This window comes from Lynx canadensis, chromosome D1 (genome assembly GCF_007474595.2).
Source record: "Lynx canadensis isolate LIC74 chromosome D1, mLynCan4.pri.v2, whole genome shotgun sequence".
Classification (NCBI taxonomy): domain Eukaryota; kingdom Metazoa; phylum Chordata; class Mammalia; order Carnivora; family Felidae; genus Lynx; species Lynx canadensis.
Genome location: NC_044312.2, coordinates 88869177 through 88941265, shown reverse-complemented (window position 1 = coordinate 88941265; position 72089 = coordinate 88869177). Strand labels below are relative to the sequence as shown.

Below are 72089 nucleotides of genomic sequence, written 5' to 3'. Positions count from 1 at the left end.
AGCAGAAGTTAGTTGACAGGGAGGAAGGCCTCCCGGGGACAGTCAGGGAAGGAGCGTTGGGAGGTCAGAAGGTGATGGGGGGTAGAGCGGCATCTCCAAGGGCAGACTGGCCAGGCATCGATGCTGGACTTACCCATCGTAAGTCTTGGCGGGTGGGGTGGGGGTGCTGCCTGAAACAGGCCTTCACTCCTTCTGCTCAGCTCTGTGACCTCCCTCCCCGCACCCTGTCCTCCCTGGCATCACGGGTCCGGAAGCCCAGTGGAGGCCCCCACTCGGCTCATCTTAGCCCATACCCCTGGCTCTGCCTTCTCCCTCCCCAGAACGTAGGTAACTCAGATCCTCGGCGGTGAATAGAAAGAAAGGCTAGAAAAAACTCAGCCACCCAGAACAACATCCAGGGCAATGCAAAGTGCTAAGCAGGGATTTGAAAGTGAACAGCTGACATCTAAATACAGTAGCAACAGTATTTTCAATCTTGTTTTTGACTCAGAAATAGACCAAAGGCTATGAGCAATCACCTACCTTGTTTTCTTTTCTCTATTTTTACATACCTGGATGTGCACATCCAGAATTTCACGTAAGAGTCACATGTCTTGTATCTGGACATTTAGGGAAGTCCATTTATTGACCAACAGCACGGATGAACAGAAGAAGGTGACAGGGTCGATTATTAAAAATTAGAATAAGTGAGAATGTTTCCCTGACTTAAATTCTTGCCTTTGCTTGTGGGCAGAGCTTCGATTTCAGCCGCACAATCTCCCTCCTGCCCTCACACGCGTGCCTGTCTTGGTGCTACGGTATAGTTGGGTAATAGAATGGGTCATTTGGAATGCTGGCTCCACCAGTCACTCGCTGTGTGACTTTAGGCAAGTTACTCAACCCCTCTGTGCCTGAGCTTCATCTGTGGGATGAAGAGAATTGTGGCACCTGCCTCCCAGGTTTGTTGAGAGGTTAAATAAAAGGCAGAGAAAGCAAAGCGTGCCGAGTGCCGGTGTATAATTAGCACTCCAAATGTTTAGCTCTTGTCATCTACAACGCTCAGGGAAAGGTAGCATAATTGTCACCCAGATGGCCGCCAACATGGAGACAAGAGAAGACAACAGGTGAACACGAAAGAGAGCTCTCGTGGAAGGTGGACACGGTAGGTGCTTTAACCACTAAAGGGCTTTCACACATAGCGGCTCACTTTTCTGATAGGAATCACGTAAATCCCAATGTCTCCATTTGCCGAATGAGAAAAGTGAAGCTCAGAGAGTCCAAACGATGCATCAGTGACCACACAGCAAAAAAAGATGGATAACTGGCCTTGAAATCGTGGAGCGGAGTGGTTAAGAGTATGAACCCTGGAATTTTACCTTTGACCTTTGACCACCATTCCCCCACCCTCACCCCCGCGTCTGACAACCACCCATCTGTTCTGTTTCTATGAGTTCAGTTTTTTTAGACTCCACCTGCGAGATCATACAGTGTAATACTGTCTTTCGCTGTCTGACTTATTTCACTTAGCATAATGCCCTCAAGTTGCAATCATGTTGTCCCAAGTGACAGGCTTTCCTTCTTTTGTACGGTTGAGTCATATTCCATTATGTTCCAATACTCCATTATATCGCATTTCCTTCACCCATTCCCCTTCGCCAATGGACACTGAGGCTGTTGCGAATAATACTGCGATGAACATGGGGGGGTGAGGATATCTCTTCCACGTATGGAGTGGAGACTATAGTCAACAATACTGCACTGGACATTTTAAAGCTGCTGAGTGAGTAGATTTAAAAAAAAAAATTTCATCCCCCCCCCCCACACAAATATAACTATGTGGGTGATGGGTGCTTGATAACCTTATTGTGATGATCATTTCACAAGACATATCAACCCATCACACTGGACACCTTCGACTTACGCAATGTTATACGTCAATTATACCTCAATAAAGCTGAGGGGGAGAAAGGGGGTATGAACCTGGTGTTCGAATCCTGCCTGCCACTTCCAACAGGCTGTGTGTAAAGAGGCAGTCTGTTAAGTTCTGTGTCCCAGCTCCCTCGTGTGTAACGTGGGGGTAATGATTGTACCCCAAAGCATTACCGTGAAGACTCAGGAAGAGAGTGTGGCAATAGTCCTCAGTAGTCTCTAAAGGTGTGGGGGGAAACAACTCGAAAACTCAGACCCTCTGAGTCCAAATCTCTTGCTCTGTAGACACGGAACTAACTGAAAGAAACACCCTTCTTCTACCCCCGTTTTATAGACGAGAAAACCAAGCCCAGGGAAATGGAAGGGTTTTTGGTTTCCGTCTAGGAAATAAAATTCGGAGGACATAAAGTTTAGGAGATTAAAAACGTAAAGCACCCGGAAGCAAAACATGAAGGGACAAAAGAGCAGGGCCAGACCGAATAGAAGCTAGACAGAGCATCCACAAAAATGTGAAGGCTGAGAAGGTTACCAAAACAGTGAGCTCATTTCTGACGGATAACCGGAAAGAACAAGCCATGTTGTCAAAGTCCTCAGAGGCCTGGCCCGGCAGCCCGCCAGCGTGCCCACAGCGGTCCCACCCTGAGCGCTGTCATGAAGCTCCATGTTCCCTTACCCCGCTCAGCCACGTCTGGGGGGTGTGCTGGTTGAGCGCCTCGAGAAGACTGGCTCTGAGCAACTTTCTTTCCAGTTGGCTCCCTGTGGGCCCCAGTTGGCCTCAGTTCCCCGGGGCCCAGTCACACCGCCCCTGCGCAGACTGACAAAGTCGGTGTGTTCAGAAGGAGCTGTCTACAAAGAGAACACCTTTCCTGAAAGCTGGGGGCCGGGGAATCGGCATCGGTTGTACCACACTCTGGATCCTTCCAGAAATATCGCTTCTCTTCTCCAGGCATCCCTGTACCCCGTGACTTAGGTTTTACACACACACACACACACACACACACACACACACACAGGCTATATAAGTCTGATGGTGGCAGAATAAGATAGATAATGCACAGGGACAGGAGAAGTCGCCGGGAGATGTGAGTGGGAAGGGCTCCGAGGTTTGTTAGCTCTCACCCCTTTGAACATGCGTCCTCCTCCGCGAAGCCAGGTCTATGTGTCTCTCACCTACACATCCCTGCCTCCCCCCCCCCCCCCAATGAATCGTGTGGCGCAAGACAACTCACCCAGGGCCGGCCTGGGAAGATGAGGCCACCTGCTCAGTTTTTTCCCGTGTCTCCAAGTGTAGCTGACAGGCTGTCCGACCTCCTGTCGCCCTCTCCTGCAGGTGTCCTCTGAGTGGCCTCAGGTGGGGCCCCAGGCTCCAGAGGTTTGTGGGCAAAGTGTGCGGCTGCTCCCCGCAGGCCGTGGAGCCTGGCTCCAGCTAACCTTGGCAGGTCCCAAACCAGATTCTCCCGGCCAACCCTCACTGGGCATGACTTCATCTGACTCCAGAAAGGCAATTCACTAAATGGGCCATTCAATGTGATGGAATCTTTACGCTGTGCTGGAACGTTGCATATAGATACATACAAGCAGCAGAGAAACAGCCTTTTCTGTAAAACCGTAACCCAGCCGGCGTTCTGCAAAAATAATCCTTTACCCTACAGATGCCTGGAACACGGACAGTGGGGTAGGTTGGGAAGGGCAATAATCTCTTGAAGAAAAATAGGGGAGGGTGTTTTATTGTTTCTCGTTTAAAAATGAAGTTATGTTACATGCAACAAAATGTACCCTTTTTAGAGTGCAGTTTTATGAGCTTTGACTGACGCATGAGGACAGGGGACCACCTCCCCAATTAAAACACGTAACAGTTCCATAGCCCCCCAGAAGTTCCCTGGGGCCCCTGTCATGGGTTGAATTGTGTCCCTGTAACATTCATATGGTGTTCTCCTAACCCCCAGCACGTCAGACTGTGACCTTATTTGGAAACTGGGTCTTTACAGAGGTCATCAAGTTCAAAAGAGGTCATTAGAATGGGCCCTAATCCAATATGACTGGCGTCCTTACAAAAAGGAGAAATTTAGAGACAACCCCCCTCGCGCTCCCCCACCCCTGAGAATGCCATGTAAACAATGGAGATAGCCATCCACAAGCCAAAGAGGGAGAGGCCTGGAACAGGTCTTTCTCTCCCAGCCTACAGAAGGAACAACTCTGACAATACTTTGATGGCAGACTTCAGGCCTCCAGACCCGCAAGACGGGGAATCATGTAGTACATAGCCTTTTGAGTCTAGATTTCTTCATTCGGCACAATGCTGTTGGGACTCACCCACGTTCTATTTTTTTTTCATTCCTTTTCATTGCTGAGGAATATTCCATTTTGTGGACGTACCACAGTTTATTTATCCATGCACCAGTGGAAAGATATTTAGGTTATTTCCACGTTTTGGTTATTGCGACTAAAGCCTCCATAAATGTTCACGTTTGCACTTTTATTTTTGCATGTGAACATTGAGTTTTCATTTCTCCTGGATGAATGCCTAGGTGTGGAATTTCTTGGTCAGATGATCAATGTATGTTTAAATTTTTTTAAAATTTTTTTTAGTGTTTATTTATTTTTGAGAGAGAGAGACAGAGTACGAGCCGGGGAGGGGCAGTGAGAGAGGAAGACACAGAATCTGAAGCCGTCTCTAGGCTCTAAGGTGTCAGCACAGAGCCGGACACGGGCCTCGAACTCACAAACTGTGAGATCGTGACCTGAGACGAAGTCGGACGCTCACCCGACTGAGCCATCCAGGTGCCCCTATTTTTGCCGTTTTCAATTGGGTTGTTTCTTATCAGTGAGTTTGAAAGGGTAAAACTCCTTATACAAATAATGTGTTTTTTGCAAATATTGTCTAACAGACATGGCTTGTCTTTCTATTTTCTTAACAGTATCTTTTGAAGGGTAGAAGTTTTAATTTTGAGCTAGTCCAATTATCTTTCCCTCCTTTCTCTCTGTCCCATGATTCCCCACAATTAACTGATGGGTACACCACGGCCCAGGTGAGAGCCAAGCTCACTAGAATGTGGCAGAATCAGAGAAGAATGCTGCCAACAGCCGGGGGCTGGCAGCCCTGGAGACGATACGATGAAGTCTGCGTTATACTTAGAACTTGCTCTGTTGCGTCAGAAACTCAAGCTGGCTTCGGAGAGAGGCAGACATTTCTTGGCTCACGCAACTAGAGAGTCTGGGGTTGTGCGGCTGCACGGCTGCAGGTGGAGTCAGAGCTAGCAAAGCAGGGGGGCTGTCTGAGAGTTTTAGTTCTGTGCTCCTCCGAATTGCTTTCACTCGCGGGCAGGTGCTCGTGTGCCATCGTAAGACCGCGAGCTGGTCTAGGCTTCCATTCTGTCCGCTCAGCGCCAGCAGCAGAAACACCGCTCCCCTTCTCCAACAGGTTCAGGAAAAGCCCCACACTGGAGGTGTGTTGGCTTAGCACAGGCCACACGCCTGCCTGTCCGTGTAACAGTGACTGTAGCCGGTGGGACCTCAGGGTGCAGTGATGTGGCCGACCGGGCCTGAATGATGCTTACAGCATGGGGGTGATGTCAGCTTCCCCTGGCCACGGTGACTTGAAAGATGGAAGGAAGGGTCCCCAAAGAAAGGGAATGTCGTTTTTGCTGGATGGGCACACAACAGCGTCCCACTGCAGTCGTTATGAATTCATATGCACGGAAGTCTATGGTTTTGTTTTTTTTTTGTTAATATGTGTTTTAAGGGGAAGAGGAAACAAGAATGTGTAACTCTGGCCCCTCGGGAAACCCTCTCATTGTGCCTTTTGTGCCATAACTCCTCGGTAGCATCCAGCCCGCTCCCAACTTCTTGGGCTACCTTCCCCCATTTTGGTGCAGCACCCCCACCTCTAACACCCCAAGATTTCATGCTACCTTCTCAGTCTGATAAGAATGTACATTCCTACCCCCACCCCAGAGTTATTTGGACTCAAAATGAGAATTGCAACAAAGTGTGCACTAAAGATGGGATTTCAGGCATTGGGGGATTTTATTGCCCCCCCCCCCGAAAGGAGGATCTTCTAGGTGTTGCCAAATTATCCAACTGGTTTTGCTGACCCACAAGGTTGGCCAAGGACACAGCCTTCTAGCCCTAGAGCAATCCCCTCTGTCTGAAGGTGCCAGTGGAAACAGGTGGAGTCACAGCTGGGCTGATTAGAGGCGATGTCAGGACTGTCTTGGGAGGAACCTCCAAATAGGAGTGCAGGTGGCAAGCCTTGCCTAATTATCAACGTGACAAGGCTGTAAACCGAGACCTCAGGAGGGGAACATTCTTGCTTCGTCTCTGGCAGACGGAAGAGACTGGTTGGGGCTTGATAGCCATCAACTTGAGCCTTTCAGGTGTTTAGAAACACCCCCCTCCAACTGTCAGCCTGCAAAACGGGCCCACGTGACTCTTCACAGGAGGAGGATGGCTCTGGCTGCAAAAGAACCGGTTCTGGCCAGCGATGGGAAGGTTCCTGGGTGGGATCCGGCCGCTGTTCTGTAACAGGTTACAGCGACAGGGTATTTTGTCCAACGGCATGGATTTCACCTTCGGTACCAGTACCCCCCATGTCAACAGTGAAGGTCAACAGACAGCCTTATAAAATGAGAAAACACGCGCCCAGTGTCCCAGCCTCCCCCCTCCCGAGGGTGTGAGCTATGAGACCACACTTGGCTTCCCCAGGGCCCCTCCCTCCCGCGCCCAGCGCACACAATGACCCCCTTATGCGCTGCCCGCCAGCCTGCCTGGGAAGGACACTTGGTGTGCGCAGAGTTTGACTACAGTACTACTGTACGTGGTAATAATTAACTCGAAATGGCATTTACGACGCTGAGATGTGATGTGTGCTGCTTTCCCTCATCCCTCCAGCAAACAGGACGTACTGACTCTGAACAGGTAGGACGAGTTACTGCCAGGCCCTCAAAGACACAGTGTTCTGCTGTGGAATTAGCCGAGCATAATGGGCCCATGAATCTGGCGGTAGGCACTTTCCCTCTCTCGGCCGCCCAGATAGATCCAGGAGCTGGGCCTAGACCCCAGGGAATGGCTGGTGGGTAGGTTTGGGTTTCTAAATGGGCTTTGTTCACTCCCTGCAAGAGAAAACTCTGAAGCCGAGCACAAAACTGGGAACTGGGCAGAAAGCTTCAAACAGAGTCCCTCAGTAGAAGTCGGGGGCTGAACAATCCCTCTGAGCGGCTTCGCATTTAAAACAAGGCTTTCTTCCCTTGGGGCTTTTCGTGTAATGATTTACGGTAGGGGATTAGGGCCGGAGTCCAGCTTTCGGGGTACCTGGGGCTGAGGTGGAGAAAAGGCACAGAGCATTTAGGTAGTTTACTCAAAACACACAGCCAGCTTGGGCTGGAACAGGAAGCAAGACAGGTCTCCCACCATTTTGTGTTTTGGTCTCAAAGGAGCAACTACGTTTGCTCAGGTCAGTCGGTTCTAGGCGACGCTCCTCATGTTAGGAGTCCAAGCGTCACTCCTACCTTGCACTCGACTGCTTACTGGGTAGAAGAGAAGAAGCAGTGGGTGTGGCAGACAGAGTCGGAGAAAGCAGGTTCCAGTCCTGGCTCCGGGACCCACGGCTGTGTGATGGTGGGTGGAGCCCTTCACATCTTTGGACCTTGGTTTCCTCATCTGTAAAGAGAGAAATCCGGGACAGGTGACCTCCAGAGTGGCTCATACACCATTGTTCAGCAGGTGGAACCCTGCCATGAGCAAGTGCTCTCCCTCCACCAGGAGCATCCGGGACAACTTGGGCTGGGGGTGCTGTGGTTGGAAGATTCCAGGAGAGAAAAGGAAGTCCTGAAGAGCACACCAGTAATTTGGAGCTTTTACCTTCCTTCCAGTGATCCATACGAGCCCTCCTGAAAATAATAAAGTGCTGATTAGGATCTTAGAGTCCATTTTCTTTCATTTTCAGGCCTTCGGTCTTCAGATGTAGTGACTTGGCCAAGGTCACAGAGAAAATGGGTAACAGATCTCCTGCTTCTCACCTGCAGCTTTTGCTATGTGCTCAGCAGCTAGTGACTAGACCATCCCTCAGCAGGCAGCAGCAACATCTAGAAATCTAGATTCCTGAGGACGTGACATCAGTGATTGAGCTCAGACCCTGTGCTATGCCCATTATCCACATCAGCTCGTTTTTTTTTATTTTAATTTAAAAGCTGATGATACTATCAGCGATAGCCAAATTATGAAAAGAGCCCAAATGCACATCAACTGATGGATGGATAAAGAAGATGTGGTATAGATATACAATGGAATATTACTCGGCGATCAAAAACAATGAAATCTTGCCATTTGCAACTATGTGGATGGAACTAGAGTGTGTTATGCTAAGCGAAATAAGTCAAAGAAAGACAAATATCATACGATTTCACTCATGATTGGAATTTAAGAAACAAACAGATGAACATAGGGGAAGGGAAGCAAAAAGAAGATCAAAACAGAGAGGGAGACAAACCATAAGAGACTCTTAAATATAGAGCACAAATTGAGGGTTGCTGGAGGGGTGTTGGGTGGGGGGACGGGGTAAATGGGTGATGGGCATTAAGGAGACCCTTGTGGGGATGAGCACTGGGTGTTCTATGTAAGTGATGAATCACTAAATTCTATTCCTGAAATCATTATTACACTATATGTTAGCTAACTTGGATTTTAATTTTAAAAAATAAAAATAAAAAGCTACTGATAGGTTGGGGTGCCCGTGTGGCTAAGTAGGTTGAGCGTCCGACTCTTGATTTCAGCTCTAGTCACGATCCCAGCTTGTGTCAGGCTCCGGGTTGAGTGTGGAGCCTGCTTAAGATTCTCTCTCTCTCTCCCCACCCCCCTTACCCCGCCACTGCTCATGCTCTATCTCAAGAATTAAAAAAAAAAAAAAAAAAAAAAAAAAAAAAAAAGGCTAATGACAGATATCCCTGAAACTAATATCATGTTATCTGTCAATTATATCTCCATTTCAAAAAGACAACCCATGATACATGTGCTTTTATCAGTTCTATATAAAGACGTGGAAAGCCAAGCTTATAGGATGATTTGCCTGAAGTCACAAGGTTTAATATTGGAACTCAAGCACTCTGGCATCAGAATCTGTTCACTGGACCACTGCACCACATGGCCTTGCTAGGGGTGGGGGAAGGATGTGGGGCTATGGGCTCTTATTCAGAGTTAGGACAATATTTCATAATGATGGATTGCATAAAATGACTTCAGCACCCTGATTAGAGAACTGATTGGAAAACAGGGACCCCTCACATGGGCCGTGGTCTTTCCTTGATTCACTGGCGCAGGCCCTGGAGACAGAGCCCCCGTTGTCCTTTTTGCAGCCCCCTAAGAAAGGGTTTCTTCTCCCTCTGCTGTGCTTCTAAGGCTGCTAACACCCTGGGCCCAGCCAGGGCGTGGGTGATCCCATGCAGAGTGAGAATTTGTACAGAATCCTCCAAAGAGGAAGAAAGCAGTGTGGTCACTCTCTGGCTCCTGCTGCTAAAGCAGACAGGACATTAGGCTCAAGATCCTAAGAACTCTTGCCCAGTAATAGACCTGGTTTCTGTGTCTTTGTGTGACTGTTGGGTGGGGAGAGGGGGGTGGATAGAGAAGCTGGAGTAATCACTTTCCAAAATGACCAGAGAAATTTGAAATGCTTTTCTTCGTCTCTTACTGAAGAGACTCATTCCTGACATAACCCTCAAAACTGGAAATGGGGAGGGATAGTCCAAGTCCGGCCCCAGGAGTCTCAGCCACCGGCCTTCTCTCCCACAGCCCTAGGTGGGGGCAGAGAAAGAGAGCGAGGTGCTCGATGTGTCTCCAGATGCTTCCTTCACTCTGGCGTATCTTGACCTCAGGCCATAGGACGTGCCTCCCGATGACATTTGATTCTAGAAACAATGCCTGGCTTTGCCAAACCAGAACTAGCTGACAGCAAAGATGACCAGGGTTCCCAGAGGCAAAGTTCACAGGACACGGCCTAGGAGGGTTTTGATTTGCTTTCAATAGTTGGGATCCTCGCCAAACACCGCAGCCGAAATGGCCCTTCTTTGGGGAAGCCTTTCCACGATCCCCAGTCAAGCTGTGTTCCCTGTGATTTCTTCCCAGTAGTAGTTCTTACAATAGCTATGAAGTAGTTCCTAGCACAATTCTTTGTTTATTATCAGCCACCTCTCCCAGCCTGTCGGCTCCACAGAGGATACTGGGTGTCTGTGTCTGATTCATCGACACCCAGTAGAGTACTGGCACACAGTAGGCATTCAAGAAATACTTGTTGAAGGAGGAGCTCTGTAGAGAACATTACATCCAAAAAATGATACGAAAATGTTAGAAGTAGGAATGATCTTACGTGTTTACTTCAACCCTGGCAATTGAGGCCAGGCGTGTAAAAGCGATTTGTTCAAAGTCACCCGGCTGGGTAATAAGAGGGCTGGAACTACAGACCAAGACTGTCTGCTTCAATCTGCTCATCCAGGGGGTTCCCTTCCCTTCCCTGTGTCCCCGCACTGGTCTCTATCACATTATTCCATTTTGGTCCTTTTCACGGCATATTTCGCTCTCTGAAATCACCTTTGTCACTTATTTGTTTTCTTGGATAGTATCCGCCAAGCCATACCCTAATGTAAGCCCCACTCAAGTGGGAACTTTGTCTTGTACATCCCTGTGTGTCCAGCACCTAAATCAGCACCCACGTGCATTTAGTGAATTTGCTGAATGAGTTAGTGTTCGCAACTACTTCTATTTAATTGGAGGTACCACTGTGGATTTGTTTTCGAAGGCAGTGGAAAAGAGTTAACGCCTATAAAGTCCAAAATGTTTGCTTGGAAAAGGAAGGTACTGGATAGGTCAAACATTCCCACAATTGGCCAGCGGTAGAATTATCAGGAGAGTTGGTTAAAAAAAAAAAAAAAGTTGGTAAAAATAGAGCTTCCTGGGATCCGCCCAGCCCCCTGCGAATCAGAACATCCAGGCTGAGTCAGGAAGCTGCTGGCTACTGACAGCGAGTGGACCCATTTGGAAAACCACTGGGTGATAGGATCCAGAGCCAAGTACATGTTCTTAGCTTTGACTTAATATCTGCACTTCTGGGAAATAATCCTAACCACAGAGAAGACTTCGTGTACAAAGATATTTATCTCACCTTATTTAGAACATTGAAAATATGAAACAACGTAAATAACCCAAAGCAGGGAAAATGATTGGGGAACCCAACGTATAGCCACTTGATGGACATTAAAATTCATACTTTTTGGGGCGCCTGGGTGGCTCAGTCGGTTGAGCGTCCGACTTCGGCTCAGGTCATGATCTCGCGGTCTGTGAGTTCGAGCCCCGCGTCGGGCTCTGGGCTGACAGCTCGGAGCCTGGAGCCAGCTTCATATTCTGGGTCTCCCTCTCTCTCTCTCTGCCCTCTCCCCCTCATGCTGTTTCTCTATGTCTCTCAAAAATAAACACTAAAAAAATTTTTTTTAAAAATTCATATTTTTGATCATGTTTCTACATGAAAAGTATTTTTGCCTTTGCTATAGTATGAATGTTTGTGTGTGTTGCTTTCCAACCCCAGGGGTTTCCTGGGTGAAATTCGAAACTGGCTCCTGTACACAAAGGGCAAGGAGAGACCAAAGAAAGAGGCAGACCACTCCAAATTGATAGGTGGCAGGTTTCATATGCAAGGGAACTTACATATAAGACTTGGCTTGAGTGGCTACAAGATGAGTAGATCTCTGCCCCTTCCTGCCAGAATCCTAACATTTTATGTAGAAGCCATAATGGGATTCAGTCTTGCACAGAGTTCAGATAGGCTCAATAACATATTACTCTCAAGGCTGTGACCTTGAAACAGCTCCTAGTGTGGGAATATTGAACAGAACATACATTCCAGGTACAGGGAACGGGGTAAGAGGCCTCTGCTCAGATCCAGCTCACGGGTCTACCTGTGGTCACCTCCTCTCCATGACTCATCCGAGAATATCCCCGCTCCAGATTCATAGGTTGAGATCCTAATCCCAACGTGATAGTTATCAGGAGGTGGCGCCTTGGGGAGGTGCTTCGGTCATGAGGGGGGAGCCCTCATGAATGGGATTTGTGCTTTTATAGAAGAGACCCCAGAGAGCTAGCTCTCCCCTTCGGCCATGTGAGGATACAATGAGAAGTCGGCAGTCCACGACCCAAAAGAGGGTTCACCAGAACCCAACTGTGCTGGTGCCCTGCTCTTGCACTTCCAGCCTTCAGAACTGTGGGCAATAAATTTCTACTGTTTAGAAACCATCCTGTCTGTTGTGTTTTGTTATAGCAACCCGAGTAGACTGAGACAGCCTCCATGCAAGAGTGCAAAATTGTTTGTTACGATAGTGGTTAAATGCACGACATATACTGGAAGCTGATCACACAGGTTCGAATTCCAGCTCCGAGTAGGTGTGATTATGGGCAAGCTACTAGCCCTGTGTTACGGTTTCCTCATTTTAAAAGTGAGATAATAACCGCACATGTATTAGACCCTCAAGAAGTATTATATATATGAGGGGGAGTACTAGATGAAATTATATTAAAATGCCCCAGCAAGCTCTGCTGAGCTTCTTGGATATGGATGTTTTTTCTTTTCTCTTCTCCCTCTTCTGTGAGGTGGTTCTAGTATCTCTACAACTTATCGAACATAATGACAGTCAAATTTCCAATGTGATGCAAAACCAAGCATTTTCACCAAGGGTTATGGGGAGCCATGGCAAGCTTTGGGGTAGAGGGTGGGGGTGGAAAGAAGGCAAATTCACCCAGGAATCTTTTCAAATGTAACATCTTTTCCAATATAAAATATGAGTTAATAAAGATCGGAGCAATTTCTTATACAACACCTATTTTCCCGGGCTTGTCCAGCTGCTCTGCGGCCAAGCTGCATTTAGAACCTGGGCTGTCTAACTCCAGAGCGCATGATCGCCACTATGAACCACACTGTTTCTTCAAAACGGAAGAATTTACAAAAAAGAAGATGTATTCATATCTCCTGTTCTCTCTCCTCATATGTCAATCCAACTGGGTGGGTTTCAGCTATTCACGTATTCGTTCCATGGATACTTCCTGAGGGTCTGCTTGCAGGGAAAAAGCTCTTCCTGGTGCCTAGGCAGCTTTGCACGGATCCACATAGGCCACGCAGGTACGTGCTCCAGTGCAGCTTATCTGGGTCTTGACAGAATGCCTTGAGGACAGAATGTTCTACAGGAATGCAAGAGCACAGGAGGCTTTCAAAGAGCTGCTCTGAGGCCATCTCCCCTCACCTTTCTATCCCCTATGGGAGGCTATCGGGAGATCATTTCTTATCGCCTCCTGGGTTCTGATGACATGTAGGGCTTCCAGCCATACCCTCCACAGAATAGAGCTGCAGAATATAAAACCACTTGGCTGCAGTCTAGAATCGGGTCCTCAGCAACAGGGCATCCCATAACTCATATTATATCCATCCATCCTCTTTGGCCTATGGGGACAAGGGTCATGGGGAGCTGGCCCCTTTGGCTTATTCTCCTTTGCACTTTGTAAGTAATAAGCTGTGTGAATCTAGAAGTGGCTCAGTGTACCTTAACCAGTCAAGTGACTCAGGTCTTGACCTCAGCCTTACCTTATTGCATAAGATGCACCAGTGAGTAAAGCTCTCATGGAGCTTCCATTCGGGGAGCGGGGGGAGGCTGGGATCCCAGACCATAACACTGGGCACAGCAAATAGGTGAAGCCTATCTTATAATAGAAGGTGATATGGGTTGTGGAGAACAGTAAAAGTAAAGGGTTAAGCCAGGGAGGCAGATGGCTGCATGAAATCGGTGACCAAATACTCCTCATTGAGAACATGAGATCCGAGCAAAGACTTGACGTGGTTGAGGGGATTAGAACATCCAGAGGGATGTTCTAGCAGAGAGAAGAGCTCGAGCAACATGCCTGAGATGTTCAATAAAAGGCAAGGGGATGATGCTGGTTGGAGCGTTGTGAGGGAAGGCAGGCATCGAGGAGCAAGGTGGAACTGAGGAACAATTAAAGAGGCAGCCATGGGCCAGGTCCCGTACAGCCTTGTGAACTGTTTTCAGATTGGCTTTTCACCGACGGATATGGGGAACCATGATGGAGTTTGTGTTTCTAAACACAAATACACTTTTATTTTAAAATAAAAGACACAGCATCCCACACAAAACAAATATACGGGTTTTTTTTTTTTTTCAAATTATGAGGTCTTTACTCTTTTAACCTCCTTCCAAGTCAAGAAGGACATTTGCCAGTCTCCTCAGAAGCCCTTCCGTGGATTCTGTCCCAATCGGCGTTTCTTGCCTCTGCCTGAATGTAACCACTCTCCTGACTTTTCTGTTGATTACTTTGCCAGGTTTCTCTATGTTTGCATCTCGTCCCTGATCGCGAGAGTTTAATCCTAATGTTTCTCATAAGTCACTTTTAGTCTGAGGGTTCTCCTCATCCCTTTCTTTCTTTTCTAGTTTATGTGTTGAAGCACTGGGTCAATTTGTCATTATTATTTTTTAAGTAAACTTTACTCCCAACTTGGGGCTTGAACTCACAACCCCAAGATTGAGAGTTGCGTGCTCTACTGACTGAGCCAGCCAGGTGCCTCCCGAAATACTTGGTCAATTTGACCTATAGTTTTTCCCCTGCTGGATTTTGGTAATCATTGCATGGCTTTGAGCAGAGGAGGGTCATGATCTGACCTAGATTTAAAAGGATCACACTGCCAATTGTGTTCAGATTGTAGGAGGACAAGGATAAAGAAAAGAAATCTCTTAGGGGCTGCTTCAGAAGTGCCTGAGAGACAATGTGGCTTAGACCAGGCAGGAGATGTGGAAGAGACAAGAGGTAGTTGGATTCAGGTTCTATTTTGAAGGTACATGATCCTACAGGGTTTCCTTATATGCTGGACTTGGACTGTGAAAGAAAGAAAGAAAGGAGTCAAAAATGATTTTTTAAACTACTTTATTGAGATATAATTCACACACTATTAGTATAATTTACCCATTTAGGGTGTAGTGGTTTTTAGTATATTTAAAGAGCTGTGTAACCATCACTGCAATCTAACTTTAGAACATTTCTATCAAAAGAAACCCCATACCCATTAGTAGTCAGTCCCATGTCTACCCTGGAAATCCTTCCCCTTCCAGACCCTGGCAACCACTACTCTATTTTACGCCTCTATAGTTTGCTTTTTCTGGATATTTCATATAAATAGAATCATACAAAATGTAGTCTTTTGTGACTGTCTCCTTCACTTTAACATGACGTTTTCAAGGTTCATCTAAGTTGTAGCATACATCAGCACTTGATTCCTTTTTATTGTTGAACCATATTCCAGTATATGGATATACCACATTTTGTTTATCCATTCATCGGCTGATGGACATTTGGGTTGTTTCCACTTTGGGCTATGAAAAAATGCTGATATGAGCATTTGTGTACAAGTTTTTGTTTGGACATATGTTATCAATTCTCTTGGGTATGCACCTACAAGTATCATATGGTAGTCACATGGTAACTCTATGTTTAACCTATTGAGGAACTGCCAAACTCTTTCCCACAGTGGCTGCATCACTTTACATTCCCATCAGCAGTGTATGTGGATTCCAATATCTCTACGTTCCCTCCAACATCGATTACTATTAGTCTCTTCAATTATGGCTATCCTAGTGGAGGTGCAAGGCATCTCATTGCAGTTTGGATTTGAACTTCCCTAGTGACTAATGATATTGAGCATCTCTTCAGGTGTTTATTGGCCATTTGCATGTCTTCTTTAGAGAAATGTCTATTCAAATCCTTAGTCCATTTCTTAATTGGGTTATTTGTCTTTTTACTGCTGAGTTGTAGGAGTTCTTTATATATTCAGATACATGTCCCTCATCAGTTGTATGTCTTATAAATATTTTCTCTTCTTCTGTGGATTGTCTTTTCAGTTTCTTGGCAGCGTCCTGTGCAGCACAAAAGTTTTAGTTGTGATGAAATCCAATTTATCTATTTTGTTGTTGCTGTTGCTTGTACTTTTTGGTGTCACTTCTAAGAAACTATCATGTAACCCAAGTTCATGAAGATTTACTCTTCTATTTAAGAGTTTTATACTTTTCAAGGTCTGTAGTTTAGGCTTTTTATATTTAGGTCTATGATCCACTTTGAATTGACTTTTGTGTAAAGTAAAAGGTAAGGATCCATTTGGACTATTGATTTTTCAATTTTTGGCAAGTGGATATCTAGTTGCTCCAGGACTACTTGTTGAAAAGACTATTCTTTCTTAATTGAATTGCCTTCAGCCTTGTTGAAAATCAACTGACCATAAATGTGAAGTTCTATTTCTGGACCCTCAATTCTATTCCATTGGTTTATGTGTCTATCCTTATGCCATTACCACATGGGCTTGATTACTGTAGTTTCCAGTAAGTTTGGAAATTTGTCAGTGTGCATTCTTTTTCAAGATTGTCCTGGCTATTCTGGATCTCCTCTTTCATTCTTGACTTGAATAATTTGAGTCGTTTCTCATCTTTTCTTGATCATTGTAGATAGAGGTATGTCAATTTTGTTCACCTTTTCAATCAAACAACTTTTGAGTTTGTTGATTTTCTCTATGTTGGATAAAATGGAAAAATTCCACAAAAGATACAAACTACCATAGATTACTTAAGAAAAAAACACACAATCAGGGCACCTGGGTGGCTCAGTAGATTAAGCATCCTACTTTGGCTCAGGACATGATTTCACAGTTCGTGAGTTCGAGCCCTGCGTCAGGCTCTGTGCTGACAGCTCGGAGCCTGAAGCCTGCTTTGGATTCCGTGTCTCCCTCTCTCTCTGCCCCTCTCCCACTCACGCTCTGTCTCTCTCTGTCTCAGAAATAAATAAACATTTTAAAAAAGTTAAAAAAAAGAAGAAACACACAATCTACATAGGGATATATCAAAAAGAATCTGAGTTCATTGTTAAAACCTTTCCCAAAGAAACTCCAAGCTCAGATGGTTTTGTTGGTAAAAATCTCCTAAACATTTAAGGAAGAAATTAAGCCAATTTTTTATGAATGTTTTCAGAAAATAGAAGAAGAAAGAACACGTCTGAAGTCATTTCTGAAGGCCAGAATTACCCTGATAACCAAAACCAGGAAAAAAAATTATAAGAATATTACAGATCAAAGGAACACAAAAATCCTCAACAAAACTTTAGCAAGTCAAATCCAGAATATGTAAAAAGATAACACATTATTACCAAGTCAGATTTATCCCAGGTGTGCAAGTTTAGCTCAACAGTCTTTTTTTTGAATCGAGTAATCAATTAACAAGCTAAAAATAAGAAACCATACAATCATCTCAATAGATGTAGAAAAATAATGTAATAAAATTATTTTTTCAAGTCTCAGCACAGAAGGAAACTTCTTCAGCTACTAAGAACCTACAGATAGTCCCATATATAATGGTTAATGTCCAATGACTAAGGGTTTGTGTAACATTGGTTTCATTTCTTCCTTAAATGTTAGGTAGGTTTCACCAGGAAAACCATCTGAGCATGGAGTTTTGGCGGGGGTGGGGGAGGGGTTGGATTTTCATAAATAATTCAAGATTTTTAATAGATATAGAACTGAGGCAAGGATGTTCACACTCACTTTTTTTACTTAACATTTTACTAGACATCTGACACAGTGAAATAAGGCCATAAAAAAATATAAAATGCATACTGAGTGGAAAGAAAGAAAACTATCTTTTTTTGCGGACAACATGATTGTGGATGTAGAGAATTCTGAGGAATCTAACCAAAAGCCAGCAAAACGGGCAAGTGAGTTTTATAAGGTCATAAGATACAAGATCCATATATAAAACTCAATTTTAGGGGCACCTGGGTGGCTCAGTCGGTTAAGCGTCCGACTTCAGCTCAGGTCATGATCTCGCAGTCCATGATTTTGAGACCCACATCAGGCTCAGTGCTGACAGCCCGGAGCCTGAAGCTTGCTTCTGATTCTGTGTCTCCCTCTCTCTCTCTCTCTCACTGACCCTCCCTCGCTTGTGTTCTCTCTCTCTCTCTCTCTCAAAAGTAAATAAACCTTAAAAAAAATTAAAAAAACAAAACAAAACAAAACTCAATTTTATTTTTAAGTACCAGCAAAGAACAACTAAAAATTGAAATGGGAGCACAATCCTATTTATGGTAACATCAACAAACATGAGATGCTTGGAGCTCTACTGAACAAAATATGTGCGAGATTTGTATGCTGCAAATTATGAAACATTTCTGAAAGAAATTAAATAAGATCTTAAGTAAATGCAGAGACTTATCATGTTTGTGAATTGGAACACTCAATTTTTATCACACTATCAATTCTCTCTAAGTTGATCTGTGAGACTCAACGTAATCCCAATCAGAATCTCAGCAGGCTATTTTTACATAAAAAGACAAATGTGATTCTAAATTGTATACGAAGTAGCAAAGGACATGGAATTGCAGAAACAATTTTAAAGAGAAGAACAAAATTGGAAGACTTACATTACCGAATTTCAAGGCTTACTGTCAAGCTATAGTAATTAAAACAATGGGTTCCGGGCTGACGATTGGTATACGGAAAAAAAGAACAGGTTAGAGGGTCCAGAAATAGACTCATATACCTGTGTAAAATGGATTTTATATGTGTATGATGATAAGGGATACCTCACGTGCAGCCAGCAGACCAGGTCTTTGGACCACACAACGTCAAACGATTTCATTTTTTGTTGTTGATTTGTTTTTCAGCGGAACTGCCCAGTAACTTTGTGATCAGGTTTTCCCCCCCAAAACGTATTTTCCTCTGTATCAGGTGTCCCCAGTTCAGTAAATGCCACGATCATTGGAATTCTGCTTCCTCCCTCTATCCCCACCCCTCATCGTATCCATATGCAGGCCATCAGCAAGTCCTGTTTGTTGTATCTTCAGGACATCTCCAGAAACTGACCATTTCTCTTCATCTCTGTTTCCCACTGCCTTAATCCAGACCACTGCACCATCATCCTTCACCCGACCGTTGCAACAGGTTCCTGAATTTTCTCTCGTTTAAGCTCCCTACACCCACAGAATCTGTTCTTTGCTATGGCATTCACAGTTCTGTCCCAGCTGAATTTTGTCTGCTTCTCAAAACTCCTCTCATGCCCTCTCCCGTACTTACTCTTGTCTACTTGCGCTGACCTTTTTTCGAGTCTTTGAACATCCCATGCTCTATCTAGACCAGAGTATTGTCTCTGCTCTTTTGCCCGGAATGCCCTTCTGTCTACTACTCAAAAGGCTTGGCCTTTCTTATTTTTAAGATCTCTGCATAGCCGTCACCCTCTCCAGAGACGCCTTTCCCGACTACTACATGTAAAGTAGGCTTCCCCTAACCCCACTCTCATCACCCTTTAATGCTCTCATCTCTTTTGTTTTGCTCCCGTCTCCACAATCTCTTTTAGTGTATTTCTCTGCTTCGCTGACACTGAGTGTACAAATGGACAATGGCCAGATCATATGTAAAAATAGAACTTTGGCTCACAAGCGGCAGGAACCTCCCCCAGAAAACCAACCCCCTTATCTACAATAAACAAACCAGGAAGTCAGCCTTCTGTAAGCCAGACTTGCAGAAAGCCAGATTGCTATCTCCAATGACAATCCAGGAAGCTAGACAATAACTTCTGTGACAATTGACCCCAACTGGCCAAGACTTGATTAATTACCGACAGCTTCCCTAATTTATGACCCTACTTCCATGTTGGGACTAATCAGAGAAAGCCAGATAGGGACCCCTAACCAATCACATAGGATGCCCTGTTTCTAGATTATGTGCCCACAGCTTCCCCATGCCAACAACCCCCAGTCAGGGCACACCTGAAGCCTTCCCTTCTTTCCCTTATGAAGCTTTCCCACTCCTCCGCCTGCCTTTGAGGCTATGCCAAAATGTGACTGATCCCCTTGCTATATAGCCAGCTCCCAATAAACAGCCTTTGCTTTTCTCATTTGGTTGGTCTTTGTGTATTTCCACAAGATTATAGAGACGGACCATGCCTTGCTTTCAAATGTATCACCAAGGCAACAATGTCTATAACCATAGTAATTACTCAATAAATCCTTGATGAATGAATGAATGGAAATCTAAACTCCTCGGTTGGAGAGTTAATCCTTCCCCAGCCTGGTTTCAAGCTTATTCCTTGCTATATCCACGCTTACGTCATCCAAGCACACTTTTCTCAACCGAATCTTTGTGCTCACAGGACATTCTTTTCCATAACACAGCTGAAGTCCTTTCTTCTCCATGAAACTTACTTGGATCACCCTAGCCCTTAAAGACTGTCTCCCTTCTCTGAATGCATACAGCACACAGCAGCTCACTTGGTATTTCATTTCTTTTGGTTCATAGGGAGTCTACTCTCCCCGGATTGATGGTGGCATTTTTTTGTACCATTCATGATGTCTAGCATGTGTTATAATAATAAAAAATAATGACAATAACAAATAACTCTAAAGGATCTATTCTGCTACTATTCCCCTTTTATAGATGAAGCAACCGGGGCACAGAGAGACCTTCTCTTGCCTAAGGTAATGAATTAATAAGAACTACAACCGAAGCTTGAATTCATTTCTACCCAGCTTATACATGTCAAAGCTCCAGACTACGCGAACTACTTTTCATATACTGTACTCATATTAGGCTCTCAATAAATGTTTCTGAAATTAATGAAATAGTCAAATGCAAACATTTCATAAACAAAAGAAAGGGAGCAGAACTCTTTAGGATGTTTCCCAAGGGTTGAATGGAGCAAGGGACTTGGCAACTTACCCTGAAGTTTGCATTCTAACCCTGACGTTCTGCTGTGATCCTCAGGCAAGTGCTTTTGTCTCTAAGGTTTCTTCACTGGTTCCTATGACATAGTCCTAAGTCATTTTGAATACGCATTGAGCAGAAGGGTTGGGAAAATCTTTGTGACCGAGCAAGAGTTTTTCCAAGTTGTACCTGCAAAGCTGTCAGGAACCTATTTCAGAAAAGGTTTGAAAGCACTTGCAAAAGGAGACACAGGAATGTGTCTTCGAAGGGGTCAAGGGAGCATTACACCCATTCTGGAAGCATGGGAAATTGTGACATCGTGGCAAGTAGAATCCCTTTCACTGCTGCAGTGAAATCTGTGAGATTACCAAAGCACCTGGCACAAGGATGTTCTGCAGGGATGGCCACCCATGGACAGTGGTCCCCACACTCTCAGCCCTAATGTGGCAGCAACAAGCCTTGCTTGATGGGATGTTCTGAAGGATATGGACAGACATGTCATTACTGAATTACTGAGAACTACAGTTCCAGCATGACCTTAACTACAAATATATAACATACTTAACAAATACACCTACATACATGCACTTACACCAAATTGCTCGGAAAAAAAAAAACCAAACCCACAATTCTGGGTACGTGTCATTTTAATTTTCCTTCTTCATGATTTTCCGTATTTAAAAATTTTTCTATAGTGAGCATGAATTACAACGTTAGGAAAAAAGTTATATTAAAAGATATTGTCACAGATATGGCAGTTTCCTTCTGAGAGCAGCTTCTGAGAAATATTCTTCTACGCATAGTTTTTTTTAAAGCTTGTAGATTAAAAATACATTCTAAGAGACACCCACTATATTTGTTTCATTGAATACCCGGCCAACTGCTCCTGGTTGAAGACATGTTGGAAAGCTAACAATAGTTCTTTATTAAAAAGGAGTAGAAAGTTGTTCCCACTTACGATTGGAAAACTTGTCGTTGAGTTTTGCAGGGCAGATCAATATCTCCTATGTGTCCACTGCTTTCTCTGTATCTCTGTTTGGCTGACAGTCCCTCTCCCTTGCAGCCTTGTGGGGGGGGGAGGGAGGAGGGGCCGGGAGGGGCCTGAAGTTCCTCTGTATAGTTTCATTATCAGCTAGGGAAGGAGAGCAGATAAATGCAGGGATGATTACTTAAACAAAGGTGCCCTTCCCAGGAGCTCTTAGAAGCTCTCTGATCTTGAGAGAATGTCATTAGGAAGGGCTTTCGATATTAAGCTGATCTGAAGTCCCAAATTTATCCTGTTCATAGTATACACCAAAGGATGAGTTAGCAAAAAAGAATTTTAATCAATGTCTGGGATGGGGTCAGGATTAGTTTAAGTGACAGTTACTGACAGCAAAGGGCAGTGAGGAAGGCATCAGTTATAATTAAAATAGAGTTATCGAAACTTAGATTTTTAAAGCCAATTTGGAAACTCTCCAGCCCAAATCTTTTATTTCCATATTAATAAAGGGCAAAGAAAGCCCCCCAAAATTCTATTTTAACTGAGGTCATACCACGGCTTTTTGCAGAGCTGGCCTGGTACCAAAGTTTTGAATATTGTGGTCTTTCAGTCACATAACACTGTTGCCTAACCCCAAGTTAATATTTCTCATGACAAAAAAAAAAAAAAAAAAAGACATCACAGGTATAATTTTTAATGGTTTTTCTGTTGACATTTATTTAGAGCCAACAGTCACTGTTTTAATCTTAAAAAAAAAAAAAACCTATATTTACGTGACGAGATTAATGCTTACAACCTGAATTTCATTTAATTGCTATACACTATATAGTTCAGATCATAAGACCCCCGTGGACCAAGGTCATCAATGTCATTTAGAAGCAGAACACTCGGTTCATCCTTTTGCTTTTACTGACTCACGAATAACCCACTTGAAATTCAAATTTACAAACTGCTATGTTCATCACAAACAGGCTTGACCCTGGAGTTTAAAGTTTGGGAAGAGGAATGACTGTTTTATTTGGCAGGAGATAAAGAGAGTTGAGGAGGAGAGATTTCTTGTTTCCTTTGGCAGAAATTGAGAGATTGTCCCTTTTCAGAATCCAGTGGCAACAAATTGAATTATCTCCTATGCTTTGGGGCCTCATCTGTGGGGAAATGCTAATGGTTTTCAATGTGCTTAGTCTTATCCTTGCGAGATGAATACTGATATTGATCAAACTGGGGAAGATATGGGGGGGGTGTCTGGGGCACCAGGACATTCTTAGAAATCAAATTCGAGAATCACAGAGAGTATCAGTCTTGAAAGGGACCCAACAGCAAACCGACTCTGATGAGAAAAGACCAAACTTAAAACTGCTGGTGGTGAAAGGTCCACGTAGTGTCACGTGAATTTTTAAGGCAAAACGAGATTTCAGCTGAACTCTCTGAGCTTCTGGTTTGGTGTCCTAACAATCACAACATACAGATTCGGGGAAAATACTAATACCACTTACGTAAAATCTCAGATATTTTCCTGACACCTCTGGGTTGACCAGAACTTTGTGCGGCTGCCTTGACCTGTTTGTTAGTCAATAACCTTGAGGTGTAGACATAAATCAGAACAAGTCAGGTGAACCAGTTGAGCCTGAAGATATCAAAAAATCATTCTGCGGAAGTAGAGAAAAATCAAATGATTATGCCTCTGCCACAAGTTCTAACGCGTCATTGCTTAGGTGTGTTTTCCCTTGTTGCAAATGTCCTGTCGTGGTTGGACAGTCTTCTCCTGGTCGGAGAACTAATCAGAGCCAGTTGGGTCAATTAACTGTTAGGAAGAGCTCACATGGTCAACGTTTTGGGGGCTGAGTTATGATTCCTGATTACTGGGGGGACTGTCCCCCAGCAGGCAGCTCGAGTGTGGATAAGTGCTATATATGGGAAATTGCTTCTCTCTTAGTCTCCTAATGTGCTTAGTGCAGGTGTAGACAGGGAGCAGAGCTTCGATCGCACCATCCCCATCAGCTAGCACAGCAGGCTGTCAGTGAACTTGCTGAGGGAATGAAGAAACCACTGATTTCCCCATACCACATAACAGTTCCCCAAGAACCACAGAGGTAAGGAGACAGAACAAATTTCGAGGGAGATAATCTCTTCTGACCCGGAATGGAGATAAACCAAAAAGGGCTATTTATGGAATGAGCACTGGTTCTGGCTTGTTCAGAAATTCAGGTGGGCCTTTCTCCAAATGAATTCTGCTGACTTCATCAGTGGTCCCTGTAAACTTTGGTGTCTTCATCTGAAAAGTGGGCTTGATCCAGCACCGACATCATGAGGTTGCTGTAAGGACTAAGTGAGGGAACCGAGGTGAAGCACTAAGAATATCTTGGGTTCATAATAAATACTAACTCAACATTATTATATAAACCTGTCCTAAACCTTTGTCTGTCAAATGGTGAAAGAAATAGTTTCTACCTTATGGTTTTTGTGTACAGATGAAGTAATGATAAAGAAAGATAATGTGTGAGTGCCTATTTATTCGAGGCGCTTTGTATTTATTACTGATCCGTTATATTAACCCAAAGAGTCAAATACTGTTATTATTCCCATACTGTAGGCAAGAAGATTGAGGTTCAGAAGGAATAGGTTCAAGGTCACACAGCAAGTAAACAGTGGAGTCAGGATTGGAATCCAGTCAATTATTTCAAGACAATTAAACATAGGGCTGGGCTGCTTCTCGCAAATATAGTAAAAGCATTAAGCACAGTGTCTGCCATGTATTATATGCTGATTTAGTAGAAGTCAATACATGTGGCTTAATAAATGCTGATGGATATAGCTGTTTTTCTGTATTTAGTTAGTTGAATGATTTGCTTATTTACATCTTTGATTGTGACTCTAGTGTCATCAGGAAATCCTAGAACTATCATCTCTTTAGCTTTACTCCAGTGATTGTCCCTTAAACTTTGTTAGAAAAGCTTTGCAAAGAAACTCTCGCTCTTGACAACCACAGTGGAATCACGCCACATGTGATTTAACCCGTAGGAATTCAACTACATCTGCTCGGCAAAAATATTAAAATCCTGTGCGACACTGGGAAAGCAAATTTTGCGTTTGTAACTTCCACTAGGTCCTATAAATTGCCGAATGCACAATACGTTTATACGTAGCTACTAATTTGTGTGTAAAACTGGGGCGCCTGGGTGGCTCAGTCGGTTGAGCGGCCGACTTCGGCTCAGGTCGTGATCTCGCGGTCCGTGGATTCGAGACCCCCGTTGGGCTCTGTGCTGACAGCTCAGAGCCTGGAGCCTGTTTCAGATTCTGTGTCTCTCTCTTTCTCTGACCCTCCCCTGTTCATGCTCTCTCTCTGTCTCAAAAATAAATAAATGTTAAAAAAAAATTAAAAAAAAAAAACAAGTACACAGGACTTTGTGGGGACCGAAAGGTATTTTCAGGGGGAATTTTGCATACCTGTGATTTTCACCTTACACGCTACCTCCATAACCGAATTTCTGTGCAAGGTGAGGGTCCCCTCGATCCCCACGGGCATCCTATTGTCACGAGTGGAAGTGAACAGGAGAGTGGGGAGAGCCAGCAGCAGCTTTTGCTGCTGTTAATATTAGCAAGTAGTCAGTAATGATCTAGTTCCATCTGTGTGCCAGCGGCCATGTTAAGCCCTGAGCACAGATAATCTCATTTGATGCCCACAGAAATCCTGTGAGGCAGTTATAATGGAGATCATCCTTGTGCAGATGAGGAGTAAGGCACAGGAGCAAAGGTAGGTACCATCACTGAAAGCCTGTTACACAGCAGCAAATGCGTAGTTTATCTCGAATTTTCATCAGAAACTTGCAGGGTAGGTATTGTGCTCCTTTCACAGTCAAGGAAGGGGCTTAGGTAACTTGGCCAAGGTCACGCAGCTGGCAAGTGACTGAGGTAGGACTGAAGCCCAAAGTTTGCGTACATTGCACCACAAGGCTCTCTGTTCAGGGAGGAACCTGCTCTCTGCAAGGAGGTGCCTTCTCATCTGCTTTCGGTTATTCCAGGAGCATGATGAGGCACTGACTTGACCAGCGATAACGCTGATCATTTGATCTCCTTTTGTTTGTCCTCTCGCCTCTCTCTGAATTGGCGGAGACTTTGTGAAGATCATCGTCAAGTTTATAAACTGCTCTGATCGCCTGGAGAAACAAGACACAAAGTAAACTCCTGACTGACCGTGGCTCTGGCTTAAAAATCCTGGAAGTTACTACCCAGTGAAATGGTGGCTTCTCTCTGTTCTTCTTGATCCGCTTGCTTTCTGCTCAGAAAACCCTGAGGCAGACGGAGAAGTGGGAATCAGTCTGATAGCAGGCTCTACCACCTGGTTGCAAAAGCCAGAACCTGAGAGTTTTTCTTTTGCTTTTGCCCTATTGTCCAGTCCATCACCAAACGTCGTCCATCTCCAGACCATCCATATCCTTTCACTTAGTGTTCTGTCATTTGAGATATCGTGGGTTACCTGGTGGGGTGGGAGGGGGTGCCTAATCTCCCCAGGTTTGCCTGGGACTTTCTAAGGTTTAGGACCAAAGTCTGCCACCAGGGAGCCCTCCAGAATTACAGGCGAACCAGGCTCATTGACCTCTCCGCTGGTCTGGCTGTCTGGAGTAGCCTCCTCCCAAGCCCCCCAGACCCCAGGTTTGCTTGCTTTGGATTCCTTCTCCACCCAGTAGCCCCCCGCATCGCTTTAACATCATAGATGGATGTGTCATCCCCCCCCTCCTCACTACTTGAAATGTCGCCACCTGGGGAAAATCCGAATGCCTTACCTCTTCCTATAAGGCGCTGCCTGATTGGTCCTTTGCTATTTCCCTCACTTAATTCAGTTCCTGCTTCTCTTCCTTCATCAGGCTGCTGGTGTCAGTTCCTCCACTCTGCTGGGCTCTTCCCCAAACCTGGCACTGTTGCTCTGGCTGTTTCCTTTGCCTGGAATGTTCTTTCTCCAACTTTTTGTATGTTCGCAACGCGTAATCATGTCGATGTGTGATAATTTGACTCCTGTCTTCCTCTCTGCATTATAGCTCCTTGACTCCCCAGTTTATCACGTAAATCCCCACTGTTTAGCACTGGGGCTGACATCTAATCAAGTCACATGATATATTCACAGACTGAATCAACGAATGAGCAAAACAACAGGTGAACGAATACAGGTTTGCTAACAGGATATATTACTGAGATCCCATGATCTGAAAGGTCAGGGTCCAAAACACAGTGAGCAAGGTTCCATGAGGGTTCCAGGAGCCGGAGCAGGAAGAGCTTCACAGGCCATGCCAAAAGCTGTTCCGAGGACAATGGAGAACTTCTGAGGGATTCTGAGCCAGGGAGTGACATAATCCCATATATGTTTTGAAAAACTGAGGGTTGGAGACGTGAGGAGAAGCCCACTCAGCAAGGAGGCTCTTTAACCTTGGGCAGCTGCAGGAATTAGGGTGTGTGCTGGGGGTGAGGCTTGTGGAGCCAACTGGATATTGTTCTCTTGATTAATTTTCTGGAAACAATCAGCCAATTATGATTCAAAGGCTTCCTGTAGCTCTGGCCCATAACTAATTGCATTTTAAAACTGTGTTTAATCACAAATCAGTGATTATGTAAACGGCCTTATTGATGACAAGATTGGCTGCCTACAAGAGCAAGTCAATGGTGCCATGTGTCCCAGGTTGAATTTTATAGTGTATTCCATTAGTCTGACACTCAGGAGCAATGGCTTCTATCCCCTCTGAGCACCTTGTAGCCAGGGTTCAATACATTAAAGAGGGGGTAGAAAAGCAGGTGCAGCAGGTGTTTCTCTGTCCCCACGGGAGCCTCTTAAAGTCAGGCACTGTATTTTATCTCCCTTTTGAACACCTCCATAGTACCTAGCACAATGTCTTTGATGTAGCCAGTCCCCGATAAATACTTTGAATTTAATTCGGGGTGCATTTCGCCTCCAGATTTCTATGATTGCATGACTTCTTGCCCAAGTGGTCTGTTATCTGGAAGTATAAGCCTCTCAGCCTAGCATTTCCTAAGCATCCAGGAAGTCTGCAAACTCCAGAAACACCAGCTGGCCATGGCTTCCAGCTGAGCTCAGAGGTCTTCTTCCAGGATAACAGTGCTTTAAGTCTGTCCTCTATCTCTCAGCCATGCTGGGCCAAAAAGACACTACTCTGAGCCTCTATAGCATGATTTTCATACCTTTACCGTTACCTTTCAACATTTTGTTGTATTTATGTTCATTCACCTTTCTCTCTCACGAGGCTGTAGCTTCACTGGGATATAGGGCTCAGCTAAGCATCCATCATAGATAATTATGGGGACCTGTCACGCATCTGCTATTTGCGGTTAGTTTAGTGACATAGAGCCCTGTGGGACAACTTATTGCAGCAACTGAGGCATCCCCCGATCTACAGGACACTCAAGGGAGGACACCGCTCTCCTCCCTTTACGTCTTTCTATCTTTATCTCCATCCGGTCATTCTACCAGCATTTCAGACTCTGTATATTCTCACCCTGAACCTACCACTCCTTGTGAAACCCACTTCCCACTTCGTTAAAGGCTCTGCCCCCCGAAAACTTACATCACTTTCAACATTGGCCTTTGAAAACTGCTCCCTGTATCCAAATAGCTGATCAGGGATTCCAAGTTCACCCTACAGTATCTTTCAACTGTTCTGGCTTTTCTCCTCCCACTGACCTGATCCAGGCTCATTATTTAGTTTTAATATTTTATTATGGAAAATCTCAAACATATACAAAGTAAACAGAATAGTATAATGAACTTCCGGATACCTATCACTCAGTTTCTGCAATTATCAGCCGTAGGACATCCTCCCTCCCCTGCTTAATTATTGTTACTGTATTTTTACAGCTATTGTCTATGTAAGGTAAAACGTATGCAAAATTTACACAGCACAAATCTTTGCTGTGCAATTTGAAAACTGGAGAGATCCACATAACCCACGTTTCTATCATGATCTAGAACATTTTTATCTCACAGTTTCTTTGTGTCCCTGACCAATCTCTCCCTTCCCCCAAGCAACCCACTCTTCTGATTTTTTTTTTTAACATTTATTTATTTTTGAGACAGAAACAAAGCATGAACAGGGGAGGGTCAGAGAGAGAGGGAGACACAGAATCTGAAACAGGTTCCAGGCTCTGAGCTGTCAGCACAGAGCCCGACGCGGGGCTGGAACCCACAGACCGTGAGATCATGACCTGAGCTGAAGTCGGCCGCTCAACCGACTGAGCCACCCAGGTGCCCTCTGAGTTTTGATCTTAGATTAGTGTGGCTGTTCTAGAAGTTTATATAAATGGAAACATACAGTATGTACTCGGTTGTGTCTGGCTTCTTTCAGTCTGGATAATGTCTGTGGGATTCCTCCATGTTGTTTCATTAACCAGTAGCTCATTTTTTAATATTGCCAAGTAGCATTTATGGCATGAATAAACCATAACTTGTTTATCCATTCCCCTATTCATGGGCATTTATTTGGGTTGCTTCTATTTCAGCTACTGTGAAAAGAACTACTATGAACATTTATGCATAGCCTTTTTATGGGCCTTTCAATTCTATACGATACATCCTAAGTGTAAAATTTCTGGGCCACCACATTAGTTTTTTGTCTAGATGGCTACAGTTTTCTCCTAACTGTCATGATGCCACCTGGTGTCAGCCCCCAAATCTGGCCATGAAGCCAAGTTCCTTTTCCGAAAGCAGAACTCCATCCATGTCAGCAGGCCACTTAGGAAGCTCCAGTGGCCCCCCTATTTGTGTCCCAAGTAAAATCAAGCCCGCCTGGCCTGACCTTCAAGACCCCTTACAATTTCCTTTCAACTCCCTTTCCTATGGCTCCCTTGATGTTTTCTGAAAGCAGGCGACTTAACTCTGTTTGATCTTGAGCTCTTGTCGGACTGTTGCCTAGAAAGTCTCATCTTACTGGACTCTGTAATTCATGGCAGTACCTGGCTCACAGTGGGACTCAAAAACAGTTTACTAAGTGGATAGTCAATGCTGCATCGTGTAGAGCTCATACTTCTAACTGCAGGCTCCAGAACCCACCTATGATGTAAATGCGGCTTTCACTCTAGCCTCCTAGAAGGTAGGAGATGAAACCAGGTGAGATTTCTCTGGGTGCTAAGATTCTGTGATTTGGGGAAAATTCCCAAACCCACTGGGTCCAGACATTCCGCATGGTTCATGCCACTAATCTGCCAATAATACGACGCTGAAGGGTATGATGGAAAGAGCACAGGACGGATGGTCTGTTAGTGTTATTATACCACTCGCTGTGCGTCCTTGGGTAGCATCACTGGAGCCTCCGTTGGCCCTTTGGGAACACTGGCAGGGGAGAAGTGACCTTGAAGATCACTACAGTCAAACATAAAATCACGCAGAGCGATCTGCTCGAGAGTGCGCCATTGGTGCAGAGACCTCCACAGATTATAGACCGTTCACCCAGCAAGCAACAGTTATAAGACTGGCTAGAGTCAGATCACATTTCTCTACAGAGGAAATAAAATCTCTATGCCCATCTCAGAGACACTAGTCAGTCTCTAGCTCTATGACTTAATGTTTCTTTGCCTCTATTTACTCATCTCTAAAACAGGTGAAAGGGAGAAAAAAAATTCTTCCTCTACCCCTCCGGGTCTTCCAAGTGGACTAAAAATGAAATGTGCAGGAGACAGGTTAACAGGAGAAAAACCCAAAGTCCCGTTACGTGCACACAGCAGCCCAATAATAAAAACGAGACCTGAAGAAATGATTGAGACAGGCAGTTTTGCTATCTTTTAGACAAAAAGACAGTACGTTTGTGAGGAATTGACAGGATAAAGAAAATAGATGTTTGGGAGCTTTAATTAGTAACGAATTCTAAGCGAAATTTGGGCTAAGGTAGGAAGTTAGAAAAAAGTAACAAGGATTGCTTCTACAGCTTTCTGGGCTTTCAAGTCCCCGTCTCTGGTGATAAAGATGTCTTTTAGCTTCTCTGTATAAAGAGGCTAGTTTTCACATGGGTGATTTGTTTCCTCCTTTCTCGGGGACACAGGAGGGTCTGAGTGCACTTGCACTGGCTGTTTCTCAGGTGACTTTCATTTAAAATAATCCATATGCCGAGGCGCCTGGGTGGCCTCTGAGTCTTGATTTCAGCTCAGGTTATGGTCTGTGAGTCTGAGCCCCGTGTTGGGCTCTGTGCTGATGGTGCAGAATCTGCTTGGGATTCTCTCTCTCTCCCTCTCTCTCTCTGCCCCATGCACATGTTCTCTTTCTTTCTCAAAATAAATAAATAAACTTAAAAAAAATAATAATCCATATGCCAAAGTGAGACATTTGGGGGCAGACTGCCCTTGGCCCCTACATGGGAATACTAAAATAATAATGGCATCATTAATGCCATCAGCCACATCTTAGGGGACACAGGTAACCTTGAGGAACATGAACTCCACACTCTGTTCTATGAGGGTTTTTTTTTCTCTTTTTAAAAGTTTATTTATTATTTAAGAGAGAGAGAGAACAAATAGGGGAGGGGCAGAGAGAGAGAGAGAGAGAGAGAGAGAGAGAGAGAATCCCAAGCAGGTTCCACACTGTCAGCTCAGAGCCCAACAGGGGGCTCAGACTCACAAACCACAAGATCATGACCTGAGCTGAAACCAAGAGTCAGACGCTTAACTGACTGAGCCACCCAGGCACCCCATTCTGCAGGGTTTTAAGGTGTTCACCAGGTTCACCAAATGATTTCATTTCCTAACCCTTAAAAACACATTTCCAAATGGAAACAATGTCTTTAAGTGCGAGCGGCCTTTGTTCTCTGTTTTCCTGGAAATGGAGGCTTTAAACTAGAAAGCTCATTTCTTTGAATGTCCCATCCCTTACATCCCATCCATGGGTGTCCTCCATAGGTGACAGCAGATGTGGGCAGTGGACTTCTTGTATCATCTTGGGAAGAAACACAGTGAGCTGGCAAACCTCTGGGAGGGCAGAAGCCTAATGCTCATGGACATGCCCTTCACCGTAAGTGAAGGAAGGAGCAGAGAGAAGAGCAGAGTGGCCATAAACAAAAGCCAGAATTGTTTGAGAAATGGACCCTTTTCAGAAGCTTTCAAAGCCACCCTTTCACAAAGCCTGGCAGGGGTACAGTATCGACCCTGGATGACAGCCAAGCCTGGCCTTAATTTATTCTCGCCGAACTGTTTGTCGTCTTTATTTGCCAAGACTTGACTAATTGAACTTTTGTTGGTCTGGCTGCCCCTCCAGAGGACGTTGTTATCTGCTCCGTGAGTCCTTCCATGGAACACGTCAAAACCTTGACCCAAGCCATGGCTGATTTTCCTTCCCTGTTCAGGCTGCTCTTTTTCTTGCAGACATGTTGTTGTTGTTGTTGTTGTTGTTGTTGTTGTTGTTGTTGTTGTTTTGATCACTTCAGTAAGTGTTTGGACTGAACTAGAATGAAGTTCACTGACCCAAGGAGAGGATTCCTGCCGGGAGGTCAGAAAGGTCCCCAAAAAGGCCTGCATGGAGCCTCCCTTCCTTGATTTTCCCACCAGTCCTCCGTGAGAGGCATGCTGTCTTGACTCTCCCACCCAGGGAATGGAGGCCACAAACTAGCAGTTCTTAAAGTGTGGCTCTGGGGCGGGGGTGGGGGGTGGGGGGGGGGGGGGGGGTGCAGCACCAGTTTCCCCTGGGAATTTGGTAGAAATGCGAATTCTTGGGCCCTACTCCAGAGCCACCAAATCAGTAATTGCATCACCCACCAGCCTTCTGGGTGATTCTAATGTGCACTGAAGTCTGAAACCAGTGCTCCAGGCTAGGGTTTCTCACCTTCCACACTGTTGATAGTTTGAGCCATGGCTCTTTCCAGTGGGGGCTGTCAGTACACTGAAGGATGCTGAGAAGCATCCCTGGCCTCTCCCCCTGGATTCCAGGGGACCCCCACCATCATCCAATGTGACAACCAAACATGACTCCAGTCCTCACCAAATGTCCTGTGGGGGAAGGAGGTAAAATCATGCCTGGTCGAGATCATGAAAACTGCTTGTTGTTTCTCTAGGCTGTTGTGCTCTCTGTCCTACGTATTTAAAAAATTTTTTTCTTAATGTTTTATTTATTTTTGAGAGAGATAGAGCAAGAGCAGGGGAGGGGCAGAGAGAGAGGGAGACACAGAATCGGAAGCAGGCTCCGGGCTCTGAGCTGTCAGCACAGCTGAGCCTCCTGGGCTCCCCTCTCTGTACCGTATTGACAAACCACTGCAAAAGCTCTGGGTGGCTCCTTGGCACAGGATAATGAGGAACACAAAAAGACATAAACACTTAACAGCCTATCTTGATGCATCTTTCTTTTGAATCTACCCCCAAGCAAGAGCACGAGACTTTGACTTTGATTTAAGCGCTAGTTCTCTTGCTCATCTGGCTTCATAGTCAAGCAAAACAAAACAAAAACCCTTCACAGTTGGGGCTCTCCTCAGTCGCCTATTTGTTTGCTACCCCCAGGGCAGAAGAGATAGCCAGCCTGAGTTCAGAGATTCCTTGACATACCTAAGTCCAGAGTGAAGTGAATGGTTCATCTGCTAATCTTCTCCCTCGCCTCCTAAGTGAAAGATTTCCTTGTCCGTTTCTGGATGTTTCCCGATGCTCTTTGTATAGAATTTCCATTGTTGGGTTCTTAGTGTTGTTGTATTTGTGAATTGCATTTGAAGGGAACCCAAACCAGGAAATTTGCCGTTAGGCTCTATCCCCGCCATTGTCATTTCAGGGTTTTGACAGTATTTCAACTCGAGGAAGCTGGATTTGGCAAAAATCAGTTTGGACTAAGTCAGCCAAGCCTAAAGTCAATTGCTCAAACAAATTCCAACTAAAGGTCACAGTTAATTTGCTCATTTGGTTGGAATCTACTGAGCACCTACTACAGAAAAGCACTGTGCCAGATTCTCAGGATGTGGAGAGAGAAACACAGAACCTCTACCTGGGGGTTGTTCATTATCAAAGGTAGAAGCCATTGCAACAGAATGCAGAGTCCTTGACATATAAGAGGAAAGCACGGAGCGTCCTGGGGTTATGTTTCACTGTGGAACCCTCAGTGTCTGACACATACTAGGGGCTTAATAAATATTTGGTGAATGAATCTTAGAGGGGAACCACTGTACACAGACTAGGAAGGTTACAAAAAGGTCTAGGCGAAGAGAGTGCTACTTAGGTTCTCCAGGAAAAAGCAAATGAGCCATGCAGAGGAGCGGGAAGGGTACTTCAGCTACAGAAAGTAGCGGGTACAAGGACAGTGGATGGGAATAGGCATCATAGCCTTGAACAGACTTCAAGGTCTGGACAAATTGTCTGTAGAAGTGATTTTCTGGTTATATATTGCTATATAACAAATTACCCCCAAACTTAGTGGTTTAAACCAACGATTTTGTAATTTTGCGGGTAAGGAATGTGAAAGGATTTGGCTGGATGGTTCCTATCTCATTCACTGGCGTACTGGGGCAAGTGAGACTGATGATCCATTTCCAAGATGGCTTCCTCATTGACATCTCTGATGCCTTCTGTTCCTTGGCTTCTCTCTCTCCTTATCCAGGGCACTCCATGTGGTCCGGTCTTCTCGTGACAAGGTGAACTCAGGGTAGCTGGGCTTTTTACATGGCAGCCAGAGAAATATTTCAAGAGTGAGTGCCCCCAAGAGACCCAAGTGAAAGCTGCGAAACTTCTTATGATCTAGCTTTGGAAGTTCTAGAACCTAATTTTTCTGTATTCTAATCATCAAACATGTCACTACAGCCGGCCTAGATCCAAAGGGAGTGGAGAAATAGCTCCTTCCCTTAACGGGGGAATGGCTTGCATACAGAAGGAGAGAAGAAATCTGATAAAAGGGAGCTATCTTACGGACAAGCTTTCTCAGCGGGTGCTACGAATTGAAGCTGGGACTACAAAATTGAGCATAAAGGACTGGGAGCAGCAAGCTAAAGGCTGAGCAATTTACCCTTAATGATATTACGTGAGACGCCGCGGAAAGGTTTAAGCATGGAGCGAAGGTGTGGGATGATCATATTTATTTCAGAATCATCCGCTTCTGACAGCTCCAGAAACTGGGGTGCATTGGAATGACAGTGCGGGCAAGGAGACAAAATGTGAGATCTCTATATCCTTAAAGAGCAAAAGTGGCTTGGGGGTGGGGGAGGGGGCTGAAGCCTGGGTGATGGTCAGATAGTGAGAATATGACGAATACCCAGGTTATCTGAGCGCTTCTGACACCTTTGCCCACATAACCCAAAATAGCTCCCTTCCAAAGGACAGAAGAAAGGTATCCTTTTTCATTCCAGGAACCGAATGTGGGTAAATGGCAGCTGGCAACTGAGCTTGCCTTTAGAGGCTTAATGGCCACACGTTTTCAGGTTTGTTAGGAGCTGCCGCTGAGGAAAACAAACAGGATCGGTGTGAAGACATTAGAAAAGGCCCTCAGAACAAAGGCTCCATTTGGCAGCTGTTGCGCAGAGCTGAGTGAAATAAACAAAAGATTCCTTGAGCAAACATAAAAGGAGCCTAATTGATGCAATTAAGGTGAAATTAAATAAGGGAAGGTTTTAGCCCGAAGTTCATGGAAAATTTTTCACGAGGTTGTCACTGCAGAGTCATTTGAGGCTTTTAAATACAGAGAAGCACGGGATGTGGGAAATTGGCCCACGTGACCCTTAGGCGTGGATCAAATCGAGGGTGGCGATGAGGCTCCACGTGTGCACTTGTTTGGCCCTGGCTGTCCAGTCTTGGGGTGAGCGGGGTAGTAGGCTGAGGTTGGTAGGTTTGAAGAGGGATGGGACAGCCACAGCCACAAAGGGAACAATTCAACAAGGCCAACATCTTTTGGTTATCCCATTACTCTGTTCTGTTTACTTCGTAACACCACTCTCTGAGATTAGCCAGCTCATTGCACACTTACTTGTTTACTGTGTATTTTCCCCATTTAAACACACACATGCGCACGAACACACACATCCACGCGCATGCTGTGTAACTCTGGGTCTCCTCGGAACAGAGCTTTGGAGATGCCTATCCGGCTGGGTTAAGACCCCTAATACCGAAACCCAAAGGCAAACATTTGTGCCTCGCACATGTTCCAAACCACTGCCCTGACACCTCAAAACTGTCCCACGGGAAACTTATGCCTAAAATCAATTCAAACAAGTACATTTATTTAACAAACAATTACACAGGACTTACTATATGCCAGGTACAATTCCAAGCGTTTTACAAATATTAACCTAATCCTCATAAAGATCCTACGAGGTAGGGATACTCTTCTCTTCATTTTACAGACGAGGAACAGTGACAGAGAAGTCTAAGAGCTTGTCTGAGACGGTTCATGGCAAGCCAGGATTTGAACCCAGGCCTGTGGACTCTAGTGGCCACACTCTAACCCTACTGTAGGGCCCCTTGAATTATAGGTAAGGGAGTAGCTACAGGATCTGGATGACCAAGTCCACTGGCTGGAGTGAATGGGATCTGAACCCTTGGTCTGCTCTCACATAACCACACTCTCACCAGCACTCGTTGATAAGTGCAAAGCTCATGCTCCTGCCCTGAAGGTAGAAAAGAGAAGAGACTTCTAGAAAGCCCAAAAACACATACTGATCAACTGATGTGTTGACAATGATTACAAAGGGGGCCTTTCAGAGTGAAGGATGAAGGCATGGTGAGAATGTTCCAGCCCTTTACAAGTAAATGTATACAATTTAAAAAATCTAATCAGAGAAAAATTAGGGGCTTAAAAAAAAAAAAGGTAAACCATATGGGTAAAAGGAAAAGACACTAACAGGGTCCAAAAGTTTTTAGAAATAATTTCAGTCCAATTACCTCATTTCACAAGTAAAGAAAATCAGGGGTCAAGAGTTGTTAAATCTTAATGTTCATTAAAAATGCCCAAGGAGCTTGTTAAAAACGCAGAGACTGAATATTACTCCTTACCCCCTACCAGACATCAAAGATCAGTCCATACCTGATTTGTGAATTTCAGTGTGGCTCGGGAATCTGTTATTGACAGATTGAAACACAGGAGTTGATTTTTAAAAGGTGGGTCTCTTGCAGGTGGTCCAGGAATCACACTTAGAAATACACCAACCTGGAGATGAAAGACTTTTGACTGTTGTATCTACTCAGTGACAAGTCCCTCCAACCTGGCGCCAATGTCTGTTTGGATTAAAGGCTACTTTTACAGATCCGGAGTCACTTCCGTAGTTTAGGAACATTGTCTACATTATGTATAGGTTAGCAAACATATTTTTGGTTAGCATGACATTATTTAATTCTTTTTCTATGCTTATGATTTAAAAGAAAGCTCAGAACACAAGCTATTGAACTTCAGGGAAGCTTCCCTTAGTTTTGGCCACGTTATTATTAGCACCAAAAGGGTGAGACAGAAAGCATGAGCACACGGGTCAAAGACCTGTTCTGTGACCTCTCTGTTCTCTCACAGAATTAATCTGCAAGGGAAGACATCTATTTCCAGAAGTGGGGCAACGGGGAAATGATAGCCCAAACTCAAGTATTATAAATTGTTCCATTTAGAACTTTTTGGAATCATTTTTTTTTTTTTACAACTTTAATTTACATACCATAAGATTGATTGGTTGTAAATGGACGTTCCAGTGAATTTTAGTAAATGTATATAATCGTGCCCCACAGTCTAGCTTAAAATACTTCAATCACCTGGGGCGTCTGGGTGGCTGAGTCAGTTAAGCATCTGACTTCGGCTCAGGTCATGATCTCACGGTCCGTGTGTTTGAGCCCCGCGTAGGGCTCTGTGCTGACAGCTCAGAGCCTGGAGCCTGCTTCAGATTCTGTGTCTCATTCTCTCTATGCCCCTCCCCCACTTGTGCTCTGTCACTCAGAAACAAATAAATGTAAAAAAAATAAAAATAAAAAAAAAATACTTCAATCACCCAAAAGTTCTCTTGTACTCATTTGCGTTCCATCCTGCTCCCATCCCTGGCTACAGGCAACCACAGACCTTTCTGTCTCTGTAACTTTTCCTTTTCTAGAAGTTTTCTGTTAATGCAATCCTAGAAGTAGTCTTTGTATCTGGCTTTTTCACTTAGCATAACACGTTTGAGGTACATCAATGTTGTTGCACATATCCTACCTTTTTCTTGCTGAGTAGTATTTCACTGCATGGATACTCCACATCTTGTTGATCAATTCACCAGTTGATGGGCATTGAAATGTTTCCAGTTTTTTGTTATTATGAAAAATGCTTCCTGATCTTACTTATATGTGAAACCTAAAAATGTTGAATACTGTACATAGAAAGAAAGAACAGAATGGTAGTTACCAGGGGTAGGGAGGTGGGGAAAATGGGGCGGGGCAGGTATTGGCCAAAGGGTGCAAAGTTGCAGTTATATAGAATGAATAAGTCTCGAGATCTAATGCATAGCAAGCATGGTGACTACAGTTAAGAATATTGTATTGAGGGCCGCCTGGGTGGCTCAGTCAGTTAAGCTTCTGACTCTTGGTTTCTGCTCAGGTCGTGATCTCACTGTTCACGAGTTCAAGCCCTGCACTGGGCTCTGTGCTGGTGGTGTGGAGCCTGCCTGGGATTCTCTCTCTCCCCCTCTCTCTGCCCCACCCTTGCTCACTCATGTGTGTGCCCCCCCCCCTCAAAATAAATAAATAAACTTAAAAAAAAAGAATACTGTATTGAATACCGGAAATTTGATAAGGAAGTAGATTTCAGATGCTCCCATCATACACAGAAAGGTTATATGAGGAGATGACACACTAATTAGATTGACAATAGTAACCATTTCACTACGTATATGTATATATGTGCTGGGATCCACCCAAATCTTTATGGTGGTTAAAAGCAGAGAGAGGACCAGGAGTCAGACAGACTTGGATTTCAATCCTACATCTATACTCACTAGATGTTTGAATTTGGGCTAGTTGCTTGACTTCCCTAAGCCTCAATTTTCCCAGCAGTATAACGTGAATAATGTGTCTACCTCATCGGATTATTGGGACAATTAATAAACTAATCAAGGGAGGCACTTCACCCAGTCCTGGCACATATAGTCATTACCTTATTATTGTTATTGTTATCGCCAGCACCGAGCCCAGTGCCCTGAAAATATGTGCAAATACATGATTGAGTAATTGAGCTATGGTCTCTCACCTTCCTTCCTCCACAATAGGGCACTGGCTCCACAGAGTTATTCTCAGCCCCATCTTACTCCTGGACCAAGGCCTTAGTTTCCACAGAGGAGGTCACGTATGCCCACAGAAGATGGGCAGGAGCCCGGCAGGACCAACAAGTGTAAGACAAATACAGGCTCTGACCTCAATTCCATCCTTGAGACCCCCTTTCGGCCCCCCATGAAATCATCACCTGGGGAGGGAGCAGGGTTTGTGCTCCAAAAAGCCCCATGATGCTGTTCAACTGCTACCACTCTGGGTCATCTTTCCCAGTTTTTCTTCAGAGAAGAAGTCCTTTCTTCTTCATGTCTGTCACCTGCCATGGCACTTTCCACCCCATTATGAGTCTTGGACACTTCCTCCCCACTAGGAACCTCTCTCAGATATTCCCACTGCCTGTTAGGCAGTGATCATTGATCATTGATCATTGTTAAGAGCCTTTTTGATCATTGTTAAGAGCCTTTGGACCCCTCCCTTTAGTACCTCACCTCCTGCCTGTCACCATCTACTTCTGAGAGACCTGGCAAAGATCACATCTGTGAAGCAGTTTGCTAATTTTTAAAGTGGTGGATGAGAGCAAAACTTTAACATCCTGATTTCTCCCTGTGTTTGCCTTTGAGAGAAGCATTCATGGGGGAAGAAAAGATACCTCAGGCCTCTAAAGAGCCCCTTGGTGTATAAAGCAGGATTCACATGGTACCCAAGAATCACTAACCAGCCAGGAAGACAATGAATGAAGATAAGGTTTAGAAGGAAGAAGGTGTCAGGTCCGGTTAACAGAGTGCATAAGTCCATTTCACTATCTGGTTCCTAATGTACCCTGAGTTTAGCAAATATCTTAAGGCACCAACAAAACCTGGAGCCCTCCTTGGTGAAATTGATTTATGGGTCATTGACTGATGTCCTTAATACTCATAACCAAAAAAAAAAAAAAAGCCATTATTGCCTTTATGGAGTTTCTCTATATACTTACCTAGAAACTTGCCTTCCCTATAGACAGTATACATCAGAGATCAAGGCTAAACAAGAACAAAGTGATCTGAACCTAGAGGAGATAAAGATAGGAACAGCAGAGAGCATTAAGGACAGAGTGTTGGCCTTATTTTCTAAAACTCATGAAAAGAATTTCCATTTTCCACTTCCATTTGTTTTAACATTATGACGCAGAACAAGTATTTCTACTTTGTTAACTCCAAACATAACAAAGAACATAGTAAAAACTAACATTTTTGAATGCTGAATATGTGCTGGATACTTTTCTAAATGCTTTGCATGTATAAGTTGATTTCATTCGCTCATTTAACAAATATTTTCTGGCCATGTATTAGAGGCCAAGCACTGTGTTAAGTTCTGGGCATAGAGCAAGGAACAAAGTCCCCAAAGATCTCTGTTTTCGTGGACTGTACACTCCTTTGGGGAAGTCAATAAACAAATGGACTATCTAGTACGTTCGAAGGCAGAAATCAATGCTATTGAGACAAATAAAGCTGGGCAGAGGGATAGAGGAAGTTGGGTGTGGAGTGCTACAATTTTCAATCAAGCGTTCAGTGAATGCTTCACTGCAAAGCTGTCATTTGACCAAAAACTTAAAGAAAATCTCACAATTAATAAGACCAAATCCAAATAGTGTTGCTGTAGGGCGTTCTTGTTTGTTTGTTTGTTTTTTACTCAACCTTGGACCAACACCCTAAGCCCCCTAGGAAATGTGTATGAACCCCTACATTGTGTAAAATGATTGAGCCACAACCAGGCCACCAAGCGAGCCAAACATGAAGTCACTCGCGCAGTCCCTGGTCCCGTTTTGTGATGATCTAAGAGATGTTGACTTTCCGGGCTACTTGGGGAGCTAGAGGCATGCCTCTGCGGGGCTGGTGGCATCATGGGCATCTGGAGGGGTTTCTGTAGACATTTCTTCCCCAGGATGGATCACAACGTGTCTCTCTTTCTTGTAACTGCCCTATTCTCCAGAATCAGAATTTCTTATTGCTAGATCTGGATGCTAATCATCAGAGAGCCTCCTTGATGTGAGAAAACAACAAAAGGACCACAAAAGGATCTGGGGAGCCCCGGTCCTTGGGCCTGTGAACTGCTTATGACTTTGCTTCTGCCTTTGTCTGGCTTCAACCCAGGCTCTTGTTTTCCAAGTTCTTTCGACTCCTTCCCCAGGTTTCTCGGCTACATCCCCTCAACGCTACCTCACTGACAGCCCCAAGCCAAACTAGCTTTGACAGATGAGAACCAGTCATGCAGACCTTAGTTTGGCTTTCAACCTAAGGGTCCTCTCTCCCTTAAAGCTAATTGTGTTTTTAGGCTTAATTTCTAACTCTGTGAGTGTAATTTTAAGTATCAAGGGGCCTATAAGCAAGTGAGAAAAATATTCAGGCAGATGGCCCTTGGGAAGCTTTAAAACTATTTCCGTGTGGTGGATCACATTGGCATTTTGTCTTCTTTGATTTGCATGATGTGGTAGCTTCTCTATCAAAATACAAAGGAAGATCCTAGTGCCCTGATCCTTTACATATGAGTTGGACAGAAGTGCTAGACGGCCCCCTGTTTAAAGGGACTAATTGGCGATTTGTGGATTCACTTCTAGGTTTCTCCTACAGCTCTGTGAGTCAGGGTCAAATTCAGTTTTCCACCAATGAGGCATCTTTGAATAAATGTTCCCCATTCTCTGTTATTTAAAAGATTTTTACCTTCCAGACATTTATTCAGTAAAAATCACATTGTAAGTTCTTGGCATGGAGTATACACTCAATAAGTGGCTCAATATAATGGATATCTCTTATTTTTGTATTTTTAGCCCCTTTCTTTCTGGGAATTACTCCATCTTACATGATAGGCAGTCAAACACATGGCTTACTTCTCCCACTCCAGGCTGGCCACCTGAGGACCTGATCCCCCTGGCCCAATAATTGGTTTGGAGAGGTCATTTAACTCAAGGCAGACAAATCAGAGTGATCCCCAGAAAGTTGTCGGAATTTATTAGGATACAGGTGCCCTTTCTTTTCTGGGGTTACAAGTGGTAATAATTGTGCAAGTCAAGAGCTGCCAGTGATCATCTTTGCTATCAACTTACATGAGAATAAAACCAATAACCACCACAGACAGATGAAGAGAGGGGAATGGTGACCAAATGCTCCAGTTTTCTCCAAACTAAGGAGTTTTCCAAGATGGGGGGATTTCAGTATCCCAGACTAACTGGAATGGTTGATCACCCTAGGCTGGATCCCTAATGACGTCATTTGAACACCTCGATTTTGATGGGTGTGAAGACAGTCTGTTGTTACACTGCTTAGTCAAGGGAATCAATAAATTAACTTCTTTGCTTTAGCAAGTTGGATGAGGTTTCTAACACTTGCAGTTTCCTGCTCCCCAAATAAAACTGAAATTGCTATTAACCTGTGTTGTTTTATTATAATTTCCATTAGATACAATCACAAGAGCTCAATGACCATTATTTTTAAATCTATGGAGCCCTAAAAACTCAAGAGTAACCAAGTTGGAAACCACTAAGATGGTTTCACCTTTTCCTCTTACAGATGCTGAGTGTAAGTTTTATTCTACCATTGATTCTTAGAGTTTAAGTTCCATATTCACTTCCCTATAAAAGAAAGGAAAGGAAAGAAGGAAGGAAGGAAGGGAGAGAGGGAGGGAGGGAAGGAGGGAAAGAAGAAAGAAGGGAAGGAGGATTAAATAAGCTTTCCACAAACATGTCTGAAAGTAGAAGACAAAAGAAGTGTTTTGTAAGAAGGAATTTGGAAATGGAAATGGACTGGTGATAATTCAACTTTTCCTTTAGAATAAACACGTGTGGGCTTTTCATCAGATATTTAGCAAATGTAACTACATGCAAGGTAGAGTGCCTAAGGCAGACAGATAAATGGATGTCCAGTGTCCTGAGGAGTCCAGCTCAAAGCAAATTAGTCAGGGAAGGATTTGAGGAATGTAGGCTCCACCCCTGGCCATTACCACCATTTGATTGTTCTTCGGTCTTCCTCTTTACTGCGAAGCACTGCTATTTATCTGGCTATTTCCCTAGGTAGGGCAAATATTTCAACAGATGTGAACCATGATCAGCATTACCTGCAAGGGAGAAAGAACATCCTCACAGGAGACTTGAATGTATATATTTTGATAACAAATAGAACAAGCAGACAAAAATTTGGTACGGATATAGAAGTGTGAATAAAGTAATGAATAAACTTGACTTAATGGAAGTACATAATATACTGTACCAGACAGCCACAGAACATATATTCTTTTCAAGTATACATGGAATGTTTACTAAAATTGACCATATGTTAGGTCATAAAGAAATTTCAAATGACTGAACTAATATAGAATATAATCTCCAACCACAGTGGAAGTTAAGGTTGTAAAAAGTCATTTTATTTTTTTTTTATTTTTTTTTCAACGTTTATTTATTTTTGGGACAGAGAGAGACAGAGCATGAACGGGCGAGGGGCAGAGAGAGAGGGAGACACAGAATCGGAAACAGGCTCCAGGCTCTGAGCCATCAGCCCAGAGCCTGACGCGGGGCTCGAACTCACGGACCGCGAGATCGTGACCTGGCTGAAGTCGGACGTTTAACCGACTGCGTCACCCAGGCACCCCAAAAGTCTTTTTAAAAGAAAAAAGAGAAGTAAAAAAGAAAAAAAAATGCCCAACTGCTTAGAAATCAAATGATACCTTTTAAATAACACATGAAACAAAAAAGTACCACAATAGAAACTAGAAAATAGTTTTAATGGAAAGATAATAAAAACAATATGCATTAAAATTTTCAGGATATAGCTAAGAAGGGATATATATTATCTTAATAAGTACTATAGAACGGCTAAAAACCAGTGATCTAAGTTTTCATATCAAAAAGCTGATAAGCAGCACCTGGGTGGCTCAGTCAACTAAGGGTCCAACTTCAGTTCAGATCATGATCTCAGAGCTCGTGAGTTCAAGTCCTGCATCAGGCTCTCTGCTGTCAGCACAGAGCCCACTTTGGATCCTCTATACCCACCCCCCTGCCCCTCCCCTGCCTGCACTCTCTCTCTCAAAAATAAACATTAAAGAAAAAAAAAAAAAAGCTGACAGAACAAATTAAACCCAAAGAAAGTAGAGGGGAGGAAATTAAAAAAAAACAAAACAAAAAAAAAAAAAAAAAAAAAAAAAACTAAAGAAGCAGAAAGCAAAAATATAGTAGAAAAAACTTAGTCAAATGTTGGTTTTAAAAAGATTAACAAATTGATAAACTTCTATCAAATTAAGAAAATAAGAGAAAAAAAACACAAATGATCAAATCAGGACTTAAAAGGGGGACATTACTATAGACATTAGAAAGACACTAACAGTATCTTATGAACCACTCTAAACAGATTTGACAATATAATACAATGAACAAATTTACTGAAAAACACGAGTTAGAAAAAACCAGAAGAATAAATTAAAAACCTAAACAATCCTATATAATAAAAGTAAATCAGTTATAAAAGTCCTTCTCATTAAGAAAACTTTGTTTTAGCCCAAGTTGGCTTCACCAATTTATTCTTCCAAACATTTAAGAAGCAAAGAGACCAATCTTACAGCTGCTCTTCTACAGAGCTTCTCACCTCTTTTTAGGAGATCACAATAACCTTAAAACCAAAATCCGACAAGGAATTTATAATAACAAAAAATTACAGACTACTTTCTCTCCTAGACATAACTGGAAAAAGTCAGAGCAAAATATTACCTATTGGAATCTAGTATTATATAATAAAGGTAATACACTATCACCAAGTTGGGTTTATTGCAAGAGTATATGTGTAGTGTAACATTTGAATATGAATCCATGTAATTTACACGCTAATAGAAAAAAAGGAAAAAAATCACATGATCATCTGAAAGGTATAGAAAAGGTTTAATAAAATGTAAAACAAATTTATGATAAAAAAAAATCCTCAGCAAACTAGGAATAAAGTGTAACTTTCTTAATTTGTAAAGAATACCTAAAAAGCCAATAAAAAAACAACATAATTAATGGTAAAATATTGAAAGCTTTCCCCATGAGGTCAGGAATGAGACAAAGACACTACCAAATTTCTACTCAACATTGTACAAGATACTATAGCCAGTGCAGTTGAATTTCTATATGCTTGCCACCAACAAATAAAAAATGAACTTAAAGACATTACCACTAACAACAGCATAAAAATATCAAGTACCTACAAATAAACCTAATGACCAATATCTAAGACTGCTACATTAAAACATAAAGTTCTATTGAGAGAAATCGAAGACATAAATGAAGGGACATAACATGTTGTAGACATGTCAGTTCTCCTCAGATAGATCTACAGATTGAATATAATCCCAAGTCAAACACCAAATTGATTCTGAAATCTACATGGAAATACACTGGGCCAAGAATAAACAAGGCAATCTTAGAGAAAACGAATAAATATGGAAGACTTACCCTGCCAAATATTGAGGCCTATTTTTACGACAGGCTGGTATTGGTAGGAGGGTAGCAAAGAGACTGAGGGAAAAGAACAGAAAATCTAGAAAGAGTCCCACATATAATTGCCCAAAGACGACAAAGGTATTACTATGATGCCAAGGGGCAAAAGATGGTCTTTTCAAAAAGTCATGCCAGATAAAAAGTCATTAGATAGTCGTATGTACCGATAAAAATAAATCTTTCTCCAACCACAGACAAAAATCAGTTCCAGATAAAGTTTTAGATTGGAATGTGGAAAGGTAAAATAATAAAGCTTTTGGAAGAAAACAGAAAATAATGTCTTCGTGAATTTGGAATAAGCAAAGATTTCTCAAGTATGATATAAAACTGCTAATCACAAAAGAAAGAATATATAAGTTAAAATACCTTAAAATTAATAGCTCATTCAAAAAAGTCACCATGAAAAGCATAAAGATGAGCCACAGAGTGGGAGAGGGAATCGATATACACACAAACACAAAGGCTTATATTTTTATGTGTAACAAGACCACGTATCCAAGAAATATCCACATCCCCATATCCAGGTCTAATGAAAACCTCATATACAGGAAATACGATCAGTTTCTACAAATTAATTTTTTAAAAGGCAAAATTTAAAAAAATCAGATAGGCAAATGGATTGAATAGGCTATTCTTAAAAGAAGATATCAAGGTGGCTAATAAGCACATGAAAATGTGTTCAATTTCATTCATCATCAAAGAAATGTAATTAACATCACCTGGAATGGCTTCCTGAGCAGGCGACCTGTGAGGTCACAGAGAGCTTGCCCTTAAAAGGACCCTGCACTTGGTTTACTGCTTTGCTCTCACTGCCTTGAAATTCCTAATAATTTTATTTTATTTATTTTTTAAGTTTATGTATTTATTTCGAGAGAGAGAGAGAGATAGAGAGCACAAGCAGGGGAGAGGCAGAGAGAGAGGGAGACAGAGAATCCCAAGCAGGCTCTGCACTGTCTCTCAGAGCCCGATGGGGGGCTCGAACCCATGAACCGCGAGATACTGACCTGAGCAGAAATCAAGAGTCCGACACTTAACCAACCGAGCCACCCAGGTGCCCCCCCTGATAATTTTAAATAAGAAGTTCCACATTTTCATTTTTCACTGGTTTCCACAAACTGTATAGCCAGTCTTGCCCTCTATAATGGCTAAAATGAAAAGACAGCTGTTGGTGAGGATGTAGAGGAACTAGAATGCTCACATACATCTAGCAGGTGTAGAAAGTGCTTTGATTACTTTGGAAAACAGCTGAGCAATATCTATAAAGGTGAACACAGGTATAACATGTAGACCAGCACTTCCATTCCTAGATGTATTTTCAACAAAATGTGTCCTTAGGTCCACCAAAAGAGAACGCCCAAGAATAGTCATAGTGGCACTATTCACTCCAGTGCCAAACTGGAAACAACCCAAATGTCAATCAATAGTAAAACGGATAGGGTCCCCTGGGTGCCTCAGTCGGTTAAGCATCTGACTTCGGCTCAGGTCATGATCTCACGGCTCGTGAGTTCGAGCCCCGAGTCGAGCTCTGTGCTGATAGCTCGGAGCTTGGAGCCTGCTTCAGATTCTGTGTCTCCCTCTCTCTCTGCACCTCCCTCACTGGCACTCTATCTTTCTCTCTCAAAAAATAAATAAGCGTGAAAAAATTTAAAAAAGTAGTAATATGGATAAATGCATTTTTGTATGTGTATATAGAATGCCATACATCATTGACACAACACCATGATATGAGTGGATTTCACCATAAAAATATGAGGGAAAGAAGCCAAACACACACACACACACACACACACACACACACACACAAAGTACACAGCACACACACACACACACACACACACACAAAGTACGCAGTGTATGATTCCAATTAGAAGAAGTTCCAAAACACGCAAAAACAGATTGACTGCTTTTGAAAGTCAAACCACTGGCGAGGGGCAGAAATTGGAGGAGGACAGAGGGAAGATTTCTGGGTACTGCTTCCATGGGACTGTTCACTTTGCAAGGCTTCACCGATCTATACCGTTCATTTGTGCGTTTTGTGGTATGTGCAAATGTTATAACTCAACAAACAGGTTTCTTTTTTTTTTTTTAAGCCAAGCACTTGCAAATTGTAGGGGCCCAGGGCAGGCTGCCACAAAGGCATATTGATTATTTTGAATTAAAGCTACTTGGGCAACAACGGGTACAGGGACACTCAGACCCTTCTCTGTGCCCCAAACCCCTACTGAAAGCAGCAAACGAATCTCCATATGAAAAATACCCTCCTTGTACGAAGAAGTAAAAAGACATCCTTATCACCAGAGATAGGGACTTGAAAGTCAAGAAAGCTATAAAATAAACCTCGAGTCCTTGAGTCCACCAGCGGGCCTCAGCGCACACGTAATAAAACTTTGGGTTTTTCCCTCCTGTAAACTTGTTTCATATAAATTTAATTCTTGGTCCAGCTGGAAGACCATGAGTGTAGAGGAAGAATCTTCCCTCCCTGACAAAATCGAATGCTTTTGTTTTCATAACCATTTTCTCTGCGATAAACCTAGTTTGGAAGGCAAAAGCTGAACATCAAATCTCAGAGCTCCACCTTTCCCAGAGCCTTGATCTTGGGTAAGGTATTTATACTTTCAGTGCCTCAGTTTCCCTGTCAGCGAAATGGACATAATAATAGAGCTCTTCTCATAAGGTCCTTGAGGAGATTAGGTGTAAAGGGGTCAGAACAATGCCAGGAACCTAGGAAAGTCTCAATAAATCTAAGTTGTTGCTGTTTCTGCCCATTTTGGCCCAACCCTGTTCAGCCAATGGAGGAATGAATGGCCCCAATGCTTGGGGAAAGAGAAATAATAAATTATATTTTTCAAATTCATCCTGCTATATCCTTAGAATCCAAGACTTTGATTTTTACAAAGTCTTCTTAGCCCCTGCGCTCTGGAGATATTAACATGCAAATGGAGAAGAGAATAGGAGACAGGATGCTTGTGCCTTGGGAGAGGTTTCTTCAGTCAGTAAGGTCCTAACCAACGGAATCCCACATTAGAATAAAGCGTACCTTCCAACAGTCTTATCTTCAGAAAGGTAGCCCTAAGTAGGTGATTCAGAGAGAAGTTCGCTTGTCCATGGTGTAAATGCATCCGTGATGTAGTATTATCTCTGGGGTATTTCTGACCCTGGGATCTCACCTTTCCTCTGCTCTACCTTTTGGGAATTCCAATACCTTAAAAGCTGGCTCTGCTCTTCTCTTCTTGGACATCTGCCAAGCTAATCTCCCAACACTGAAGAGTATTATGAAAGTTAAGTTGCATGAAGAGGAATAATAATTCTGTCCTACCAGTATGGCTTAGGGTCAGTACTGCCTTTATAAATTTGTGTGTTTTTCTTGGCAGCTGCCCTATACTTTCTCTGGCCACCATGACTTTACCCCCACGTTACCACATCATTGAGCTATTTATTCAGTTAAGTTGGCTGAGGAACTCTGCCAAAAATTGTTATTAGGAGGCTAATCTTATACACCCCCAAGCAACCAAAGGATTCTCAAAGTGGCTCTCCCTGAATTTTTTTGAGCCTTAAAAAAGTCTCATTTTTCCTTTTCTTATTGAAGCAAGATAAGGAAACAGAGTTCCAAAGAGGTTAAGTCACTCGGTTAGAGTTGATGATGGGGCCAGAGCTAGAATCCGCCACAGTTCTCTCCATCTCTCAGATGTTAAGATCTGAATTTAAGTGAAACAAAATTATGAAGCGAACAAAGAGTTGAGAGTCGAAGGTCTGTCTTCAGTGTGAATCACGCGGGAGCAAAGGCTCACATCCAGGCGAGAGGACGCAGATGCCTCTGGACTCTCCCTAGATGCAGCCTGGATGATGGAGGCAGACCATCGCTGCCTGACAAAGGAAAAGTTCTCCCTAAGGTGCTTTAAATTCTCACGTCAAGTCCTCTCATTTTTTATCCATCTTCAAAAGCAGGTTAATAAAGACTTGAGCTTCAGGAGTCAGACTGGAGTCGCATGAGATTCTTCGGAACTGCCAACAAGAAGCTGTTAATAATTCCAGTAATTTGATGAACATGCCCAAGGGCTCTGGGCTGCCGGAGTCAATAGCTACCCGGGTTGTGAGAGGGAGCGTTTCTCACCAGCATGGTGCATTGATCTCATGCCAGCTACGGTGACTCAATTTCTCTACATCAGGGCACCTTCTTTTCTTCACTCCTGAGAGGAGACTTTCTTTTCCTTATTCATCCCCACTTTTGTCTGTATTAAAAAAAAAATGTCCAAAAGGTTCTCTTGATATTTGTTTCTACTCCAATCAGCAAATATTTCAAGTCTGAAAGTGTATACATTTCCCGAAAACTGAGGGGGAAATGAAGCTCATCTTTGGAATCACCCCTGCTGCCTGTTCATACACAGGTTAGAAGGAGGAATATTGATCCCATTTTGTCTACCAGATATAATTCTGTGTGGTGGAGGAGAATCGACGAATTAAATTCACATAGAGAGTCAATATCCTAGAGCACTGGCTCTAAGGCAGATTAAGCCTTGATCTGTTACAAAATGTGTAACTTTCAGCACGTACTGAACATCCATTAGCCTCAGTTTCCTCATCTGTAGAATGGATATAATAATAATAATAATAATAATAATAATACTTGCTTCATAGAGTTCTTGTGAGGAACAAATGAATGAATACTGCCACTCTGTAAGCATCAGCTTAATGTAACTATTACAGTGTAATTAATACTTCCTGAGGTGACTGGCTGGGAAAGGAAAGGAATAGAAATATCTTCATTTTACAGGGGCAGAGTAGACTGTGTTAGAGGAAAGTGATTCCTGCTAAGCAGGCCAGTTAGCGTCAGATCAGGAGAGAAAGCTCATGTCTTCAGATCCTTTATTCTTTTCCTTTGACATAGAGCCAAAACCTGGCTGGGGCTTTGTCCTCCTGCTAGTGACAACTCTAACCCAAGTCCCCGAGGGCCCAACTCAACCACTTTCTAGCTCTGAAACCAGATCACAGTCCCCATTTGCATTTTTCAAATACCCAGTGTGCCAACTTCTACTGTTATTTTTCCTAGCAACTGGCAAGATCAGATTTTAAAGTCTTGCTGTGATGCAGGGCACTTGCCTATGAATTCAGGGAGCCTGGACCTTCTTCTGCGAGGCAGCACAGCAGAGCATCTGGAAGCTGGGTGTGACGGGGCGTCATGTGTCCCGGCTCTTCCAGGATATCTTAGTGCACACATACAGTCCAGGACTAATTAGCAATAACACCCTAGTTATTAAGCCTCCAACTTCGGCTCAGATCATGATCTCACGGTTCATGAGTTCGAGCCCCACATCGGGATCTGTGCTGACAGCTTAGAGCCTGGAGCCTGCTTCGGATTCTGTGTCCCCCCCACCTCTCTCTCTGTCCCTCGCCCACTTGTGTTCTCTCTCTCTCTCTCACACACACACACACTAAATAAATAAACATAAAAAAAAAAAACTGTCTCAGTTTAGTTTTTTTTTTTTTAATTTTTTTTTAACGTTTATTTATTTTTGAGACAGAGAGAGACAGAGCATGAACGGGGGAGGGTCAGAGAGAGGGAGACACAGAATCCGAAACAGGCTCCAGGCTCTGAGCGGTCAGCACAGAGCCCGACGCGGGGCTCGAACTCACGGACCGCGAGATGGTGACCTGAGCCGAAGTCGGCTGCTCAACCGACTGAGCCACCCAGGCGCCCCTCAGTTTAGGTTTTAAATATGATATCATCTTAACTACAGAGCCAGAATGTCCAGACTCAAATCCCACATACTATTTGTTCGGCAAGTCACTGCACTGTGCCTTGGTTTCCCCTGCTGTAAAATGCAGACAATGATAGTAATAGGAACTATACCGGAAATCGTGGTGAGACTTAACCGTGTTAATACGTAGGGCGCCTGGGTGGCTCAGTTGCTTGAGCGTCTGACTCTTGATTTTGGCTCAGATCATGATCTCACGGTTCCTGGGATCGAGCCCCGTGTGGTGCTCTATGTTGAGAGCACAGAGCCTACTTGGGATTCTCTCTCTCCCTCTCCCTCTGCTCCTCAGCCACTCCCTCTCTCTCCAAAATGAGCAAATAAACATTAAAAAAATAAATATGTTAACACCTACAAAATGCTCAGAATACCTGTCACATACCGTGTGCTATGTCGAGGTGAGTCACTATTAATCTCTTTCCAGCGAAACCATCGGATACTCTAGCCCCATTCAAAAGTGTGTTAAATGAGAAGTGTGACATCCGCTGTCCTTGTATTATGGAGTCCTTTAGGGGTCAGAGGAAAATTTGAGGTTAAAACACATGAAGCAATTTGTGATTTAAGGTATTCTTGCTTTTCTGAGAGCGTGAATAATACATGAAGCAATAGAATAGGAGAGAAAAAGCACTGAACAGATTGTCATTCGCCGTGGATCCCTTTTCCTTCTTTGTTTTTTTCATGATACTCTTTAAAATTTGTAACGGATCAGACATTTATCTCCACATCCCACTTCCATTTTTCTCTCATCCCTAGACATCACGCCAATGTCTTCATCGTTTCATCTGGGTGCATTGTGCGAAGTACGTAGTTTTGTGTTATGTTCCTTGGTCACATAGGATCCCATTCCTTCGTATTTTCACCAAGCGCTGTATTTTTAAGGTTCATCCATATTTTTATGGGAACGCATACTCTCTTGCATGTTACGACCGCCTAATACCCCACAGTGTGTGCCCCGTTTGATCAGCGATACGCACCGAGGCCACCCCCAACTCTCTGCCACGAGGGACTGCACCACAATGAACAATTAGCTCACAGATCCCTGTATTAGTCAGTTCTGCTGCTATAATGAAAACAAAACAAAATACCTCAGTGGCTTCCAACCACAAAGGTTCCTTTCTTGGTCACGCCACAGGTTCCTGCTGCTGGCAACAGGCTCCTTCCTATTCCCTGCGTCTTCACAGCAGCGTCCACACTGAGGAAAAGCCCTTATTTAGGACAAGCCCTAATCCTGGCAGGAGAAAAAAGAAAAAAAAAAAGCAAAAGAGTTGGAGGAAACCAGCAACAGCGCTTGAAGCTTCTGCCTCAAGCGGCACGCAGAGCTTCCACGCCTGGTTCACTGGCCAAAGCAAGTCACGTGGCTGAGTCTGACCCGGAAGCGGAGAAATACAGCGTCTTGCAGACAGGCGCTGGAAAGCGTGTGGAGGTGAGTGGACGACCCTGTATGGGGAAAGGCGGCAAATAATTGCAAATAATAATAAAGTCTACCACTCTCAGAGCTCGGTAAGAATTTCTTTGGGATTTATGCCCAGGAGTGGGATTGCTGGATGATGCCGGCTGCATGCATAGCCCTAATTTCATTAAATAACTCAGATTAATCCAGATAACACTCTCATCAGTGCACATCAGTGCATGTGGGTTCCTTTATCCCTGTACCTATACAACACTTGCATTTTACAGCTTTCCCGTTTTTTGGTCACTAGGTTAAAGGGACATCTTAGTGCTTTAACTTTCATTTACTGACTATTATGATTTGGAGCATTATTCATTTATCTATTTATTTGTAAGGTTTCTTCTTAATTACCCATTAGGCAATCTTTTCCCATTTGCCCACAGGGGCTGCTCTCCTCATCTCGTTGGGTAGCAGGAAATCATAGTGCTATCTGTAAATGCCTGTTCAGTTTTAGACACGACAAAAATCTTTATCTTTCCTGCCATCTGTCTAGTGACTTTGTCCACATGTTCTTTGTTGAAAAGTAATCCTTCTTTTTGGTCATGAAGCCTTTTCCTTCCTCTAGGTCACAAAAATGTTTCGCGCTTTTTTTTTTCTCTAACATTTGACATTTTTACTTCCACACTTAGAACTTTAATTCACCCAGAACCATCTTAGTAGGGACCCTATGTTATTTTTCTCCAAATAGTGAACGAGTTTCCTCTGCTACACAATCTGGTCTTTCCCTACAGGATCACAATGGCTTCTGTGCCATGTATTAGGGTCTGAATGTCTCCTCTCTACAATGTTTCACCGATCTGTCCAGTCTTGTACCAATACCAACTACTTTTTATTACAATCACTTTGCAATACATCTCAATGACTGGTTAAGGCAATTCTCCCCTAGTTTTCTTTTCTAAAGTTAACTTAGCTATTCATGGCCCTCTCTTCCTCCAAAGACATTTTAAAATTCCTTTTTCAAGTTCCTCAAAAAGCCCAACTGGTTTCTGATTAGCATTTAATTTAAGAATTAATCTGAGAATAATTACTACCATTATAATGTGAAATTGCCCATTCAAGAGCATAGAATAGCTCCATTCTCCACTTACTCACATCGGTTTTTATGTTTTTCATGAGATAAAGTTTTCTCCATAGAAGTCACGTATATTCTAGATCAAATAATTTCTAGATACCCTATAATTTTTGTGGCTTTTTGATATGTACCCTAATGTGGATGAGACTTGGGTTCTGGATTTTGCTCTGTCACTGATTACGCCGTATGATTATTAGGCAAGTCAGTCACTGCTTCTTGATGTCAGTTTCCTCATTGACAGAGAAGACTGAAGCTGTCGGTCCCCATGGAACCACAGATAACAATGACAAACGCACATTAAAATCTCAAAATGTGCCAGTCCTTGCAGAGGGAAGTGACTGCGTGTGCAGTACTTAGCATGTCTGATACCTAGTCGGCACTCAATTCTGTTAGCAACCACTGTTCCCATGCTGATATAAAATGAAACAAGTGGACACTTGGAGAGGTGGAGTGACTCTCCCAGGCTCATTCAGCTACTAAGTGGCCGGTTTGGGACGTAACGAAGCACGCGCTACACCTTGCAGGTGAAACCCCTTGCAATTAGCGATAGGTCTTACCTACAGCCTCGGACCGGGATGGTTTGAGTTACCACCTCAGAAACGCCCTGGTTAATCTTGACTGCCAGAGCTCATGCCTGGCTCCTGAACACCAGAGGCCATGAATAAAGTCCAGGGCTTCATTGTGTGCGCGGCTGCTAGAGTTACCGTCAGCTCTGGTTGCATGCGCTTGCTCTTGTAGAACATGGTTTTTCCTAGAAGTCCGATGTGTTCCTGGACGCCACGGGCTGATAGTGGAGTCAGATAACAGCCCAGGAAGGCAGCCCAGGTTTGCAGGACAGGAAGTGGGTGCCATCTAGCCAGCTGGGCGAGAATCAATGCCTCTGTCAGATTGCACATGGAGGCTGAGATGGGGACAGTGGAAATCTGCGGGGAAGCGAGGCTTCTCTCCCTGGCAGCCAGGGCAGTTGGCCCTGAAGCCCGTGAACCCCACAGCCTGTAGCCAGGTATGAGAAGAGAATGTGGGGAGAGCCTCCCGATGCGCTGTCCTGCTTCCAAATCATAGTCCTTCTGTCAACACCCTTCCAGCTGCCAAGAGATAAGAACCTAACTCAAACTAGCCTCCTAAAAAGTAGCTTCAGCTGGCTTACCTAGAAACAGACATGTTATTAGCTTAAGTAACTCCTGGTGGTTTTAGTTCTGTTCGATCCCGGCCGGATGTTAGAGCGATTTCACCAGTCTCTGCCTCCATCCCCCGGCGCCCCCACCAGGCAAAGCTCTCTCTGCAGGAGCAAAATATGGCTATAGCAGCTCCAGGTTTATATCTTCCTTAGGATGGAGTCGTATTCAGCATCCATATCAATCCCCCTACAAACGACTCTGGTTCTGCTTGGGTCGAGGTCCACTGGCAGGAAATGGAAGGTTGAAGCATGTAATTGACAGACGCACAGAGTGTGCGAGGAGCATTTCCCCAAAGGAAAAGAGAAAAGTGGTAGATGTCCATTACCCTTCTCACACTATTCTCCACAGAGCCAGGGGCATGCACAGCCCTCGCTGATTCCATGATCTGTTCCATACCATTTCCTGCCATCGCCATCCTCCCGCCATCCCTCCTGGGCTCTGGACACCAGATCATGGACTACTCAGATCATGTTACATCTTTTCCTTCACATCCCTGGGCCCCTGTGCCTGCTGTTCCTCCTTCTCAGTGTCTTTCTGTTACGGTGTGGTCAGCTGCTTTCTAGAACTTTCTCTGACCCTCCTGGGCAAATCGAGTACCTTCCCACAGCAATAGGTGCCTCTTTATCACTTCGTATGGTAGTCAAAATTTTGGAGAAGGTCACATTTGTCTCCAGGTTAGACCTGAGGTGACTGAGAGTAGGAATTCATTCTTATCCTACTGATCTTTGGAGGAGTAAGTGTGTCTGTCTCATAGAGACTGTTCGTTCACCCCATAGCCACCCCTCCTTCCTTGCTACTGAGCCCTGACTTGGAGTACTTTGTACCCAGCTAAATGCTGACTCACTCAGCCTTCCCTGCAGTCAGTAATGAGCATACGACATAGTTCCTGGCCCAGGAGATCTGCTGGGGGACATCTTCTGGGGTGGGAAGCCATCTCTGAAATAGCTCTTGCTTCCTTGTTTAAAGGGATCAGATGAGTTTGACACTACTGTTTCCTCCCTCTTCCCTGCTTTGTTCTGATATTTGGGACCATAGCAGCCAGCTTACAAACAAGAAGAAAGGGACAAAAGAATCACCTCAACAGTCTTAACGTGATTAAAGTTCTGGACCAATGCCTGCAGCCACTTTCCTATGGATGTTAGGTCAGGAGAGTCCCCTGCCCCCCCATCTCTGCAGTCTTGCCTCCACGTGGGAGATCTCAGATTGTACAATACTCTGGGTTTTGTGGAAGTCATTGTGGAATAGAGAATTCGGGGGGTGGCCTCCTATCTGATCCCCAAGTTTGAGAAATTGTGCCATGCCTAAAAGGCACATACATCTCATCAGTAAGTAATTGTGAAAATGAAACATTTTTGGGGGGCTCCTGGGTGGCTCGGTCAGTTGAGCGTCCGACCTCGGCACAGGTCATGATCTCATGGTTCGTGGGTTCCAGCCCCACGTGGGGCTCTGTGCTGACAGCTCGGGGCCTGGAGCCTGCTTCAGATTCTGTGTCTCCCTCTCTCTCTACCCCTCTCCTGCTCACGCTCTGTCTCTCTCTCAAAAATAAATAAAGATTAAAAGAAAAAAAAAAGAATGAAACATTTTTTTCTTTCAATGTATGTGTGTGATTTTTTTGAACACCTACTAGGTTGTTAGCACATAAATGTTTATGAAGTTGTACGTGCCTAACTACTTTGTAATTTAACTGTGAGGTATTTCTTTTGCCTTAGGACACTGAAAAGCTTACTGAGACACTCAGGGTCCCTTTCGCGGAAAAGTCTGAGAATCTCTGACTGAAGGAAGAAATGAATGAACAGAAAGGGAAGGTTACGTGTACAAAGTGGAAGAAGGGTAGAGGAATTCTCTTTCATTCTTCCTCTTCACAAGGAGAGTCCTCTTCTTTATAAAGGAATCCTGGACGATTCTCCTTTTTTGAAATTATCATATCAGTTGCCACTGTGTTTCTGTGTTGAAAAGTTCTCTGGCTTCATCAGTGCCTCCCTTCCCCCACTCTCGTAGCTCTCTGAGGAGCACACCTCCTCTAGGAAGCCCCCTGTGACTAAGAGGAAGTCATGTGATTTTCTTCCTTCCTCCTCATCTTACTCAAACTCAGCAACACCGGCTCTCTGCCTGGGCAGGAGGGGTTCATTGCTGAGCTCAAGTGGAATTGGTGACCTCAGCTCTTACAGTGACCGCTTGTTTTCTATCTCTCCAGCACAGATGTCTTGGTCTCAGACTGTAAACTCTTGGGTGAGTGCTCGAACCAACAGAAAGCCAAGCTCATTTAACAAAAAATTCAACAACTATCTCTTAGGAACCTGCTTGGTGTCAAGCGTTTCTTTTCTGATGACTAGTTTGCCAAGGAGAGCCCTCGCCTTCATCTGGGCAGCCGCGGCTGTCCCATAGGCTGTGCGTGCCCCGCCCTGCACCTCTCCAGGGCTATGATTCGAAGTGACAGCCAAGACAATGGTATATCCTAGGAGCTGTGCGTTATGGCGACCACCCCCTGGCAGCACTTGCTGTTCAATTAAAAAGAAATTTGTATCTGTTTATTTATTTTTGAGAGAGAAAGAGAGAGAGAGAGTGGGGGAGGGGGAGAGAGAGAGGGAGACACAGAGCCGGAAGCAGGCCCTAGACTCGGAGCTGTCAGCACAGAGCCCCATGTGGGGCTTGAACCCACAAACTGTGAGATCGTGACCTGAGCCGAAGTCGGGCTCTCAACCGACTGAGCCGCCCAGGCGCCCCCATACCCGAACTTTAATTCAATTCAAGTGGCCATTGTGACAAAAGGAAAATTAGAAGGGCCTCATGCTGGGGGCCTCATCTATTGCTAGATTTTGGGCCCTGGGCTTCATGTGCCTTATTTCACTTAGTACTCAACACCCCATTTTTGAGCCCCATATTATGGGTGAGAGACTTCAAGAGGCTAAGTTACTTGCTCAAGGTCACCCAGCTAGCAAGGGACTGAATGAGCTAATCACTGGATAGGAATAGTCGTCACCATTCGGTGAATACTCATTCACCTCCAACTGCATGGCAGGCAGGGCTAAGGCCTGGGAATCAGACTCCAGGGCCAGGGGGCAAACACCCCTCCTACAGGAGCAAGTGAACAGTTCATTTTCCTTGACCAAGTTGTTCCGCCGCGGCTTTATAACTAGGTTTCTGGTCAAACCTGAAAATGAAAAAAAAAAGAGGCTCATGTCTCTGCACAACATCTGGGGCGTCCGTATGTAAAACAGACATCGTGCTTGTACAGTGGGGGAAAATCCGAATGAGTGAAGCATTTAGCAAGACCCCAGAGTGTGTGATGACATACTGGGGAGCCCTGACCCCAGGCGCGGAGGGGTGGAGTTTGAGTGAGGGCACCGGGGCTGGAATCAGGCTGGCTGGGTTGAAGTTCTGACTCCACTGCTCACAAGAGCGAGTGACTCACTTAAGCAGCTTGGAATTTGGTTTCCTCATTATGTGAAGTGGGATCACAAAAGTAAGTAACAAGGATGAATCTCTCAAGCATTACGCTAAGTGAAAGAAGCCAGAACAAAAAGGCTATGTACTGTATGATTCCATTTGTGAGACGTTCTAGAAAAGGGCATGAAACAGATTGGTGGTCACCTGGGGTTGAGAGCACAGGATTGACTATAAAGGACCATGAGCAGAGTATACAAATATTTTCATATTTGGTATTTTGGTTGTAATGTATTTATATATACATGTATATATTTCTCAAAAACTCTATAGATGCACACCTATAAAGTGTGAATTCTGTATTTAAATTTATCTCAATAAAACTGACTTAAGAAAAGGAAATCGTTTATGGGTTTTTTTTTTAAGTTTATTTATTTTGAGAGAGAGAGCATGAGCAGGGGAGGGGCAGAGAGAGAGAATCCAAAGCAGATTCCATGCTCAGCACACAGCCCGATGTGGGGCTTGAACCCATGAATCTTGAGATTATGACCTAAGCAGAAATCAAGAGTCAGACGCTTAACCAACGGAGTCACCCAGGTGCCCCCACAGCCAACAAGAATTCTACAAAACACTGGATTAAAAAAAATTGAAAAAAAGGGGAGCCTGGGTGGCTCCGTCAGTTAAGCGTCCGACTTCGGCTCAGGTCATGATCTCGCAGTTTGTGAGTTCGAGCCCCACATCGGGCTCTGTGCTGACAGCTCAGAGCCTGGAGCCTGTTTCAGATTCTGTGTCTCTCTCTCTCTCTGACCCTCCCCCGTTCATGCTTTGTCTCTGTCTCAAAATTAAATAAACATTAAAAAAATTTTTTTTTAATTGAAAATTTCTTCATGAATTGTTTTAATATTTATCACTTAGTGGAAAATGACAAAGGAAATACTAAATTCACTAGAATAACTGCATAATCTTTTAATGCACCTTAAAAGACCATCATATTAACACCAAAGTGAAAAATAAGGGATGGGTAATGAATTAAAATGGCAATTTCATCTATAGTGTTTTCTGGATGTGCACAAGTATTTGTTTAAGAGGGTAAAAAAAAAAAAAAGTACTTGGGCCAGTCATATATGCAGCTACTCTCTCCCTTTTCCCAGAATCAGCTGAAAGTTGCTTGATTTCGGAAATTTCTTTAATTGCTTTTGTCCTCAACCTCTGGTGCTAGCCTCTGCACGCGCACGGAAACCTGACCCAGACACTGTGGTGGGCTGGCCTTGAACTGCTCAGAAACCGTTGTCCTGCAGCCTCACGAGGCTGAGCTCTCAACTTGAGGTTGAATCCCGCCTCCACCATCACCTGCTGGGTGACCTGGGGCAAGACTCCATGTCTCTAAGCTTAAGTTTCCTCATCTGTAAATTCAAGGAGTAAGACTGGATGCTCCGCTAAAACCCTTCACACTCCCAACTTCTAGAATCCTACTTACTGCCTCTGGAATGGAAAGGCAGACTTGCTTTGGTTAGCTTTCGATGTCTACTGAAACATACAACATACAGGCAAGGACTGTTGCCTCCTGCTGGTGCTGGTTATTCATTAGAAGAGAGTTCAAATGATTTTGCGATTATAACAAAGGTAAAGTAACTCAATGCTAAAACTGGCCTCTCGCTTTTTTAAATATCTCAGTAGATGTTTTTGAAGATCTCTTTCCTTGATTCATTTATTCATTCAACAATCAATTTTTGATCTGCTTTGGGTGCCAGACAAGGCGCTAGGTATTAGGGATGCAGAAATGAAACAGACATTGACGTTAAGCTCAAAGAGCTTCCAGGTGAATGGAAGGAGGCACAGGGGCTATGAGAGAAGTCTGTTCAGGGTACATTCGAGGTCTAGAGAAGGACGGGGTGGGTTCTTCCAGGGAGGAGTCTGGAAAGGCCGCATGGAGCAATTGAAGCTGGAAGATGCGTCGGTGTTTGCCAGATAGAGGTGGGAGAGAGGGGCCTTTCGCAGCATGCCTGGGCGTGTGCAGAAGCCTTGTCTAATCTGGAAGCCACACTTAGGTCAAGGTGGTAGGACTGTAACCACGTAGTGGAGCCGGTGAAAGTAGGAGCTAGAAGTCCTGGACGGGTTTTCTTCAAGCAAACGCTGATCTGCTCAGGGAAGGGGCACACCAGATGCTGCACAGTTGCTGGGGACAACAGAAGAGGAAGCCACCATGTCCCAACTCAACGGCCAGCCATTGACATTGGCGGATCATAGCTCCGTTGTGTGCGATGGGTGTGGGCACGGTTCTCCAGGGCTTTCTAGGGATTTGACTATGAGCAGACTGATTTCTTTCCAAATCAGATCATGGTCATTATAAACAGCACAAGGGGGAAGACATTTGGTTGAGTTTTCCTTAGAAATGGAGTCAGATTTTTTTTTTTAGAGACTGTTAAGTTCATTGCTTAAGCATAACATCAGCAGTTACAGGTTAAGAAATAAAGTCATTTTTTTGTAGGACAATGACACACAAGTTTTGCAAGCAAGCACCCCAGCTCCGGGTTTAGCTTTAGGTGAGGGGAAAAGTCCGGGTCTGGGAGCTGATGAAAGTACACTGCTAGGCTCTTCCAAGCCCACAACACCGAGAGAAGCACCTCGGACCTTTTGACTCCTCCTCTTAACTGGAAAGAAGTTCAGAAAGGAACACACTTAGAGACACAGCAGTGCTTTGGAACAAAGGTGGGCAGGAAAGAAAGTTGCAAAAAGAGCGAAGGCATATCATCTCTTTGCAAAACTACCAGCTCTCTCCTCCTTTACAAGAAGGTCCCCCATTAAATGGGACCATTCTCCTTCTTTTGCCTTTGGGCTTTCATTTCTTCCTACATTCCTTCCTTCCATCTCTCCCTTCTCCCTCTTGCTTTTTCTTTCTTACTATTCCTCCTGTTCCTTCAATCGCTTTCTTAAAGTTCAAATTGAAATACCGGCCTTAATCCCTCAGAAGCAGCTCTGTTTTCCCTGCCCCTGCCTTGCACAACTTGTGGTATGGCTCTATGCCACCATTAGCTACGCGGCGAGGTCTGACGTGGCCAAGGAACATCTTGTACAATGCCACTTTTTATCAAAACCAAATAGCATAACAATGAATACAGGGCCCCGTTCACATGAACCTCCTAAGATTTCACTATGATAAAAACAGTGGGGCTGAAATATAAAATCCGTCTCCATTTGAAAATAAATAGCCCCCGTTCTTCTCCCTGGCCCGCTCCCTTCCCAGGCCCTCTCCTAAAGCCCCCACTCCTCCTCCATTGGCTCACCTCCCTACCCTTTTGTCATCAAGTGCTTCCCTTGGCCTCCAACTGTTCAGGTTTCACCAGTCCGGTGACCCATTAGGATGGGGTTGCACCACTCCGGGGTGTGGCTTGAGGGGAGGGAAGGAGAAGGCTTGAGCTGAACGCCCCACCGAAGCCAGGCTTGACTCCCCTACTATCATGGTCCCCATAATCCGGTCAACGCGGGAATGTCTTAGAGATGAGTGTTCTCACTGTGGGGCTAGTGTGAGAGGACCATCTACGCATGTGAATAAGTTTCAGCCCTCCTTTCGAGAGATGCCTGACCCTGCTCACCAGCTTAGAGGTGTCCTTAGCCAGAGACCTCTGAAGAGAAAAACAGAAGTCAGGAAAGCACTGAATGGGCAGCCCAGGATCGACGACATAGGCCAGGTTCTCATGGGATTACATAGTCATTAGATTGGGGAGGCATCCATGAAGGACGGCCTTGACCCCCAACTCACTCCTCCCGAATGAGATTCAGACCCCACGCTGCCCAGACGTGGTCATAGTCCTGATCCCCTAGAAGTCAGACGTTCCCAATAAGAAGGCTTCACACCCTCTGCCCGAGTGCGGAAGCAAGGTCTTCAATGCTGGGTAAGCAGAAGGGAAGACTAGAAATGGAGATCACAGATAAAGTCCAACGAGGACAGTAATTTCCCCACTAGAGAGTCCTTGGGCTCAAGACCGAGACTTCCCATCTATCTAGTTTGTGGACACCATCCACTCATTCATCCTTTTGTTCGTTCAAGGAACAGGCATGGACTTCTGCTCTGTTATCAGCGCTGTTCTAGGCCCTACGGTAATGCAATTGACACAAGACAAAGTCCCTGCTCTCATGGCAGAGGAGGAAGCCTACAATAAATACAGAAACAAAATAAATCAATTCAGCTAGTGACCAGCGCTATGAAGCGCTTTTTTCCCTAAAAAAAGGATATGGGGAAGAAACAAGCATGAGAAGTATGTAGTTCCTCTGCATTGGTGGGGACAGGACGGCCTCTCTGAACAGGTAACATCGAGGTGAGACCCCATGCGAGGGGAAGGAGGCAGTGGAAGAGCATTCTAGACCTAGGGAATGGCAGGTGCAAAGCCTTGGAGGCGAATGCAAGCCCAGCATGTCAGAGAAATACAAAGAGGTTTCATCGAGGCTGGGGTGAACGACAGGGGCATGGCGGGGGGGGGGGGCATGCCAGGAGATCATGGAGGCAGGGCCCACCTCCTGCCTCCTTCTTGCCCTCCCCCCCCCCCCCAGCCACAGTGCTCTGCCCCTCACTGAGTGCCGGGGTCCATTCAGTTAAAGTATGTCTGGGGCTGGGTTGGAGAGTCTCTGGTTTCTGTGTGTGGAGGGGCTTCTGGCTTCCAGTGGCCTCTCCAGGAGAAATCCAGCCCCCCACGTCCCTGCCCAAGCACCACGCACAGAGATCGGTGAGCGCTTGCTCTGGATGTCAGCCCTTGGGCGTGAGACTTAAATTCTTGATTCCAAACCATTACGACACGGGTGTCCCGTTGCTGCCGGTGGCTCCAAATGGCTTGTCTGTGTGTGCCAGACATTTTGTCAATGAAGGATTTCTCTCCTGGCTTTGGTTGTAGGTGAGTCTGATGTTTGCTGAAGCCCCAGCATAAAAAAAAGCCAACCAGATGGGCGAGAGAAGGGAAAGGGCGTAGAATTACCTCATTGAAGGTCTCTGCGAAAGGGTGCATGGGCGCATTTAAGGAAAAGGAATATCGGAGCTCGTGTCACGGAGGAAGGAGTGAAACTGTTGACAGCATGAGCTCTGGGCTCATCTGAGGAGGTTCAAATCTGTCACTTGCTAGCCACGTGACCCGGGCATGTTACTCATCGTCTTTGTGCCTCAGGTTCCTCATCTGTAAAATGGGAAGAGGAATAGCACTTTTGGTGTGCTGGGATGAAGAGAGGAGTCAGTGCTTGTGAAGTGCTCAGAACACTGCCCGGCAAGTTACAAGGATGCAAGGATTGTTAGCTTTTTGTGGCTAGGGAGCAATGTTGGCATGTTCCTGGGTTTGCACTCACAGCGGCGTGGCTCAGCTGGGTAGGGTGGTAGGACACTGAGGCAGAGTGCGAGCTCATGACCTCAGGTCCGTCTGGTAGCTCAGTCTCTTTCTGGAATCACACCATGCTCCTATTTCCAGACGTAGACACAGACCTTTGGTCCTAGAAAGGAATAAATAAAATGATGCAGACCGTGCATCATGAATCCATTCTTCCTTCTGGACAGAAAAGCTCAAGGCCCCTGTGGTGAGAGAGGGGTCCTTCTCCTGCGTGGAGGACAATGCATTCATCTTGTAAGGGAGTCCCTGTGGGTGGCAGTGGACCCACTGGGCTATCAAGAGAAATCCCTGGAAAATTATGTCTAGGTCTGTACCTTCTAACTCAAAAAAAAAAAAAAAAAAAGTTCTTAAAGCAATTGCTCTTTTAGTTTTTTGTTTTTTTAATTTTTAAACAATATTTTATTCTAGAAAGAGAGAGTATGCACAAGCAGGGGAGAGGGGCGGAGAGAGGGAGAGAGAGAATCTTAAGCAGGCTCCACATTCAGATGGAGCCTGATGCAGGGCTCAGTCCCACAATCGTGAGATCATGACGTGAGCCGAAATCAGGAGTCGGATGTTCAAATGACTGAGTCACCCAGGCTCCTCAAAGCGACTGATCTTTTCATTAAAATGAAATCTCACCAGCAATGCTGACACATAAAACCAATGAAGAGTTGAAGAGCCGCATCTTCTTGGCCACCCCTTTTCTCTCGGTGAACGTCCCCAAAGCAACGTGATAATAGAAAACATAATTTAAATAAAACTAAACAAAATCATTCAAAACACAGGCTTAGCTACCAAAAGCCCCCGAGAGAAGTCTGAGTCAACTCTCTCAGTTACTCATCCTCTGGCCCTTTTTGTTAATTTAGTTTTTTGAAATAATACATGTGCATCGGTTTTGGAAAGTCAGTCTTACGGTGAAAACCAGCCGCACCTGCTCTCCTCCTTCCTACCCTTAAGCGGCTCCCCTAGAAGGCAATTAACTTTCGACTTTTTTAGCTATTTCTTGGGAATTTATCTATCTTGAAATGACAGGCTTATGCTGCTAGTTCTTGATTTTTCAATCGGCGACATTTATCTTTCGTTCTTCTGTGATGGGGGGTAAGGATCCAGCTCCTTATACAACCTTCCTTTGCTCCTCCTGCATCACCCCCCCCACCCCACCACAACACATACACTTCGCCTCCCCATTCAATCACATGCAACACATTGATACTTTGTTAATAATCCAATCCTCTTTACCTGATAACATCAGTGAAAACGTGGTTCACAGATGAGCCATGTAACATACCATGGCTAGATTTCTTTACTTGTATATTTTTTCCCATAGTTAACAGTTGTCTCATTTTTCCATCGCCGTGTTGCATACCTAACATTAATTCATCCCCCAACTCTCACACAGAGCCATAAAACTTCTCCCAGTGGGGCACCTGGGTGGCTCAATCCGTTAAGCGTCCAACCTGGGCTCAGGTCATGATCTCGCGGTTCATGAGTTCGAGCCCCCATCGGCTTTGTGCTGACAGCTCAGAGCCTGGAGCCTGCTTCGGATTCTGGGTTTCCCTCTCTCTCTGCCCCTCCCCTACTCATGCTCTGTTTCTTTCTCTCTCTCTCTCTCTCTCTTTCTCTCTCTCTCTCTCTCAAAAATAAATAAACATTTTTAAAAAATTATAAAAAAAAAACTTCTTCCAGGAATCAAAGGATTCCAGTTTCTTTGTGGGGGCAGGGGGGCAGATACCTCCCTCCTGGAGACCCTGGGTCGTGCTTCGACAGTCTGAGCAGGTCACTCTGCAAGTCTGCTATGCTGTTAGAATTAAGATCTTTCTTTCAAAGTCATCCTGAGAATCCCTTGCACCTGTCTCTTGGGCTCCCTCCCTGGATACTAGATTCCACGGCTTGGTTTGCTCCCCCCTTTTCGGTAAAACACATCCTCCTGTAGCTTCCGAAGAAAAGCTGCTTGAGAAGCGATTTTTTTGAGACCACACATATCGGAAAATATTTTTATTGTAGGCCCACCCAACTCGTAGTTGGCAGGTCATCCTTTTCTTTTCTATAAACTTCATGGGACTTGTTACAAGCATGCATTTTGCTCTTTGTCTGCCCAAGAGGTGAAGAATAGGCATGCGTTTAACTTTATAGAAGAGGCATGATCTTCCAACCCTCTTGTGAGAGGGTTTCTGGAGACATAAATATCTGACTCTGGATACATGGCATGCCATCTATAGCAAGATAAGACAAGAGATAATTAATGCATCCTTCATCCACTGGCCATATTTTCATTTAGCAAACACTCACAGAAAAGTGCCTAATATGATGTGCCGTGTACTGTGCTCAATGCTGGGACTTGTTTTGATTTGGGATGATTAATTCATATGGATTTATTTTGACAGGTTCACATGGAGCCCTCAGGCCATATAGGAACACTAAGACTTTTCTTTCAAGCTACTCTCCTCAACTGGGTCAGCTTCCCTGACTTTAGTCAGCAGAAGCCAAACTCAATAGATGAGCCTGCCAAGAGAAGGGCATAACAATGAACCACCAGACTTTTGCAGGTGTCACTGGGCAAACAGTATAGAAGACCTATTGTCTAGAGTTGAGGGGCTCTGTGGGGTCAGGAAAAGCTTACCGCACCTGTTCAGGTGAGGAATGTACTAGAATGTCTGTGCTATGCTCCATGGGAGGTCAATAGGGCTCTCAGCAAATGACCCACGTCTCCCTCATGAGCCCAACCGGAGGGGATCTCAGAGCAGGAAAACAGCACAGAAGACAGTAATAATAGCAGCAAGTACAATAATAATATTAGTTGTTACCGTTGCCATTGAAGCCGGAAGGGAAATACCACTTTAACAAGGCTGTTTGGAACACTAGCGCCGTGCGAGAGACTCAGTAACGTTAAGATACAGCACTCACTTCTGCTGTGGTTCCCAGACGTGTTTTTCATTACCAGTCACTGAAATTACAGGAAAGGAATCTCGTCAACATGAAAGGCTGCTGTCTTGAAAAATGTGTTTCCTTTCTGACCCTACAACACTACTGCTAGAATCCATCCCAAGAAAATAATGGAAGATAGGAAAACTTGCCGCTAGAAATTACGAAATAACAAAAGACGTGGGAAAAAAAGATACAGTCTTAAAGATATTTACTGAAATACTGCAATGAAACAAAAAACTGGAAACAGACTAAATATGTCCCTGATTAAACATGTGAGCAGTACCCTCATTCAGCGAAATACCATCCAGTCTCTAAAAATTATTTGAAAGCAATGTGTCCCCTGATGTGGAAAGACTTTTATAATATACACTATTTTGTGCATGTATGTGTATATATATATATATATACACATATATTCAGAAAAAGATTGATAGGGAAAATACCAGAGTTAAGAGTGGTTATCTCTGGGTGGGTAGAATAATGTTTGGTTTTTTCTTCTTCTCCTTCTTCTCCTTCTTCGCCTCTCCTTCTTCTTCTTCTTCTTCTTCTTCTTCTTCTTCTTCTTCTTCTTCCTCTTCTTCTTCCTCTTCCTCCTTTTCTCCTTTTGCTTGCCTGTATCTTCCACAATGATCCTACTTTGCTTTTGTAGTAAGGAAAGACAACAATAAAACTTATTTTGAGTATCCCGGGTAAAGAAGAAAGGGCCAATCTTGAAGGAGGCTTCCCCAAGAGGCCACCTCTTTGTACTTATCACTCTAGAAGCTCACGGTTTCTGGCTTTCTGTAGCATAGGCTTGAACAGACCTGGCTGCAGGTGGCCAGGAGATTAAGTGTTGGCGGTGGCCGCAAGGGTCCCAGCCGCCCACATAATGTCGGTGAGTCAGGGCTTGCTTGTGCTGTTGCAAGAAGCATCCAGGCATTGAGCCTGGAGGTCACAGAGAGGTCATCTTCCATCAGAAGCCCTTACCAAAAGTGCTGATTTGGTAGAGGAGGTTTTACCTGAGGGCAGATTCTGGAAACCACCCCACGGTCCGAAACTGCATTTCACCTGTCTTCCAGATGGCCTGCAGCTTCCATGCAGCCATGCTCAAGTCTGGGCAACGTGGCACTATTTGCCCAAAACCAACCACTTATTCTCAAAACGAGATACCATCACTGCCTTTTGTGGGTCACGTGCTATGCACCATACGCCATACTAGACTTCCCACTTGCATCGTTTCCCAGTCCTTGAAATTCTGCAAAACAGACATTATTAACTCTATTTTTCAAAGGAGGAAATTGAGCTTAGTGATTTGCCCGGCATCTCATACGGAGGAGCAGCGCTGGGGTTCGAACTTGGTCTGTGTCACCCCACGTGCGCAAGCCTGCTTTTCACCCTCCCCCCTTCTGCCGATAGCCAACATGCAAGCATCAACCTTGGACTGCCCTGTAATGGATCCTGTTGTTTTTAGCTGTGTCAGGAGCTGTGTCTCCCTTCCTTTGGGTCTCGCTAGGTGCACGCCGACGTACCGGACCATCGTGGATGAGTGAAATTCAAGGTCAGTGCTGGTGAAATCACTTTAAGGGAGAATTGTAACTTTTCTTCCACCTACCCCACCCTCTGCCCCATCATCTCATCTCAGCCTTGGAGTAGGAGTTGAGTTCCTAGCCCAAAGTCTTCTGAAGCTGGAGTCCATCTTTTCCCACCTCAGCCCTCAAGCTCAGTCAGCCAGGGCTGCCGTTTGTTCCGGAGCATTCCCACCTCCAAGGCTGGGTCCCCGCCATGCCCGCTGTCTCCGGTGCCTGACTCTGAGGAGCCAGAGAGACCTGGCTTCAGGTCCCAATTCCATCACTTATCAGCTGAGTAACCTTAAAAAGGTGGCTTAACCTCTCTGAGACTCAGTTTCTTCATCTGTTAAGAAGGGACAATGCCTGCCTTCTACGGTGTTATGACAGCTCACTGCCCTTTCGCACGAATGTCAATGAGTCAGATTACAAAATAACCTGTAAAACATGATCCCATCTTCATAAAAAGAAGTTAGTTTTTGGAGGCTTACCCATTTATAAGTATGTTTATGTGGGCATGTCTGAAGGATACACACCGAGCTATTGACGTTTAGTTAATTCCATCATGACTATTCTGTATAACGTTTTGTGCGTATTTTTGACTCTTAAGTGCGTAGTTTTTACTTCCTTCTCCAAAGACATTAAGGATCTGAAAGGCGAAAACCAACTTTATGGGTTCCGATGGGCTCAATTATGCAGGGGTAACCGCCTCAGAATCTCAGAGGCTGAAACAAACAGTTATTTCTCATTTGTGCCACACACCAAAATGGCTAGAGGCTGCAAGCTTCCAGAACACCGCCATCTTGAACATTTCCAGCTGGCATGTTAAAGGGAAGAGAGAGAATTTGCTCATAGCTCTCCACACCAATGATGATTTTTTTCATACTACTCAAGTAACGAGTAATAATTTTAGAAAATACAGATTGCTAAGCAAGAAAAAAGTAAGGTTCACGTGTGGACCACTAGCTAGATAAAACCACAATTCATGTTTCCTAATGGCCTTTCTGTTTTATCTCCACACGCTTTCCAATTTAGCTGAAGTGGAATGACTTTGCACATACTATCTTGAGAAAATGAATATTCATTACACGTCTGTGTGTCGCTTCCCTGAACCCTTGTTTCCTGCTCTGTATCTCACAGGGTATCTGTAAACTGGTATTATAAATGTAAACATAATTCAATGCACATTGACAATTATGATAATGATCATAAACAAGAATCATAATCATTATTATCTCGCTTAATCATCACAGAAACCCTGCCAAATCATTACGGATTAAAAAAAACCAAGGCTTAGAGAGGGAAGACATTTATCCGACCCATAGAACTTATAAGGGGGGAGTTCAGGATTGGAACTCACATTCATTTGATTCAAAACCCAATCCCAGTGCTGCCCCAAAAGATGAGTGGGGGGTTGGGGGGGGGAAGCAAATTTTCCACGGGAGGTTTCTAGTCTAGGATAAGGCGGTTTGCTCCTGAGTCTTAGTGCAGCAGCTAGACTGATTGGGGGCCAATTGTTTCCACCCGGGGTTAATTGCCCCAAGCCTCCCCTTTGGATAAGAAGCTGCAAGGAAATTTCCCACGACTATTCAGAATGGCTTTCCCCAACCCTGGGCACCCCCAGTCCTGCCTACTCTCTTGATTTCCAATCACAGCCAATTTCTTTTTAATAATAAGAGCTGGAGCACAAATAAGAAGTCTTCCGGTAACCAACTGGTTGCTCCTAAACCCTGTGTCGATGCTTCGAGATTGGCCGCGGCATCCCTGTGCCTCCCTAGCGTCACATTAGAGCACACGAGAACCGACTGTCCCTGTCCTCCATCTTGCACTTTGTTAGACTTCATTCACTTGGTTCCCCCAGGCCTCCCAACTGTAAAGGCTTGGGCAGGATTCATCCCCCAGGTGGTCGGCCATCTTTGCCGCTCAGCTTCACGCACAGGTGCATACATGTGTACGCACACAGGCACGTGCTCACGCACTCATGTGCATGCGTGTGAATCATGTCTTTGAGTATCCCCAGACCCAGGACCACGTGCTGGCCCACCAGGGTGAAGGGTGGCTTGGCACACTGCTTGGCTGTCGGGGTGGGGGGGGGGATGGAACTTCAGTTGGGTTTAATTAAGGGAGAACTGACTTCCAGCTCTTAGTTAATGTGCTGTGCCTGCAACCAAGTTTGCTGTTCCTTTCTCTAGTCCCCGGAGAGTGATCTAATGACCAAGCCTGAGCAAGACAAGGGACTTGGGGTGGGGAGGGGGCGGGCAGCACCAGCAAGATCCTCAAGCTTACCTGACCTGCAGAGTTGTGTGAGGAACTTCTGCCCCCGAAGCCCCACTGCTAAAGTAGCTTATCTACCAGTGGTGACAAGCGCCTGGAATTCTACCATTAGAACTTCATCTCTAAGTGGATAAAAGCTTTGGAGCTGAAGACCTCTGTTCAAATGCACATACCTATGGGGGAGAATAAAACAAGGCCTACTGGGGCGCCTGGGTGACTCAATTGGTTAAGCATCTGATTCTTGATTTCGACTCAGGTCATGATCTCATGGTTTGTAAGATCGAGCCCTGCTGTCAACCCAGAGCTGGCTTGGGGTTCTCTCTCTCCCTCTCTCTCTGCCCCTCACCCTCTCTCTCTCTCTCCCTCTCTCTCTCAAAATAAATAAATAATAACTTAAAAAAAAACAACCCAAGGCCTATTAACTAGTAATGCAGAATTGTAAACTATTGCATTAGACTATTTTGTTATTTAACATGGCCCTCGGGGCACCCAGGGCACATGCGTGTGGATGGGAGGCTTTACCGGGATAAGGGGGAAGGGGAGCAAGGCCCTTGGACGCTGGGGAGGAATGTGTGAGCAGAACCAACCTCATAACCTTGATTTATGATTGGTGGCTGAGCTGCACGTGCTGCTGGGTGACTTTAGGCAGATCCCTGTCCTGTCTAGGTGACTCAGCCCCACCCTGAAGGTGATCAAGGTGACCTACAGCTCAGGGCACCTAGGTGCAGAACTAATTAAGGACATGCAAGGCATGATTATTAAGTCATTAGGAAGACTGATTAATTATCATTTCAAAAGTTGCTTGTGGAAGGTGGCAACCACCTATTGCTTTAGATGGGAAGAGCCTTGAGAGAGCTAAGAAAAAGCCTGGGGAAGGTGGAAGGGATACAAGGGTAGCCCTCAGTGCTCGCTCTCAACCTTGCTGAAAACCTGGGTCTTTCTGTAGCCAGAGCACCAACCTTGGGACGATGGTGGCCAATGGTGGCGGTGTGAAGAACAATGGTCCAAATGGGCTTTCTGGACTTCTGGTTGGGCCGTTGGTCTTTTCACCAGGACCTGACGTGGAAATTAGCTCCCCCCAGGAATCGAGAGTACCAAGCACTAACAAGAGGAACTGGTCCGTGGTGACTCCACACCTACCATCCTTTCTTGTGTGGCCCAGGTGGCAGGTGTGACCAAGTACTCTGGTGACCAAGAAGGGAAGAGGAGCCCAAGAAAGATGTGACTAAACTCAGCCAAGAGAGATGTGTGATGTTGGATGAAACCTCCTGAGCCAAGCTTTCTTCAACTACAAAACTGAGGACCACAAACCCGTATCTCAGTTTTCCCCTCCCAGGATTGATGTAAAGATTGAGTGAGACATCACATACAAAAGTTCTTTGTGCAGCATAAAATGCTAGTTGGGTGTTATCTCTATACTGTGATTTTCAGCGTCAAGGTCTGAAACTCTATTTCTCCCGGAAGTTTTCTCAAACTTTATTTGAGGATAGAGAAGTCATTAAACTTGACATAATGAATTAAAGAGGAAGAAGATGCTTCTGGAGTGTCCTATGAAGGAGCCTTATTTGGTAAAGTGAATCTCACCCAACAGACTCCCACTGCACCTAAAATTTTGAGCATTTGTCAGTGTTTTCATGAAAGGATTTTTCCCTCCTAAGGGCTCATCTTTAAAATGACTACTTAATAGCCAACATTGTAAGAAGATGAGAGAAGTGTGGAGGAATCCATGGCTGTCTCCTGATAGACCAACGCGCATTGGTTCATCAAATCAGCCTGCGCTCTAGCAAGACCTTGACATATGAGACTTGAACAGAATGTAGGGTACCAAAAAAGTTTCAGAGTGGGGGAATTG

At 44.4% G+C, this 72089-nt stretch overlaps 2 long non-coding RNA genes across 2 annotated transcripts; both read right to left on the bottom strand.

The window, feature by feature from the left end:
- Nucleotides 1–34707: 34707 nt before the first annotated feature.
- Nucleotides 34708–39860, bottom strand: LOC115525713. The gene is made up of 4 exons (XR_003972445.1): nucleotides 39790–39860; nucleotides 37768–37921; nucleotides 36625–36747; nucleotides 34708–35128 (listed from the first exon to the last, which is right to left on the bottom strand). It is a non-coding gene; the product is annotated as an uncharacterized LOC115525713 (long non-coding RNA).
- Nucleotides 39861–46949: 7089 nt separating this feature from the next.
- LOC115525712 lies at nucleotides 46950–52388 on the bottom strand. The gene is made up of 3 exons (XR_003972444.2): nucleotides 52148–52388; nucleotides 51445–51568; nucleotides 46950–49541 (listed from the first exon to the last, which is right to left on the bottom strand). It is a non-coding gene; the product is annotated as an uncharacterized LOC115525712 (long non-coding RNA).
- Between the last annotated feature and the right edge of the window lie 19701 nt (nucleotides 52389–72089).